A 72,089-nucleotide genomic window follows, 5' to 3' on the forward strand; every position below is an offset into this window, starting at 1 on the left:
TAATATGACTTTAAACAATTGCCTTGTTTACTGACACAATACTTAGTCTTGCCAACATGATTTCTACAGAACAGTCAGATGACCTTTTAAAAATGCAGTTGGATAGTCCTGATCATGCTACCCTGGTCTCAGCATCCTTAAAGACTTCCCATTTCCTCTCAGTGAAATCCCAGTGGGACTCTGACTCAGTTAGTAACTCTTTTATATTTTCCTCTGGAAGAGGTTGACCTTACGTCTCACTGGTGATCTGGGGTTCTTCTTACCTGATATTGGCAGTGCCTGCTGTTTTAACTGTTCCCCAGCATGCCTCTCTTCACTTTCCTAAAGGACTCTGTTGACTTCAGAAGCTGTGTCAGACCTTCCAGATGAATGTGGAGCCCTGGAATACCCTTGCCTAGAAGTCTTTACTAAAAGTGATTGTGATGATCAGTGATAGGCACATGCATAGTTGAAATATTTCTGTGGCTGGAAACTCAGTAAGGATGTGGATATCTTGTGATCGTTGTTACTACTAAATCCATCATTTTAGACATTGTGGTTAGGAGGTAGGAAAGATGGCTCAGTGGGTAGGAGCAGTTGCTGTGCTAGCAAGAGAACTTGAGTTAGAGTTGTTTTTTTTGTCTTAATAGGTATATTTAATCTTATTTATATGTTACACAACACATATATGTGCCAAAACATTATATAATATTCCCACACATTACATGTCTTTTATCTTCATCTCTCAGTTAATTTTTTCTCCAAAATATACGCATTTATAGATATAAAGTAGAAGTAAAAATGGTAAGAGGGTAACTAAGCAATTTTTGATTGAATTTGAAGCCTGCTTCATGAGATAAAACCCATACCTGGAAAGGATAATGAGGCCAGAAATGTGTGACTAACTAGGTCACAGGTCCTACGGAAAAACCTATTGCTGCCATTCTGCTAAACAGACAGAGTTAATACAACCTAGATAAGTGAAGTCTTCACCGTTCATCAAAGAAACTTCTGCTTATTACCCCTGGCTGCATGTACCAGTAACGTCAGCACTGGGAGCAGAGGCAGGTGTCTCTGAGGAGCTCTTTGGATATCCAACTTAACTGAAAAGATGGGTTTCAGTTCAACAAGAGACCCTGTCTGAAGGGAACAAGGTACAGAATGGAAGAGGAAGACATCTGATGTCCTTTTGCATATACATGTTGTGTGTGTGTGTGTGTGTGCGTGTGCGTGTGCGTGTGCGTGTGCGTGTGCGTGTGCGTGTGCGTGTGTGTGATGTGACAAGATATATGGTGGAAAGAAGCCACATGCAATTAAAGCTGACAAGGTCTTAGAATTCTCTCTGAAGTGTTAAAAACTTGATTTAAGGATTAGCTAAAAGAGAAGGAAGATGAAAGGGGACATAGGATGTTAAAATACATGTAACTGATGTAAAAGAATCCAAGAGAATAATTAAACCATCAACAACATATTGAGAACAGATACAAAATAGAAAATCCAATTTCTCAGGAAGTGTATCCAGCACAGGTAGGTGTATGTGCACCTAAGTGTGCGATTTCTTCAAATGTGAAAGTGTAGGTGAAGAGTGAAATGCTGGAAAATACACAAGTCTGTCACCAACAGCCAAACGCTGCCAGAGCCAAACCAGTGTTAAATGAGCAAAGTGGGGTTTAGGGCAAGACAATGCATTAGAGATGCAAAGACACAGGTTTAATAATGGCAAAAGTGTCATGCTTAAAGAGGACACCCCAGCACCATAGAGCCTGGGGATGCTATGAGCAGAGAGAGCATCACTCCGAGATGCACCACAGAGGGAAACGTAACAGAATCATTTCAGCAACAGCCATATCCATCCAGTGGGAACAGGGACCAGACTGTAGACAACTCCAACCAGAGAAAGCAGCGTGGGCCAACACTGTCTATAGACACTGTCTCTGACAGCTGCATACCCATTGTTCCTGAAGATGTGTGGGCCATTTGCCAAACCTCCCTTCAGCTGGAATGAAAACCAATTATAAACTCTTTAGTGAACTGGGGGACTTTGAGTAGATTTTTAACCAGTCAAATCAAGGAAGCAATCAGTAATAAGAACAGGAGTATAGTATTCCAAATGCCTGAAAATTAAAATTAATTTAAAATAATCAATCTTGAGAAATGAAGCATATATATTGACCTGAATAATAATAAAAATAAAATATATTGATGTTTACAGGAGCTCTGTCTGTGTGAGGAAAGGAATCTGTGTCTCATAGATGCACATCTTTATCTAGTTATAAAATAGTCAACAATCTGAAATAACTGTAAGTTATTGTTGGTTACTCAGGTAACATTTATGCCATTATTGTATCAGTGAGCATGTCTTATCAGGACAGTCGTTACTGTAGCTTGCAGGTTTCACATCTGGGTCAGAGTGATGGTTACTTTTCTCTCCTGGTAGCACACATAGCATCTTCTAGAACTTACAGAGATAGCCAGTGGTGATGCTGCTACAAGGTCAGCACCTATTTGATTTCTTCATGTTCCATGACTCAAGTGTGTGGTGTCTGCAGCAATTAGGTCTTACTGTCAAGTTCTGGAGAGTAATTGAGAGCAATGACAATAGTTTGTAATGTTTAGGTCCCATACTGAGAGTATATCTATATCTATATCTATATCTATATCTATATCTATATCTATATCTATATCTATATCTATATCTATATCTATATCTATCTATCTATCTATCTATCTATATCTATATCTATATCTATATCTATATCTATATCTATATCTATATATCTATATATCTATATATCTATATATCTATATATCTATATATCTATATATCTATATATCTATATATCTATATATATATATATATATATATATATATATATATATATATATGAGACAGACAGACAGTGACAGTGAGCATGAAGCTGGGTTCTTAGGGAAGCATGGAGTGGATTTGGAGGCAGTTGAAGAAGAGAGAGTAAAAATAGTCAAAATATGTAGTATGAAATTCTCAAAGAATGAACACAAATACATAAATAAAAGGTAACACATTTGAAGTATACTCGAATATGAGTAAAATGTAGACCTAGATTATCAGCTGCTAACAGAGTAGGTGAGGCCTTTATAAGGAATAAGTTAACAGAAGAAATCACAGAAAATTTATAAAGGATTTGCCTCAAAACACTTAAGCTTCTGAAGGCTGAGAAAAAAAAATTAAAACTCACTCACACTGTAGACACTTTGAATTAAATCTTTGATTTAAATATCATTCACCCACACTTCACTGATAGAAACGGGAGGTGATGTGATTCAGAGATGTGAGCGTGGTGTAGGTAGGTCATAACTCAGAAATGCCGGCACAGGTATGAGATGATAAAATCAATCTGTCAGGAAGATACTTGGGTACCCAAGTCCTGATGGCCCCCATGGCCTTGGGAGCAAACACAGTTTCCTCTGAGCTCCCCCATCCCCTCCTCTGTTGTGAGGAGCCAGAGTTCTCATGCATTAGGTTCTATGTGTAGAATTGACTGCCCTGCTCAGAAAAACGCCTCTCAGAAATGCTGTTCTGCTGAGTAGCGCAAGTGATTCCCAGGGTTCAAAATTCCAAAATTTGTTACTCCAGACAGAGATTAGAAAACAAAATATTGTGAAATTAAGTTTAAGCCTCAGAAGGTTTCAGCACCACCAGGGCCATTCTGGAAATCTCATTCATTGTCACAAAACTCCATTTTCAACAGGATCTCAGACAAGGGCTAATGGCAAGTAAAAACTCCAGTTATTTCTGACTTGAACTAAATAGAATCTCCCAGACAGTGAGCCCCTGGGAGGTATTTGTGAAATATTTGAGAATCTTTCATGCTGGGCCTGATAGCTCCATGGAGTAGATACTGCACAGAATGCTGCTTTATTTTGGTGGATCGAGCAGAGGCTGGCTTTCATGGGTTTAAGCATGTAGCACAGGTGCGCAATTCTGGCCCAGCCAAACCATGACATTTATCAAAGCTGGATGACATATGAGACTAGTATGTAGTGTCCATGGGATGAAGGGAAATTATGATTGGCTTCTATAGTCCCACCTCCCAGCGTTCATGGCCTCCAGTGCTCTCCTGTCTTTGCATATGCAGTGCTCTCAATAAGCAGAGATTGTCAGCAAGATGAAGGATAGCTGTTTCTTGATGTGCTGTCTTGTTATACAGGTCTCCATCTTGTCAGCAGACCTCAGAACTTCTCTTTAACTTGTCTGACTGTAGAAATTGTGGTGAACCCTGTTTGTATAGGTGGTGAGTATGGGTGGCTTCTAAGGTATTAGGTGGCTCCCAAATTACAGTTAGAAGCTACATGCTTGACGGAGTCACAGGACACACATTCTGCCCATGTCCTGAGGGGATTGCCAGCAGATCCCTCATCGTCCAGGCATCCGGATGAGATTCTAGCTGTGTCTGACACATTGACTGCAGCCTTTTGAAACCTGAGTTGAGCACTGAGATCAAATGCAGAGTCACCTAAGCTGGTAAGTGTGTGTGTGTGTGTGTGTGTGTGTGTGTTAAGTTTGCATACAGTAATAGATAACTAATGCCAAGATGATGGCATCAAAGTATGGGGATCCAGGGGATACAGAGCTGCCTGTCTCCGTGAGTGACACGAGGATTGGGCAGCAGGGGATGAGACCAAACGATAGACAGGATCAGAGTGTGAAGAGACACTTGGCTCAGACTGGACATGTAGCTCAGTTGGTAGAGAGCTTGCCTACCATGTTTGAGATCTTGGCTTTGATCCCCAGCATGACATACCTCAGGCATGGTGGTCTAAACCTGCAGTCTGAGCACTTAGTGGCTAGAGACAGGAGAATCAGAGGTTCAAGGTCGTTCTTGCTTACATCATGATTTCAAGGCCACCCTGGGAATACATGAGACCTTGTCCAGACTTTTAAACAAGGAACTAAAAGAGTAACCCTTGTCTACATTCTACTCTTAATGATACCTTAAGGCAGGCCATTTTGGGTAGCATGTTCCCAGGATGAAGGCGAGAGGGACCAGACAAGGCAAGGGAAACCAAGTTACAGGGGGAAGAAGATACTGGGATTTTGATTCACTTGCAGCCTCAGAAACCATCTGCATTCATTGCCTACAAAAATGGGCCTTGCTATAGAAAAGCCAAGCAAGGTTGAGTATCTGTGGTCTGCTGTCAAGAAGACCTGTGGAATAGAATGTCTCAGCAAGGGCGAGCAACTCTTGTTTGGTGACACTCTGGGCTTGGGGAGTAGGAAGAAGGCAATGAATGGTGAGCCTGGATTTTTGACTGATCCCCTGATGGGATGTGCTTGTTATTGATATGGTGAATTGATTTGGAGAGAGGAATCAGGGACTCTCTACTGGTCATCCCATTGGAGACAGCAGCCAGGCAGACATACCATCATTTGATAGATGGTAGAGTCTGGTGTGTGCTATGAACCCAACTCAAGTGTGGGCTGTGGCAGAGCAGAGCTTCTACTCAAGGCTAGGGAGGCCAGTTAAAGAGGGAGCCACCATGTAGGAGTGGACGATGGCCCTGAGCTCTCCAGATGTCCAGGAATAAGGTGGACTCTCTTCAGCCACAAGCCAGAGTTGGAAGTGGAGGCATCTTATGTGTACTGAACATAAAGTATTTGGCCCTTGTTCTGTGTGGGAGAAAGAGTGACCTCCACAGACCATCACCTTGGATCCAGGTATAAACATCACGAGCCCTTCTCTACCTTGAGTCTGCTCCTGACATTAGATTAGAAAAGTCCATGAGAGTCTAGGGGCTCACAGGGTGCTAGAGGTGAGAATGCTTCTCCAAGGCAGGGGGAGGAAAGTGAAAATGATGACGGTCCTCTTGCCAAGGGCTTTGCATACACTTAAATACAAGGAGACGTGCACCTTTAAATCTAGATCCTCAAATCCATCACAGACTGTCAAAGTGCCTCTGTGTTCAAAGTCTGTTCCCATCAGATGCTGCTGAAAATAGCCCCGTGCTGACCAGTCGCAGCTCTTATATAAGATTTAGTGCTGTCTTTAGCCCACACCTGTCAGGAATGCGATGTGACAGGCTGGGTTGGAGCAGCTCTGGATGATAGATTTCTAGCGAGATGAGAGGTGACTCAGTGAGCACACGGGGACACACCCTGGCAGGCAAGCTTAACTGTCGGGATGTTGGTGGTACAGATGAGGCTCCTGAGGTTCCCCTTGGATGTCTTCAGGGGTCTGCATGTGCTGCCGTAGCCTTGGCTGCCTTTGCAATGGGCCTGCATCAGAACAAGTTCTAAGCCACACATAGGTACCTAGGCCATTTTCTGTACTGGACCATGCCACAGCCACAGGATGAGACAGTCTTCTCACACCACGAGAATGGCCAGGGCCAGAGCACATGGAGACGCATGCTCCTCACCAACCAGGAGAGATCCCGAATCCTCTCTGACTCGAAGAACTCAGAAGCCAGGGCTGGCCATAGACCAACCCCTTTTTGGTATTTCTGATCCCTTTCAAGGCCTCTTCTCTGCTCACCCTCACCTGGGAGTCCTTACCTGGGAATCCTACCAGCCAAGTTCCAGCCCTGGCACCAGTGAAGACAGGTGGACAGGACCGTTTCCAGGTCACATGGCAGAATCCAAAGCCAACAACTCAGCCAGAGCTATCGCTCACAGCTGCAGGCATAAATCTTCGGCAATTCAGACACAGCCATTGTCTTGTCTGTAGGGGATACAGTACGTATTGGATATCTCTATCTCTAGATATAAATATAGATAGATATAGATAGATAGATATAGGTAACTGTTACCACAGTCACAAGCAAAGAGAGAATCTATGCCTCTTTCCTTGCTATCTGCCTGGTTAGTACTCAGCTATCTCTCTTTGCTCGTCTCTTATAATGCCCAAGGCCCAAAACTAGGAAATACATATCTGTATCTGTATCTGTATCTGTATCTGTATCTGTATCTGTATCTGTATCTGTATCTGTATCTGTATCTGTATCTGTATCTGTATCTGTATCTGTATCTGTATCTGTATATCTGTATCATCTGTATCTGTATCATCTGTAACTGTACCTGTACCTATATATATATATTTGGATGTATATAATCTTAAATTACAACATGTCACTTCATCCTTTGTCTTTCCTCTCTCTAGTCGCTCCCACTGTCAAATTGATAGCATATTTTTCCTTGAACACACATACACAAATATATAGGGTACAAATATGTAAATGTCAACATGCCATTACCTAGTATTACCTGACAGGAACCTCAGTGAAAGAACTGCCAAGCTCAGTTTGCCTATCATCAGGCTTACAGGAGATTTGTCTTGATTGTTAATTGACCCAGCACACTGTAGGCAGCACTATTTCCTAGTTTTGGGCCCTGGGCATTGTAAGAGATTAGCAGGGAGAGCTAGCCGAGTACTAAGCAGACAGACAGCATGCATGGATGCATTTATTCTCTCTTTGCTCCTGGCGGTGGATATGGCATGACTAACTGCTTGAGTTCCTCCTGCTTTGACGTCCCTGAAGTGATGGACCATAACCTGGAATTGTAAGTCAAATAAACCCTATCTTTCATAAGTGGCTTTTGGTCAGCAACTTATCACAGCAGCCAGAAAACCACCTAAGGCATGATCAGTGTGTGGCCCACAGAGAAAGCCTGACAGCTCAGGTAATGCCAGGTCTTGGTATCTCATGCGTTATCTGAAGCACGATCAACTTTACAAATTAGGCGCCCTATGGATTAGCAATAATTGATGATAAAGTGAGCAGTGTTCTTCATCTAAGTCATCTTAGGTTCCTGTCTTCCACACATGTCTCCTGCCTCTTCTGTTAAAAGTAAGTGCTCGGCACATACTACACGTGACGCTTGCAGTTTTAACTGTGCTTGTGAGACAGTGTGCATTTCTCTTTCTTCGTGATGTTGTGATAGGAGATTCTGTCTTATCTAGATTTCACTGGCCTTAACCTGCAGCCTTTAACTCTTTCCTTATTCAGGCAGAAACTCTGACCTTTCACCTGCAGGATGCCCTCAACGGCTTCCCATCAAGGGACATCAGGAGCAACAAACAGGATATTTGGCTTGTGTACCCACCCTGGTGAGTGGCGACCCCTCTCCTCAGTTATTGAACAGGGTTATGTGGGGCTTTGTCACGTGACCCAGATCAGTGCAGAATTTTTAATGGGTGCATTATTCATTTTGGAATCTTTCGTTTCATAGCTCCAAACCAGACACAGGTGATGTGCGGGTAGCCCAAACCCCAGAAAGCATCCGTGCTGGGAAGGAGCTAGCTGCAGCTCTGCGCGTTAGAATGTCTCCACCGCTCTGAGCTGGCTCAGTGCCTCTTTCTCCCCTGACGACCAGCCTCACTCCAGACAAGATTATCTTGCAGGCTACAGCATGCTAATGATATGCTTTTCTTCTTCCTCTTCCTGGCCGCATTCCCTAGCTCCCTGAGTGGTCCCCTGAGTGGACCTTCTTGATCCAGTTATGTACTGAGAGACCCTGAGGACTGTTAACATCTCTGAACCTTCATTTTCTCACCAGAGGTGGTGATTTCAGGATTGTATAGTGTGCTCAGGATGCCATAGCAGTAACTCCGTGAGTCATGTCTATAATCTGTCCTGTCCATTCCCTTTCTTTGTGCCCATTCCTGCTTTAGGCTTAAAGAGTCACCCTACCCCACCCTAGCTCTATCAACACTCAGGATTCTCAGTAGGCAGAGGAAGATGCCTCCCTTGGCGTCCTACTCTCACGGGCTTTCTTTCCCCTTACAAGCCCGGGCTGTCCATCTCCCGCTCCCAGACACTTTGCTGCTTTATTTATTATGAGCATCTGCAGTGGTTCATCTTGATTGTCAACCAGAAAGGGATGTACAATCACCATGGAAACAAATCTCTGTGCATGACTGTGAGACATTATCTAAATTGGGTTAAATGTACCACCCTGTGGCCTGGGGGCTTGGACCGAATCAAAGCGAGAAAGTGAGCTGAGCACAGTCTTTTTTTTTTTTTTTTTTTTGGTTCTGGTTCCTGACCACCGACTCTGTGGGAGTGCTCTGTGGGGAGGCTCCTGATGCTGGGCCTTCTCTGCCATTCCAGTGCCCTGGAACTCTGAGCCACTGTAAACCTTTTGTCTTTAAGTTGCTTGACATGTGTTTTTGTCCCAGCAGCCGCTAAACAAAACAACAAAACAAAACAAGGCAAAACCAAACAAAACCCCTTGACCACAGAAACAAACAGGAAGCCATCATAATACTGAAAATTCGTTCTGACTGAGCTGTGGGGTCGGTCATCCATCACTGTAGCAAACCTGAAGATGATGCTAAGGTCCACAGAGCTGGTCTGTGGGACGGATGTGGACAGGTTTGGAACTTTAGGCTAGAAAAGCCTTTGAACCCTATAAGAAGAGATTCGTGGAAGACAAAAATGATCAGAGGAATGTGGAGAGCAGAGACCTGACTCAAGAAGCTCCAGAGAGGGCCAAGGACACTCTAAGGAACTGGACTAGGTAATTGCAGACTTCCTTCTGGACCTGTGTCCTGGCTGCGTTCTGTCCCTTCCCTGAGAATTAAATTTAAATTTAAACTAATTAGAATTCAAGCCTGAATTTTAAAAGTGATTTACTAAGGTGTTTGACCCAGGAAATTTCAAGAAGGGGAGAGCACCCAGGCTGGGGTTCTCACTCACGGCCCCGTCCATGGTTACAGAGGGCAACTGAAGAGCACAGAGATATAGAAAATGCACTCTGATGAAGGAAAGAGTTCAGACAAGTTTAGAGTTGGAGCCAAGATGCCGGTTGCCAAGGGGAAACTCTCTGTCTGCACTGCCGCAGAGTCCTCACCCCAGAGGGGGAGACCTCTTCCTGATGAAACGTCCACATCAAGAAATACAGGCTAGTTTGAAAGGGAGACGCTTAAACGGAGACTGTCCACGTAAGCTGGGATGCAGCCTCCCCTGGTGAGCTCTTCTGCCACTGTTTCATGCTGGCTGCATCGGTGGCTCTGACTGAGATAAAAATACCCTGACCACAGCAATTCAAGGAAGAAAGGTTTTATTGTGGCTCTCAACAGTACAGTCCCCATGGAGGGGCGGGGAGCCCGGTGACAGAGATGAGGCAGCTGGTCACAATGCTTCCACAGTAAAGCAGAGAGTTGAACCCTGGTGCTCAGGTTTTTTTTTTTTTTAAATAAAGCCCAGGACTTAGAAGCATGGGGTGGTGCTACCGCTCTGAGGGCAGGCATTCCTCTGTAATTAACCTCGATTAAGTAATCCCTTCACAGCACGCTCCAGGGGCTTGGCAGCAGAGTTAGCCATTGCGTGGTCCCTGACCGTATTCTGGTGACACCTTTTCCTTTACAATGCTTATCATTTTTGTGTCTCTTTATGTCAGTGTGTACTTGTGTCTATGTCTGTTTGCCTGTGTTTATATATGTCTCTGTGTGTTCTCTAAATGTCTGTGTATGTGCCTCTGTGTGTCTATGTGTACCTATATCTCTCTATGTGTGCATGGGCATGTTTCCGTGTGTTTGCATGCATTTACATGTGTGGGTATGTGTCTGTCTCTCTGTTTATGCATGTGTCTAAGTGTGGCTGTACGTCTGGATGTACGTCTTTCTGTGTGTGCATATGCCTTTGTGTGTTTGTGTGCATGATAGTGTGTATATGTACCTGTGACTCTGTGTGTGTCTGTGTCCATGCATGTATGTTTGGATTTCTCTCTACATACGTCTGTGTCTATGAGGTCAAGTATGTTCATGTGTCTCAGTGCGTATATGTTTGTGCATGTTTGTATATATGTCTCTCTGTGAGTATGTGTGCATGTTCATGTGCTCAAATGTGCCTTAGTGTGTGTATGTTTGTATGTTCTTGAAGAAGAAACCAAGACCTTGACCATACTTGACAAGTGGTCTTATCAATGGGCTCTACTTGAAGTCCACCCTCTTCTTTAACTTATCTGAAAATGTAAATACATAGTGTACGAGGGAAATGTACATATACATGTATGTACACTATATACATACAAACATGTATAGTATACTATAAAACCAGGGATACGTTTTTCTCAGAGCCCACCATAAATATATTCCTAAGTCCACCTCTCTACCTACACCCACTTTGAAAGCGCACATACCTCGTCTCTCCACTGCAACATCCACTCCCACCACCCTTGACTGTGACATCCTACACCACCTTGCATTGTGACTTCCCATAGCTTGTCACCCCCCAACCCCGACTGTGGCAGTAAGCTTCTCCTCCCTCTACTTTGCCATCGAATCCACACTTTTCCACATAGGACATCCATTCCTCTTCTCTCCGCTGTTACACCCAACTTCTACTGTGAGACCCAACCTTCCCTCTCCACACACATACCCTCCCCTCCTCTCTCTATGGCAACAATCTTGCCTCCTGTTTACACTCTAAGATCCAGATACCACAAGCAACTTGCCTTTCCCCATGTTCTGTAGACTTCTCCACCAGGGGTATCTGGCCCTTTTCTGTCTCACACATGTCTCACTTTCATTCTGCCAGTGTCCTGCATCCTCCTTCCTGTGTCCTCTCTTTCAGGATATTATGTCTAGGCCTTGGGCACAGCAGGATCTCCATCCACACTTCCACATTTAGCATTTGTGCGGAGCCAAAGTCTCCTTAATGGTGAGTTTCAGAGACTCCAAAACCTCTCAGGCTAAGCTTTGCCTGAAGAAGGCAGGCACCAGCATGAAGCTTGTAGGAAGCAGGTATAGCTGGCTACAGTGGGAAGACTAGGCCTTACATTGAGGTCTCCCTAGCAAGATGGAGGTCACACCACCCTGCTCCCCACACATGTGTTCCCAACCCAGGCTGCCTTGTCCTCGCCCCTGGGGATTGTCTTACATCTGCCACTTCCCTGTGTCAACATGAAAGTTCTAATAAGGCAAAGCCCTTCATTCTGCTCTGATTTTTATTAAATTCATCTCTTGTGATTTATTGATTTTCTTAAAAGAAAAGTAAATCCATTTCTCATTTTTTTCCCTCAGCTTATTACCAGACACTTGGGTCTGGGACACAGGAGCCAGAATTCTGTTAAAAGTGCTCAAAAAATGTTTCCCAAATCCAGATCAATAAAAATACACGACACACTGTTTAATGTTACAAAGAACAAATGTAAAAGTTACATCAAAACCCACTGCCTGACTGGCCAGGTAGAGCAGCTCTGATGGGCTCCGGTACATGCTGAATATAGCTCAGAGGCTCTGGGTGGGAGATGTCGGGGAGAGAAACAGGAAAGTCCAGGGTCAGTTCTGGACCTGGGCGAGGGGTCAGTGGACTATAGTCGGAAGAGCAGAATAATGAGTAGCAAACATTAGAGGGGCCTGGAAAATCAGCAACAGTCAGAGAGGGAAGACTTTGCAAAGCCAGTATGCTCCAGTTTGTGGGGGGTAGCCCATTCCTACATCACGCCCTGCTTTCTAGAGCCCAGACTCACCAGACCAAATCTCCCTCTGTGCCATATCCAGAAGGTCCAGCTTATCCAGGATCAACCTCTCTGGGCCTGTGTTCCCCATGTCTTTCCTTCCTGTGAATGACCTCATCAGACCTGGCTTCCCCAAGCCGGAACACCAGAGGTCTGATCTTTCCTAAGTAGGACTTCTTGTTGTGCCCCATTTCTCCAGGACAGATCTCAGTGTCCCAAGGTCCCAAGGTCCTGAGTGGCCATTTTTCTCAGGAGGAGTGTTCCATGGGAAAGACTCCATTCTGGCTTAAGCATCTTCTTAGAAGGAGAGACTCAGAGTCCCAGATCTATCCTGGTTCATGCTTGCGGGTATCATTAGTTCCTTGAGACCCAAGGCACCACGAAGCTCCAGCCAGCACAGGACTCTAGCAAGGCTGAGTATAAACCTGGGTTTGCCTATTTCTGGACCTAAAAACAAGCTACACAGAGGAAGAGAATGTTACCTTCTGTACTCATTTACAGGCTCGACTGTCCAATCTTGACATTGTGACAAGACATTGTCATCTCCAGAGTTCATAATTGAGAAACATGTAATCTAGTCACAAAGTAATTTTAAAAACAAACAAACAAACAAAACCCCACAGACCAGAATTTAAGTAGGTTTATCAAATCGTATTAGACCACTTTTGTGTCTCTTTTGGGAAGCATGGGTCCTGTGGCCTACAGGTTAGAAAGCCCGGGAAGAACATTCTAAATGCTTAGAGGATGAATAGGCACCATAAAGCAGATATTTCATTGGCCACCGGAGGACACACATGGAAGATCGGAACAGAAAAGTAGAATATTGGAAACTAAACTGACTAGTCTAAAGAGGGAATTGAAAATGTGGGGTCGGATGAAGCTCCCTGCATGGACAGCTACGGGTCCTCCTTTTGTCAGAGCCTCACACCCGAAGATGCACAGGACCCTTGGTACAGGAACAACAGGACCATCTCAGTTCTGGGAAATAAACAGTGGGCAGACACTGCTACCCAGAACACAATGCTGTGGGATTATCTGACAGACTTGAAATCGCCATTAGCAAACACATCACAAACACCCTGGAAGTCAACGAAAATTAGAAAACTGAACCTTAAGCCCTGTGGGGGGTGGGGTGGGGTGGGGGTGAGGACCTGCACAAAATGAAAAGCACACGGACAGGCTCCAGAGCAGAAGGGAAGAGAACTAACAGAAAGGGTTTTGAAGGGAGTCCAGGAGGAACGACCCAAGCCACACTGCAAGGACAAAGCCAGGACCTGACAGCAGGCAGGCCTGAAGTGCCCAGGGTTTGTGGGGTCAGACACAGGTTGGGTGAAAGAATGCGAAGCTTACAGACAAAAATAGTTCAAGAAACGTTTGCTGAAAACTCACCGGGTTTGGAAAAAAAATGTGAAAACTAACACAATCAATTCAAGTCCCAGGGAGCGTGAGCACAAAGAAACACCGAACCAGACTCAGAGAAACTGCCTACAGGGAGATGCACGGGGCGGGGAAGGGGGTGGGATCGGGATGGGGGAAGGGGTCTTTGAAAGTTGCATTCAATGTCAAGCTGTAGTCCCTACAGGGATACAACACCGCTGGCAGCCTGCTTCTCCATTTGAAGCCACCACGGTGGGACGGAAGTGGTGCTGCGCCTTTAAAAGCGCTGAGAGGGGAGAATTGTTACCTTGGAAATACATAGCCACAGGAAAAACCTTTGGGAATAAAGATGAAACGGAACACTCTCAGCTGAAGGAAGCCCCTGGTGTGTTGGTTGCTTTCTTCAGCACAGGGATAAAATACCTGACAGACTCAAGGGCTTGTTTGGGCTCACAGTTTGAGGGTGTGGTCCACAGTGATGGGGCCGGGCATGGTGGTGGGACCAAGTCTCAGCCGCAGGAGCAGGGTCTCAGAGTTGCTGGCTTACACTTGGGCTGGAAGCAGAGAGGAGAAGCATGGTTACCCGTCAATGTTTTCTTTTCTCGTTTTTATTAAGTCTGGGACTCCAGTCCATAGGATGGCGCCACACTCACTCACCCATCTCCCTGCCCCTGGCAGCCCTCTCTCGAATGCTATCACGGAGAGACCTAACGCCTGCCTTACTAGTTCCCTAGATGTTCCTTTACTCTTTAAATTAAATTTAATGTTTATTTTTACTTAATTACTTTACATCCCACTCACTGCCCCTCCCCCCAATCACACCCTCCCACAATCCATCTCCCATCCTCTCCTCCCCTTCTCTGAGCAGGTGCCCTGCCCCTTAACTGAGTATCTCCCCATTCAAGTCTCTGTGAGGCTAGGTGCTTTCTCTTCCACTGAGGCCAGACAAGGCAGCCCAGCAAGAAGAGTGTATCCCACAGACAGGCAACAGCTTTTGAGATAGTTCTGTTCCAGTTGTTTGGGACTCAAATGAAGACCAAGCTGCACATCTGCCACACAAGTGTGGGGAGACCTAGATCCAGCTCATGTATGCTGTTGGCTGGTGGTTCAGACTCTGTGAGTCCCAAGGGTCCAGGTTATTTGGCTCTGTTGATCTTCCTGTGGAGTTCTCATCTCCTTCCGGGCCTGCAATCCTTCTTTCTATTCTTCCATAAGAATTCCCAAGCTACATACATTGTTTGGCTGTGACCTTAACTGTGACTCATTACATTGGGGACATGGAATCAGAAAAAGCCACTTTCTGTAGCCAGGCAGGAACCCCAGTGGAGCAATAGAGATACCAACCTACCCACAAAACTTTCAATCCAAAATCTATCCTGTCTACAAGAAATGCAGGCGACAGGGGAGGGAGCAGAGACTGAGGGAATGGCCAACCAATAACCAGTCCAACTTGAGACCCATCCCATGGGCAAGCACCAATCACTAACACTATTAATGATACTCTGTCATGCTTGCAGACAGGAGCAACTTGTCCTCTGAGAGGCTCCACCCAATAGCTCACTCAGACAGATATACCCTGTCTTAGTCAGGGTTTCTATTCCTGCACAAACATCATGACCAAGAAGCAAGTTGGGGAGAAAAGGGTTTGTTTGGCTTACACTTCCATGCTGCTGTTCATCACCAAGGAAGTCAGGACTGGAACTCAAGCAGGTCAGGAAGCAGGAGCTGATGCAGAGGTCATGGAGGGATGTTCTTTACTGGCTTGCTTTCCCTAGCTTGCTCAGCCTGCTCTCTTATAGAACCCAAGACTACCAGCCCAGAGATGGTCCCACCCACAAGGGGCCCTTCCCCCTTGATCACTAATTGAGAAAATGCCTTACAGTTGGATCTCATGGAAGCATTTCCTCAACTGAAGCTCCTTTCTTTGTGGTAACTCCAGCTGTGTCAAGTTGACACAAAACTAGCCGGTACACACCCATACCCTAAATGTTTCTTAATCCATTCAAATTGGCCACCAGAATTAAGCAGCCCACTTGAGAATTCAGGATCTACAGAAATGCTCCAAGATATTCTCAAGGGAAAGGCCTGAGGAGAGGGTCTGGGGAAGGAGACATGGGGCATTAAAATGAAAAGAGAGAGGGAAAGGATGGCAGAAAGAGACACAGGACATCCTCAGAAGAGAACACACGTTTAAGATCCTTCCTCATTTTACAGTCTTTGAAACATGCTCGATGCTGAAAGTAAAAACACTGTGCCCTAGCATGGCATTTCCACGTGGGTGGCATAATATGTAAGACAATGATCACAGGGGAACAGGCAGGGGACCCTGGAGGAGGCAAGTTTTCTGTGCTGAGCTTTGACCTGATGGCATCTTGTTTCTAAGGCGACTAAGAAGCTAGGTGTGTTGCATCCTCTTGTTCTCAGAATTAATCTGTGCAAAGCAACATCTCCAGAATCGCTGACTACAGAATACTAAAGATGTTCTAATAACCCCAAAGGAGGAAGGAGATGGAAAAATGAAGACCAGACAGAACAAAGAGAAAAACAGGAAGTGGTGGAATCAAGTCCAAATGTATGAGATTAGAGCAGATGTAGGTCTCTATATATATCATAAAATCTCTCTCTCTCTCTCTCTCTCTCTCTCTCTCTCTCTACACACACACACACACACACACACACACACACACACATATCATCAAAAAATCCTCATTGTATAAGGAATGAATATAAATGTTACTCATAATGCCCTGAGGGAACTCACTTCAAATATAGTTTCGTGGACATATGAATAGAAAAGGGGAGAGAGAGAGAGAGAGAGAGAGAGAGAGAGAGAGAGAGAGAGAGAGAGGAATGAAAATGCTGCCCTTCTGAGTACTGATCATAGAAACTGGGCTTGTGCTACAAATATTAGATATGTGGACTTGATATGAGAGTATCGATGAACAATAAGAGAATAAATTCACCAATGAGACACAGTAATGGCTGCAGCATCTGCCCCTAACAAAAGAGCTTCTGAATCCAGGGAGCAGAAGCTGCAGAAGTCAGGAGGAAGATGTGGATCCTTAGCTCCAGTGGGAGATGCCACACTCCCGTTAGGAAGACTCTGGGCTGGCTCAGAGGTCTCATCCGGTCTGCTTTCCTGTCTTAATGGAATTAAGCTAGAAATCAACAGCAGAGTTATAAACAGACTCCCGGAAAGTCATCGACATTGCCGAGGTGACGGCTGGTTAAAGAGGAAGTCTTAAGGGAGTTTAGAAATATTTTTAATTGAGAAACAGTGAACAGAAAGTGTCTCAAAATTTGTGAGCTGTAGTTAAAATGAAGCCTGTGAGGAAATCTAAATCATCTAATGGTTTTGTTAGAAAAAAAATGAATGTTTTTTGAGCAAATACTCTTAACTTCACCTGAAAAACTGGAGGGTGAGGAGCAGACTAAACACAGGGAAAGTAAGAAAGATGACAGGGTGAGAGCAGAGGTGGGTAAGATGGAAACAATAACAGAAAAGTATCCAGACGCCGGGCTAGTTCTCTGAGATCAGCTCAATTAGTGCAGGGCTGGCAAAGGCAGCGGAGAAAGAAGCCATTATCACCTCGGAAACAAGGACTTGTTTTTCTGTTTAATACAAGAAAAAGATAAGAAGAGAGCTCCATACATGTAAGTAAATTGTACTCCTCACAGAAAATGAACCACATCCTTAAAAAACAGATTACCTAGAATTCACTCAAGATGAAAGAGAAAAACATCAGCAGCCATAGTGCCATCGAGGAAATGGGATTTGTAGTTAGGAGCAAGAAGAAGTCCCCAAGAAGGAGACTGCAGGAACACTCCACCTCGTATTTAAATCACCATTGGCATTGTAAAGACATTAAAAAAGGGAAAAACCTCTTGTTTCATTTTCTAAAGTAAATATTGCTTGGATAATTAATTAACTAGGTTGAGGTGAAGAAGCAGGAGTGGGGGAAGGGGGAGAGGAGAGAGAGGAAGAGGAGAGAGAGATGGGGAGAGAGTGAATGGATAAGGGAAAATGGGGGAGGGGAAGAAAGGGAAGGAAAGAAACAAAGCAAGATGAAATTGTCACCTCTGCAAATCTACAGGACAGACTGCTGGATCTGGCAGCAAACTAACAAGTAATATATCATCATCATCATCATCATTTGTTGTTTATTGCAAGAATTCAAAACTGAGGCAATATTAACAATACAACGAATAGCAATGGTTCTCTGGGAAATAATGTCCTACAACCATCCGACAATACTCAAATCTATTTACAAGAGAAAAAAAAGCAAAACAAACTAAGGTGTGACACGGCCTTTGCAATCCTAAACCCATAGCTGCTGTTGCCACTCTAACAGGGAACCTCTCAACATTCCAATGTGGATGGCGGGAGGGTCTCAGCAGACCCCACCCTTTCTTGAGGACCTCAGTGGCTACCAGAGTAGAGAGTTCATTTTCTCCAGTGGTAATCTACCTGAGCTCCTGTAAACAACGTCCCCTCCCATGCCCTTGTAAATAACTACGACTAAACTCAGTGTTACAAAACCAAAACCAAAATCAAATCAATAAATAAAGTGGGAGGAGCATTTGTTGGAAAAATAAGGAGGTTCAGCAGGGGTAGGAGGGGAGACAGAGACGGGAAAGCAATGATGGCTGAGAATGATCAAAGTACATTCTATGCATATATGGGATTGTGTGAGAAGGAAACAGCAGGGCTTTTGTAAGACAAGATAATTTAAAAATTTATATGAGATGCCAAATAAATTAGATCAAAGCTTTATGAAAGGCAATAAAACCAGAAATCGTGTTGCCAGACTCAGGAGCCTGGCTCGAAGATACTGTAAACAAGGCAGTGTGGAAGTGAGAAGGTGGCAGCAGAGGTGGGTAGCAGATGCAGATCTCCCAGAAGGACCTGTACAGAGGGACAACATGCAGGTCTCCTGCTTTTCTTAGACGACAAAGGCTGAGGCTGTAGTCATGCAGCGTAGGTCTGACTGCAAATACACTCACTTGCCTCGGCCTGGTCCATCAGCTCATGGACAAGAATGTAATATTCCTTGGAAATACAGTGAGGGCAGATACTGGCAAATGAGTGGGCAGAACTTGTGTCCCTATATCCATAGTTGCTAGGCAGGCTGCCTCTCACCACATGCCCATGAGTTGATGGGCCAGGCTGAGGCAAGTGAGCACCTTTGCAGTCTGACTTGGAGGAACGAGGAAAGGGCTTGGTGGATTCCATCCCAGGAATATGGAATGGGCAGGCCAGAGGGCAGCTGCTGCCTCTGAGATTGGCTATGAGTGGGCCAGGGCAGAACTGGGTTTGAGCCAGGGTGGGGCTATGGGTGGGGGTGGTGTCAGGGATGGCGACAATGTCATGAGACAGGGCTGTGGCAGACCAAGGGGCAGGGCCAGGCAATGGGAACAAAGTCTATCCCACTGTGGGCTTCAGAGAACAGGGTCATCGTTGAGAGGACAGGCTGTGCTGTCTGATGGATCACATCCAGCCTAAAGCTAGATGTGTCCTGAGACAGTTTCAGCAATACTCTTATCTGTGACATAGCATAGCATTGTGCTTCCTACCCTGTCATCTGAATGGTAGGAGCTTTGAAGGGGTGAAGGGAGACAGGCCCTCAAAGGAGCTTCTTCCTGCTTGGCTGTTATCATCTGTGACTGCTCTGCTTTTCTTGGCAAGTCACACTGCCACAGCAAGAGCTCGGGGACTGCTGACTGCCTGTTTTGGAGACCCTTCTGCACCCCCAGCTCCTCACAGCTTTATTGGTGTATGTATCTCTGCTCTGCCTGAGAGGTTCCCATCCCCTTCTGTAAGTAGGTGCCTGCTATTCTGCAGCAGCTGCCTGTGAGTGACACACAAGCAGCCCTTTCCAACTTTCCACCCTCTCTTCTCCAATGCTCTGGAGACACCCAGGCGGGTACTAGAGAGTCCTGTGTGGACACAGTGCTATCTGAGATTCTGAACATGTGACGAGGCTAAGTCAGAGTGTGGCTGACATCAGTTGCCAAATGTGTTGGGTTCTCAGCCCTTGGCGGAGGTAGGACCAGGATCCATCTATCATGAGTTGTGGAAGCTGGGCACATGGCAGGGCTTCATGCTGGATGCACAGAAGTTATATTAGGGCAGCCTCTAAGAGGTCCAGAGACACCACAGGTCAGTGTGAAGCATGGTTGCCCCTCTTTACCTGAGCCTGCCTATGGATCTCAGGTCCCTTCTAGCCCATAAACATACAAGGGATACAATTTACTGAGCCCTGTTGACCAAAGTGACATGAAGTGTCCCCAGAAGCACCCTACCAGGGCTAAAAGATTGCTTCAGGAGAGGGAGGAATTGTCAAAATGTTCCGCTTAAGGCACCTTGAAAGAAATTCCATCTGAATTAACTATCATGTGCTTTATTTCTGCCGGGCTATATGCAGAGTTCTGGCTCTGGGGTTCTCTGACAGTATCCAGATTCTACACCTGCTTGGACCAGGCGCATGGTGTGGCTTATGAAGCTCCAAGCTCCTGGACTAAAAATGTAAGGGCATTGCAGCTTCTCAAAATAGGATTGGAAGATGGGGAAAAAGAAATCAACCTTTTTTTTTTTTTTACAGTCCCTGGGAAATAACCACAACTTAAAACCTCCAGTAAGCCTTTAGATGATGTCTTAAAGGCTGGAATTATCTCGCCTACCTCATGCATCCCAAGACTGCCGGTAGAAATCCAATAATAGTGGAGAGACAAATGAAGTGAATATTTCACCACAGGTTGAAAATATTTGTGGATGACTTGTGCTCAAGAGAGTCTGGGAAGTCACAGGTCCTAACTGTCTCTTCCTAGCTGGGTGATTCTCTATAGTGTAACTAAGCAGTAACACTTTGCAGACACAAAGAGACCACCCATCTCATCTGCATGTCCCCTCACATGCTCCCAGGGGGCTGACAGGTGAGCCCTAAGCAGGCACAGGTAGCCACACTGCCTAGGTGAGACTTTCCTGTACCCAAAGCCTAGGGCTTGAACAAAAGCCGAGCTTCCTCCTGGTGGGGTAACTGGAATTTTGTGAGCAGAAGGAGGCACGAGGAGAGGATGCTATTCTCCCACAGAAATGCTTCAAGAGCCCCCACAGATGGGACGCGATAAGGAGCTTAGTCCAGACACTGCCGTTTGATCGAGTTGCCATCTGTGGGATTTGCCAACCGTGAGTGGGGCCGAGGATATCTCTCTGCTACAGCCTGGCTAGGGCTGCACAGACACATTTTATCTGATCCTGGGGGAAATCACTTTCTGAGTAAGCCAGCCAGGATGGCTTCAGAAGACGGCCACCTCCCCACCGTGGAGAGGCCAGTGTCGTCCCCCCCCCCATCCCTAGAATAGGGGACTGTGGGAAGCATGCTGCATATTAAACATCCCTTTCCTAGACTCAGGGAATGCCCACAGAATTGCATGGAGAGATAGAGTCTGAATGCAAAGACAAGCTCTTCCTCGGGTGGATGAGGTGGATTCTATTCAGCACCATAGACAGCGCCCCGAACACTTGCTCTCCTGCAAACCTTGATGTCCTGAAAATTCAAGCTGCTTTGTTCTCCAGCAGAGGCTGAGGTCTTTTTGGTTTTTGGTTTTTGTTGCTATATGTCAACCTTGGAGCCTGGTCTCATGTATTGCATCAGGCCTAGAGGCAGTCCGCATGTCATCCTTCCACTCTTTCCAGCATGCATTGAGGCTGCATGTAGTGAGCGACATCCTGATAAGAGCCATGTTCCTTATAATCTGCCTTTAGGTGTCTGAACAGGATGTGGTCTCCTAATGTTTGCACTGCGACTCCTGGAATGGGCTGGGCCTTGGGTACAGGGCAAAGGGGTAGATATCATACAGGCGGAGAGACATTTAAGTCATATGTAAATAAAGTGGGGAAGGACTCAGTGGCAGGTGTGTGTAGGATGGACAGTATCTGCTTATGGCAGGAGAAACAACTAGTTGCTGAATGGGAAGTGGTCAAGGGAATGAACCATATTTAAGGATTTGGATGAATTCAGCATGGCAGTAGGAGAGGGGAAGGCAGTGTCTTAGATATCTGTAGTGTTGGAGTAGTTCAGTCATGCTGTCCAATAACTGCACCTAGCATCAATTGCTTGTTTGAGATGTGCCAAATGCCATTCCATGCTTTTCACATGAGCTGAGCCATTCCAATCTTACAAGGAATGTAACAGGTTTATCAGTTACTATTTCACACATTAGAAATGACACCGGTGAGAGCAGGGTCACGTGGACAGAGAGATGCGATCAGCCCACACATCTCAAGCTGGGAGCCAGGTTCTGGGCAGAGCAGCCTTTAAGCTGGATGTGGTCTCTGTTCTCAGAGCAAGCAGGGTGGGGGGTGTACTGACAGACAGAAAACCTCATGAGGTGGCCTCAGTAATGGAAGGCTTGGGTAAAAGGGACAAGTACCAGGGAGGGTTTGAGTGAAAGGAACAAATATTTAAGAGGCAGAAGTAGTAGCGAATGTTGATATTCAGAGGAAGTTGGAGGAGACTCAGTGGCTTGGGGAAAGGGACATTCAGGAGATAGGTGTGGGGGGAGAAGCGGGGATGCTCAGAGAAAAGAATAGGAACACAGGTGTCTGAGATGTGGGGGGAGGGCAATTCCACTTATAGGGAGCTTCAGGAGCTACAGGGTGGGAAGCTTGCCCACCCACAGATATTGGAAATGGGGACAAGGTGAGCCTAGTGACAAATGTCTTGCCTCCCAGCTGAAGGGTTTCAAGGACCAAGAAATCCCTGCTTGGGGCTGGATCACAACAGTCCCTATGGGCTTCAGTGACACCTTAGGGAACAAGGGAAGGGATATGGCTAAGACAGGGAGCCAACCTGGGAACTCATTGTGAGACAAGGGACTACAAGGTCCTGATTGAGTTGGGCTGGGTTTCCTCTCATGTACAATAGAGGAGAGGATATACAGAGTATAGGGAAATGATGGAGCTGGGAGAGCAGAGGTGATGGCTCGGTTGGGTGGGATGTCGGTGACTGGAGACCCTGGGGAGTCATGACACTCTTCATGATCCCCAAGGGTTAGAACCTCATGGCTTTATCCTCCTGTAGAGGGATCTAGGATAGGGTGGATCAAGTGTAGCTGAAATCTATTGGGATCTTGCAGTGCAATGGGGTGATTTTCTACACTGCCCAGGTCACAGGTGGATACTGTCCTCTAAGCCTCAAAGTGATACTGGACCATGGCGTCAGGTCATAGTACCCTCAACTTCCCTTTTGCATTACCTTCTGAGTGGTATCCTGGTGTCCTGCAGATGTCTCTGCTGCCAGTACGTTTCTGTCTCTGGAATCTACCTGTCACTGAACTTCCAGACCTCATTGTTTCTTCCTAATGGAGTCATTGTCTAGTTTTTGCTTGCCCTACAAAATCAGATGCCTCTTCTAACAATGACTTTCTCTACAGGGGAAGGAGAATAGGTGCTGTTCCCTCCTGCAAGAACCTCTGAAAGGGCTTGTATTTGCTTTTCAAGGAGGCTGCCATAAAGTTGCTAAGTGGCTTAAACAAAGGACATGTGCCATCTTACAGCCTGAATGCTAAAAGTTCAAGGTCCATGGGACTGGTCTTCCTGAAGACTTCTTTGTTTTCTCTTTGTAGTCTTTTTTTTTTTTTTTTACTTTTTTTTAAATTAGGTATTTTCCTCATTTACATTTTCAATGCTATCCCAAAAGTCCCCCATACCCACCCCCCCAATCCCCTACCCACCCACTCCCCCTTTTTGGCCCTGGCGTTCCCCTATACTGGGGCATATAAAGTTTGCAAGTCCAATGGGCCCCTCTTTGCAGTGATGGCCGACTAGGCCATCTTTTTATACATATGCAGCTAAAGACAAGAGCTCCCGGGTACTGGTTAGTTCATATTGTTGTTCCACCTATAGGGTTGCAGTTCCCTTTAGCTCCTTGGGTAATTTCTCTAGCTCCTCCATTAGGGGCCGTGTGACCCATCCAATAGCTGACTGTGATCATCCACTTCTGTGTTTGCTAGGACTCGGCATAGTCTCACAAGAGAGAGCTATAACTGGGTCCTTTCAGCGAAATCTTGCTAGTGTATGCAATGGTGTCAGCATTTGGAAGCTGATTATGGGATGGATCCCTGCATATGGCAGTCACTAGATGGTCCATCCTTTCGTCACAGCTCCAAATTTTGACTCTGTAACTCCTTCTATGGGTGTTTTGTTCCCATTTCTAAGAAAGGGTAAAGTGTCCACACTTTGGTCTTCGTTCTTCTTGAATTTCATGCATTTGGCAAGTTGTATCTTATATCTTGGGTATCCTAAGTTTCTGGGCTATTATCCACTTATCAGTGAGTACATATTGTGCGGCTTCCTTTGTGATTGGGTTACTTCACTCAGGACGATACCCTCCAGGTCTATCCATTTGCCTAGAAATTTCATAAATTCATTTTTTTAATAGCTGAGTAGTATTCCATTGTGTAAATGTACCACATTTTCTGTATCCATTCCTCTGTTGAGGGGCATCTGGGTTCTTTCCAGCTTCTGGCTATTATAAACAAGGCTGCTATGAACATAGTGGAGCATGAGTTCTTCTTACCGGTTGGGACATCTTCTGGATATATGCCCAGGAGAGGTATTGCGGGATCCTCCGGTAGTACTATGTCCAATTTTCTGAGGAACCGCCAGACTGATTTCCAGAATGGTTGTACAAGCTTGCAATCCCACCAACAATGGAGGAGTGTTCCCCTTTCTCCACATCCTCGCCAACATCTGCTATCACCTGAGTTTTTGATCTTAGCCATTCTGACTGGAGTGAAGTGGAATCTCAGTGTTGTTCTCTGTAGTCTTGTATGACCATCCTTGGCCATGTGTCTGTTCTGTCAGTCTATCTTTGCCTCTCTGTTAGTCTTTCCCTCTGTGTGATTTATTGTGCATGTATGGAGTACTTGTATGTGCATGCATATATGTGAGTGCATATATATAATAGGGATCCAGATTAACAACCTTGCATATTGGTCCTCGCCCTGGATAGTTTTCATCACTTTGACATAAGCAAGAGTTATTGGGAAGAAAAAAAGCTCAATTGAGAAAACATTTCCATTGGATTGAAAGATGGCATATTTATGGGAGCAGTTTTTTGATTAATGATGACATGGAAGGGCTTGCCCACCATGGGTAGCACCATCCCTAGGCAAATGATTCTGGATTAGTTAAGAAACCAAGCTGAGCAAGCCACAAGGAGCAAGCTGGTAAGCAGTGTTCCTCCATGGTTTGTTTCGTCTTCTGCCTTCAGGTTCCTGACCTGAGCTCCTGACCTGACTTCATTTCACTATGGACTGTAAACCATGAAGTTAAATAAATTCCTTTCTCCCCAAGTTGCTTTTGGTCATGGTCATGGTTACTTTCCAGAATAGTGGAAACCTAAACAAGAAAACCCTTGTCTTCTACCTTGTTTGGAACAGAGTCTCCTTGTTGATTTTCTGCTGTGTATTTCAGGCTTGTTGACTTGGGGGTTCTCCTGTTTCTACCTCCCACCTCCACACAGGAGCAATGACATTATTGACACCCACAGTATGCATCCAGGTTTACACTAGTTCTGGAGTCCTGAACTTATGCCTTCATGATTGTATGGCAGGTATCTTTCCAGCTCCTATATGTGTCCTAGCCTCATTACATCATCCTTGCTATCTAGAGTCTACCCACATCACCTCATTAGCTCAAACCCTTCTTTAATGAGCAATGGCATGATGAAGTTCTAGGAAGAGAGCCCCAGCACATGGAAAAAAGAAGTGATCTCACTGCCCCCTTTATGATGTGTTATGGTGGTATGCATCCTTAGTCCCACCAGCTTCCCACAATTCTATTGTAATTGCTTTATCAGAAATTGGAGACAAAAAAGCAGCCTTGGTATAGACCACAGCTTGACGGCTACATCTCTTCCTACTCTCGCTCTTTAGCTAAGCCACTAAGCACTCAAGCATTTGCTTAAGACATATTGCAGTAATGCTGCTCTCAGGGATCCCATCTCAGTGTCTTGAGTCCATAGCAGGTATTGATGAAGAAGTGTGGAGGGGAGAAGCAAGGGCTGGGGTGGGAGCCAGAAAGCTGAGCCCCACCTCTAAGAGGGCGCCAGTCTGGACCTTCAATCTTCAATTTGCTTTATTAGCAGGCTTCACTAGACAAGCCAGATACATATGTTCCTTAACTCAAGGAATGATTCTCCTTCTGGTCCCACGGGAGGAAACACATCCCAGGGTTGAGACAGACAGTATTTTGTGGGAGTTTTTTAATGCTTTTCGGTATTAAACTTTTATAGTGTTTTGAAAAATTCAGGAAGAAACCTCAAACCCCATGCATTTTTTTGGCCTTGGCTTGTTGGATGTAACACAGAGCAGTGGCTAGGAGGTGGGTTTGAGAGTAAAAGGCCTGGATTCAGGTCTGGCCCAACCTCTGGCAGGTTGCTCGCCACCCTTCACCCCCTTGTGATTACACACTTATACAATGAAGTGGAAGGGAGAATTTCATGAAGGTAGGTGCTGAAGCCCTGGAGGTCTCTGAACTGGAAACTCAGAGGTGTTGGAGACAGAAGGAGAGGACTGGAGGGTTCCCCAGACATACATTCAGGCCCTTGTCACAGGGGTAGAAAGCATCCTCTTTCTTCTTTATAGCTGCCCCCCCTTTGCACCTTCGCATTCTCTTCTCCCTCTCCCATCTTCTGCCAGGGATGAGGCTGAAAGGTCAGATGGAGGTGACCCAAGCCTGGTCCTCCCAGACTCCAGAACCATCATGAAGTAGCCTCTGGATCAAAGTACCCAAACTTGGGTAGCTGCCTCATAGGCACTGAGGTAGTGCCCCAGAGAGTGCTCAACCAATCAGAGTGGGCTCAGTGTCTCAGTAGGGGGACCCTGAGCCCTGTCCATGGATGAATGGGGCTGTGAGTGGAAAATGCATGCCCAGAAGAGCAGTGTGTGCTGCCAGGGATTGGGTAAGTTGGGGTAAAACCTGAACACTCTGATCGCAGATGGATGATGTAATTGCCAATAGAGCTAACAGCCAGAGGCTTCAGGAAAAAGGGTGAGGAGCCTGGGGGCTTAAGACCAGCCATGCGACTCATGCTAAGCTCCATGCAATCCCTGCAAAAGCCTGGGGTAGAGCAGAGGTGGCAGAGGTAGCCCAGGCTGGACCATCACAGCATAATCTCACTACCTCCTTTGTAGGGCTTGTTCTTACAGTAATGCCAAGGAAGCCTGGATGTGGCAACGTCTGGTCCCAAATCTCCTCAAAAGTGAAGCCATGTAAGCCAAGATCTGCTGGCTGGCATGTCAATAGAGTTATCTCTTACCACAATATGAACTAGATGATGGGCTGAAGAGACAGGCAGAGGGAGACAACTGCAGAGACAGATTGGAATGGAGAGGACACAGAGAACATACTCATGGTCTCTCTGTCGTCCTTTGTCTCTGTATTAGGCAGAGTTTTCGAAAGGGAATTTACTATGATGGCTTACAAACAAATGGGGCTCAGCACAATGGCCATCTGCATATTGGAGAGCTGAGAACCTAGTAACTACTCAGTATACAAGCCTGGGTACTTTAATAGTTCCAGTCTGGTTCTCTGGGCCTGGAAGATTCCTTAAGTGTCTCTAGCCACTCTATCGTCACAGCGCCATTGCCACTCTCTAATGCCAGCGCTGCCTCTCGCTTGTTGAGCTCCAGCCGAAGGAGAAGCGGGGTAAGTAAGGAGGTGTCCTGATCATGGCTTTTACAAAGCAGACTGCCCGCAAATCCACCGGTGGTAAAGCACCCAGGAAACAACTGGCTATAAAAGCTACCCGCAAGAGTGCGCCCTCTACTGGAGGGGTGAAGAAACCTCATCATTACAGGCCTAGTACTGTGACACTCAGAAGTCCACTGAACTTCTGATTTGCAAGCTCCCCTTTCAGGGTCTGGTGCAAGAAGTTGCTCAGGACTTCAAAAACAGATCTGTGCTTCCAGAGTGCAGCTATTGGTGCTCTGCAGGAAGCAAGCGAGGCCTACCTGGTTGGTCTTTTTGAAGATACCAGCCTGTGTGCTATCCATGTCAAACATGTAACAATTATGCCAAAAGACATCCAGCTAGCATGCCAAATACCTAGAGAACATGCTTCAGAGTCCACTAGGAGGGAAAACACTCCATTCTCAAGGGGGGTGGGGTGGGGAGAATGTCCCCTCTTCTTCCTGTTATCAATAGTTCTGAATGTTAGATATGTTTTCCTTGGGGTCAAAGGCACTTAAATATATGATTGTGAGTGGAAACATAGGGGACAGATTCAGGCACTGGCAGCTTCTCCATGTACATTTGTGTGCGAATTTTTAATAGAAGTGCAAAATGCAAGCAAAATGTTTCAGTGAACACATTTCAACAGTTCAACTTTATAACAATTATAAATAAACCTGTTGAAATTTTCTGGACAATACCAGCATATGGATTTTTAATAAAAAAATAAGTAAAGTTCGTATTGATGGCAACAAAATGGTGTTTGTAGCATTTTTATCATACAGTAGATTCCATCCATTCATTATACTTTTGTGAGTTACCCTGCATGCAAATACATGATTTTAATGTTGTCTGTCTTCTGTGTTGTTCCTGTAAGTTTACTATTAAAATACATTAAACTCAAGGAAGAAGAAGAGGAAGAAGAAGAAGGAGAAGGAGAAGGAGAAGGAGAAGGAGAAGGAGAAGGAGAAGGAGAAGGAGAAGGAGAAGGAGAAGGAGAAGGAGAAGAAGAAGAAGAAGAAGAAGAAGAAGAAGAAGAAGAAGAAGAAGGAGAAGAGGAAGAAGAAGAAGAAGAAGAAGAAGAAGAAGAAAGGAGAGAAAAAGAAAGAGAGAAGGAAAGAGAGAAAGAAAGAGAGAAAAATGAAAGACTCTCCAGCCTTCAGTCAATATTAGAAATTCGAAGAGGCTGGTTTTGATAGCAACAAAGAATAGCAGCATCAGCATGAACCACCCAGCAGTGAGGAGGGCTGGCAAGGGGGAAGAGGCACCAATTTCCCCTTGGATCTTAGTGTATCTGGCTGTCTGTTGGAAAGCGCTGACCATGGGGGAAGGGTCTTTCTCCTTCAGTTTACCCTCCCTGGAAATTCCCTAGCAAACCCATCCAGATCTTAGTTAATTCTAGATCCAAGCAATCTGACAACCAGGTTTAACCTGACTGCAGCCTGTCTCTGTTTCCTGTTTCTCTATCATGTGTCCCACCCACAAAATCAAAGGAAGTTGCTAAACTGGGATTCTACTCAGGGGAAAGTCCCAGATTGTACCCTGAGGAAGCATGGAGAGGGTTAGGCATTGCAATATCTCTGGGAACCTGGAGCCATTGACATGCCCCACCCCAGTACCCAGCCCTCCTCCTGTTCCCAATGACTGAGCACCAGAGCAGCTCCAGTGAACCAGAGCAAGTGGTCCTCTCTCCCCTCGAGGTGTGGACTGTGGATACAGAGAAAGGTTAGAGTTCAGGATTAGGAAAAAGGGCTGCTCATGAGGGAGGAAGAAGAGCTGGTTTTCCTGGACTGACAGGTCCCTGACATTTATTATGGCGCCCAGGCTATGCCGTGTTCTAAGTGACTGCATAATGTGAAACAGAGGCTTCAGGCTGTGCCCCCTAGCATTTAGTTCCACTGTGAGTGAAAACGCGGAAGCAGGGATGTCCCTGAGAGACACCAGTGGCTGTGTAAGGCCAACAGTTAGGGACAAGCGAGCAGCGAGCAGCAATATCCCTGAAAGTTTAAAGTTGCCGCCTATAAACTTAGGAAACCAGGTAGGGAATATATGAACACATAGGTTTATTAAACCGCATCAGAAAAATCAAGTCTGAGAATGTACAGAGCACAAAAGACCAAGAAAGTGTACAGCTCCCTCACCTGAACCCCACAGGGAGGCAGACAGCTAACACCTCAGTGACAAGAGCCCCAGGAATGTCACACCACCACTGGGCGTGCTAACAACCTGTGATTGCCAGCTGCTGGCTATTAAGAGAAATTGGAAGTACTTGATAAATGCAGTAAAATCAACATAGCTTGTGAGTTCTTGGTCATTCAATAAATTCAGACATTGCAGGAAGACACAAACATATTCCCCTACATTTCTGACAGTTCATGATGCTTAGGTTAAAAGGTGGAGGGCAGGACACAGCAGGTTAAAAAAAAAAAAGCCGTCAGTGGAAGTGCTTGGATTTGTTCTGGAGCAGTCCCATACCTCTAGTCAACAAGAAACCATATCACAGCCTGCTCACCAACCGCAGGAGAAGAGCGGTTTCTAGAACGAGCCAGCTCGTCTGAGTGGTGAGTTCATAACGTCAACCCACATCCCAGAGAAAACACCCTGAAGCATCCGAAAGTGTTCTGATTCTATCACTTTAAGCCCAGAGGAAAAAAAAATTCAAGTCGAAGGAAATAAAGTGATTTTTTGTGCATGAGAAACCACAGAAAATCAATTTAGTGTCTTATAGACTCTTTGTGAAAGACAGCTCGAAAATGTACCTAAACAAAATAACTATAAATAAAATCAAGGCTCCACAAATGGTAGGAGATGACATGTTAAAAAAAAAAAAAGTAGGCCTAGCTGTTAATCTCAAATTAGCAGTAGTGCGATAGCTGTGAACAGGAACTTGTCACTGAAACTAAAAGGGGAAGACCTTCCGCACAGTAAAGGGGCAGGGGCGAGGGTGGTGGTGGAAAGGGATGGGGGAGGGGCACACTGAACACACATATGGCTTCTACTCTTGAGGTTAAGCTGTTTCTCACTCTTATAGACAATGTTCCTTTGGATATATGCGGTTAAATGTCTCTGATCAGATCTTGGTAAATCTGATTCTTGGCTGAAGGAGACATCAGCCCTTTAGCCTCTCAGCCTCGTTAGAAAACCAACTCCAGTTAGAATGTTGATCATTTCAAAGTGGGGACTATAAATCTCAGAGACAAGCAAGAAAATACCTTTGCAGGTTCGGATGGACCAAATCACCAAGGATTATAGGAGGATAAAGGGTGTTGAAATAGAGACAATTAGAACACAGTGGACAGATATAAGATGCTCTAGGGCGAAAACAGTGTGTGTGTGTGTGTGTGTGTGTGTGTGTGTGTGTGTGTGTGTGTGTGTGTTTGAAACAGTCTTGTCCATTTGTCATTCAAGGAAGAACCAAAGGGCAAGGCCACAGGATGCTAGCTTAGCATCCATGTTCTATTCCTAAAAATAGGAAATTGAAAGCATCATAAATGTCTGCATAATCAACTGACAGCAAGTCTAAAGACAGGGCTACCGACACATTCCAAAGCAAAACATCCTAAAGAAAGGAAGCTATGAACTCAGAATATACATTAATAAAACACTCAAAATATAGGAAAAATCAATATGGCCAAGAGAGCTTGTTCGACAACATTAATGAATACACAGAGCTCTGGGGACCAGAGTTGAGTAAACAGAGTCATCTCAAGTTGAAACTACGGGGGAAGGAGCCTTTCATGATTATAGTGCAGTTTAGAGGGAGAGAGCTTTGTCTTAGAGCCAATTTTGTGCTCATAAATTTGATATTTATGATGAAATGGAAATTTTATAGAAAAGCATAAAGCACCAAAATTTACTAGAGGAGAAACTGAATTCCAGAATGGTCTCATAACTATCTTACAAATGGCTTGACAACCTTGCCTCCCTCCTCTACCCCAAGTACCACACCATCAAGGAACTGGGAAGAGAGGGGTTGAGGGTGGTTTCTCCAGACCATCAACGAGCAAGCATTCCTCCCAACACTGAGGTGCACTGAACACTTGGTAAGACAGGAACGATCGTGACAGTGACATTGGACAAGAGCAGTAAAAATAATGCAGCACACTAATGTATTCGGCGAGAGTGTGACACTAGACACAGCTCCCCCACCCCCAAATTAAATGCAGTCATATGTAAGAATGCCTCTGCACAGACCCGACAGACAGAGCCAGGCTTTAGTTTTTGGAATGCAAAGATTTTTTTACTTTGGGGGAGGGGTGCTGTTTAGAAATAAAAGGAGAGAAAAAAAAAGCCCTCAGGATTCACAGTGCTAAAACCTATAATAAAAGTTAAGTCCCTAGTTTTTAAATAAACAACCAGCCAGCCAGCCAGATGTATAACACCAGCCATACTGCAGGAGTAGAGAGAAAATTCCAAGACTCCAAGAATGACTCCAAAAATGTTTCCTTTGCTTTGTGTGTGTGTGTGTGTGTGTGTGTGTGTGTGTGTGTGTGTGTTACATACGTGGGGGTCAGAAGTCATGTCAGATGTTTCCCACTTTATGTTTTAAGGCAGGGTCTCTTACTGAACCTGGGACACGCTGATTGGCTAGGTCACTTTGCCAGCATCCCCATGTGTCCCTTATCCCTGCTTTCCCCCCCTCCCCCAGCACTGGGGTTCCACACGAATCCCACCACACAAGGCTTTGTGCATGAATTCTGAGGATGCAAACTCAGTCAGTCCCTCATGCTTGCGGGACAGGCACTTTCCCAAATGAGCCCTTTCACCAGCCCCTTCCCAAAGTTTTTTTTTTCCAGCCTTCTAACATTACCTCTTTAGGGAAACTGAGGCCAGTTCCTTTCAAAGTTGGAACAAGGCCCTCAATGCACTCCCACAGGGGTGGGACGGAGGCAGGAGGGGACCACGCTGTCCGCTTTGGAATATTACACAACTGTGAAAATGGAGTGTGGGGGGTATCAGTTTAAATGCATTGGTGACTCAGAGCCACCAATAATGACTTGGCGTCAGATTAAGAATAAAGAAGTCAAAGCATTTCCCCCTGGAGCAGCTTTACCAAGAGCAAAGCTGGATTTGGATGTTCTACCGTTCTCTCCCTTTGTCTCCTGTGTGTATTCTGTGGCTTGAGCCGGAATCTCTGCCTGCCTGAATGGAATGCTGTCCACCTCTGTGTCTGTGTGTCTGTGTCTTTTCTTTCTCTTTTGTCAAGCAGTATGGGAAGCATCGCAGAGGAAAAGGGATGAAGGAGACTTAACAGAAATCTTTAGCAGAGTTTTACAAGGGATTAAGTAACTAATTCCAACTGACCACAGCTGACACACATAATAAACAAACATTATCAAGTAATATCTGAACACTGCCTCCAGCATTTATGGTGGCTATTTGTTATATGTTTGCTTTCAACGTATTTGCTGTTTCTAGCGTGTATTACCATAATGCACTTATACACATGCATCGCTCACGGGTCACGGGCATGGACGAGTACATAATTTAAGATTACAGCTACACATTAACTTGGGTTGTAAATGTTGAACATGGGACATCCAAGGCAAATAAGATTTATCCAAGGCAAATAAAATTGGCTGTTACATTGTTCTCTTGAAGGCAGGTTAAACAAACAGCCTGGGTACACAGTGGGATGGCAGTCTTAAGTGACCTCGAGGTGTATTATTAACTCTGGCTGTGAGGTCTAGTAAAAATTCCAGGCTCTTAGAATGTAAGAGAGATTGTCACAATGATGCACAGGCAAAGCCAAGAAGCTGCAGGGCAAAGAAAACAGGAGCGGTCCTCAGATTGCTGTATGCATACACCAGGAACCGTCAGTATCCTTGACCAGAAACTGTAGCCATAGCCGCAGCAGCATGGATGGCCACTAGACCATCAGCATTGATGCTGTCTCGTGGAAGGAAGGAATTTTCATCACAATGCTTTAAGGAGGTGGCGTTGTGGCTAAAACTGTTAACCACATTTGCAAGAGGACAAGAGTTTGGATCCCTAAAACCCACACGAACACCAAGTGGGCATGGCAGCTTACCTGGTATCCCACCCTCAGAATGTGAAGATAGGGGGTTGCCTGGAGCAAGGTGGCCAGTGAGACCTCATCACTCAGCTCCGGGATTGATTGAGAGAGCCTGTTTCAATGAATTAAGGTAGAAGAATGATCGAGGATGAGAGGATGATTACACACACACACACACACACACACACACACACACACACATATATATAAAACTGCATTTGTGCACAAGTGGGTACAGGTGCCTAAGGAGTCCAAAATAGGGCATCAGAGCCCCTGGAGCTGGAGTTACAGAAGGCTGTAAGCCACCAGATATGGGTGCTGCATACTGACCTTTGCAAGAGCAACGCAGACTCTACTGAGCTATCTCTCCATCCTAAATGGACTTGGCCATGTACTTCCTTAATCCAGCATTGGGGTTTTCTGGCAAGCTAGCTTATCAAAAGAAAAAAAAAAGTGAGCTTCAGATTCAGGGAGAGACCCTGTATTGTAGAAATGAGTTAGAAAGGGATTGAGTCTTCCTGACCCTGTGTGTGTGTGTGTGTGTGTGTGTGTTTGTGTGTGTGTGTGTGTGTGTGTGTGTGTGTGTGTGTGTGTGTGTGTGTGAATGAGTTTGAATAGCTGCAGTGGATAGTTGTTCAGAGTGTGCATACACCCTATGCAGAGCACATGCACACACAGCACACACATACACAGCACATGCATACACATAGCACATGCATATGTAGCACATGCATACACAGCAATGCATACACAGCACATGCATACACAGCAATGCATACACAGCACATGCATACATAGCACATGCATACACATAGCAATGCATACACAGCACATGCATACACAGCACTTGCACACACATAGCATATGCATACAGAGCACATGCATACACATAGCACATGCATACACATAGCACATGCATACACATAGCACATGCACACACAGCACATGCATACACATAGCACATGCATACACATAGCACATGCATACACAGTTACATAACTCCAGAGGAAAGCAGCAAAGTGTGTTTCACAAATATCCACTCAGCCTAATGGAAAGACTGCACACCTACGGGACTGGGGCATGTTGTCCACAAGTCTTTCCCCCTGGATGATGTTGCTTAGGAAACCAACACGGTCTCACACTGCCCCTCAGCCTGCAAGAATACAAGCCAGCACTCAGCCAGCTCAGAAGCCAGAAAAGCCCTTCCCAGTGCCCATCCCAAGGCAAGCAGTCCATCCACGGATACAAAAGGAAACAGGCAGTTGATGCAGGGGTTAAGCGTCACAGGGTGGGGGTTTGGAGGAGGACGCACACACACACACACACACACACACACACACACACACACACACACACTTTTCTGGCTTAGGCCCATGCCTGAGATATGGTCCCTTTGGCATCCTGTGCTGCTGCTGTGCCTGCTTGGCTCCCAGTCTCTTGACACTGGCAACACCCAGGACTTTCACGCCTGTTACTCTCTTAGTAACTGAGGATAGCACCTTTGACCAGTGAGCCTCCCATCCCTAGCTTGGCCTTCCACTTCTGACCTCTCATCCCTGGATTCCCACCCTGGGCCTCTATCCCTCACCTCCTAATTCTGGGTTCCCACGCCCTGGCTGGGTTGGGGCACTGGTTTCTGTCAACTTGAAGGTACCAGGACAACAACTTTTCCTTTTCACTCAGATCAAAGTGGCCATCAGTCTCTATGTGGTCGCATCTCCTCCCACCCACCCCATGCTGGGATTGACATACAACTATCATATGCTGAACCCTCAACCTATGCAGTGTGCTTCCTGGAGTTTTTATTTTCACACCATCCCCAAATTCAAAGTGAAGTTTCAATTACTATACCCATTCATCTCATACAGGGGCCCAGGACCTACTGTGTGCTAGGCCCACCCACATCAATCACTGATCGAGAAAATGCCCCTCAGGCTTGCCTACCAGCCTACTTGATGGCTGCATTTTCTCAGCTAGGGATCTCCCTTTCCAGAATACTCTAGCTTGGGTCAAGGTGGCAAAACCTAACGTATTTGTTGCCTCTGCAGTTCCTGGAGGTGTCAGCAGATGTGAGCAGTAAGAAAAAGCAGTCTCCATGCATAGTCACAACTGCTCATAAGAAGGTACCCTGGGGCAGGGAAGGACTTCCTGGTGGAGATGCAGCCAGTGGAGGGGAACTCGTGGTAACTATTCTCACATATGTCCTGTACCACATGGAGGTATAGGACAGATTCAAAAGGAGACCATTGAGTGCAACTGTGCACACAGTGCCAAGTAGCCCCAAGCATCAACTTGTTGTTTGGGTGTTCCAAAGCACTGGCTCTCTGTCCAGAACTGTATCTGTAAAATGACACAGCATAGTCCTCCACGGGAGGCCAAGGGAAGATGGTTCCCACAGCAAGAGGATTCCAATTTGCAAGGAGAGCACAGCTCGGGGTGATATACTAGCAGTCGCCAGGGCCCATCACTCATTGCAAATGGTCCCTGGCCACTGTGTGTGTGTTGTGAAGAGAAAGTGTCTTATTATTGTTCTGAGTCCGCCCATAAGACACTGCTCCAGCATAGCAGGGAGAGCGGCCAGGATCACACCGAGCTCAGCTCCCAGGATGCAGGATATTAAATCAATCAAACTAAATTAAAAGCTTTGGTCATCTCTTGAACTCAGGGTTGAGAGGAGGCTCTTTCTTCTCATTCCAGCGGCTTCCCGAGAGGGTGCCCAGCCTGAGGGGATCTGCAAGGGCTGTGTGCTTTGAATTATTTAAGGATTGAACAGGACTAGGAAACCAAAAAGTATCCTGCTGCAGAAAGTTTGCTGAGGCTTCTCCTGCCAAGAGGCAGCTGTGCCAGTGTTAAAGGCAGAGAAACATTGAGGAGGGGTCAGGATGGCATCCGGGTGGGTGTGGCTGTCATCACAGTTCAGATGAGGGAACCCTCCCTACTCACTCGCAAAGGGGCTGTTGGACGATTTTTATTTTACACAAGTTCTCATGTCTTCTAGGCTGGCCTTGAACTGAAAGACCCACAACATGGGGACTCCTCCACATTCTGACTCAGGCGAGGCGACACCCCAAATTACTCACGAGAAACGGTCTTGATACAAACTGCAAGAGGTTTATTCAGGAAAGACCAGTGCACTGGGGACGACTCATATCCCGTGCAGGGATAGAGGAGTCAACAATGAGCTCAAGAGGTAAGGGGTTTATAAAGACACAAAACCCGCAAACACCTCACATTGGGTTATAGAAAGGCAAGAACCGCAAACACCTGGCAGACTGGAACAATGGGACTATTTTGGACACAGGTCTTGGGGCTTAAATAAGTTTTTACTCTCTGTCAGGATCTTTTAGAACTTGCTAAATAAATCCTACCTCTGGCTCCCAAGTGCTAGGATTATAGGCATATATAAGTGCAGTGTTTTTCATGAAGATCAAGCCCTCTATCAACTGAGCCACACCCCTAACCTCCTAGGGCTACTGCCTTGGGCTCCTCATATCCAAGAGGGCCTCCTCCCACCTTTGCTCTATAATCTGTCTCCACATACTCACCCAAAGCATGTTTGCAGGACCCTGTTGCAGTCCTAGGTCACAGAAGTAATAGGAAACGACACTCCAGGGCCCAGAGAGACTATGGTGGAATCTTGGGTTGTTCAGCATCCAAGGGTGTGCAGTGGAGAGTGACAGGGGTCACTAGGTAAGTACCAGGTAGGCAGAGACCTGCAGAATGGATTCGTATATCTGCTGGTAGAAGGAAGGCCATTGCAGGTTCTGGGTGGGCTAAAGGAGAGGTGAAGCCATGTGCCAAGTTGGGTGGGCTAAAGGGAGCAAGATGAACATCACCAGAGGAGGGGAGTTCAACCTGACTGCACAGCTTTGAGGATGAGGCTTGACTAGGTTGTTGTAATGTCAGTGAAGAGCAGAAGTGAGATTCCAGTTGTTGAGCTGGGAACAGATCTTCATTCTAACAGACAATTTGGTGGCCCCTGGTGAAGATGATAGCTTTCACTCTACCATTCTTTCTTAATAAGTGTTTATTTCTTAGTCACCCGTGTGCCTGCATCTGTGTACATGCATGTGGGTTGTGAGTGCCTGCAGGAGCTACAGGAAAGCACTGGATTCCCTGGCTTGAGTTATAGACAGTTGTGACCTGCCTGACCTGGGAGTTTGGAATTGAACTTGGGTCCTCTGTAAGAGTAGTGCAAGCTCTTAGCTGCCAAGCCATCTCTTCAGCCCTGGCCTTCACCCTTGCTATTTCCTCAACTCCATTAAATATGGCCCACCTGAAAGTCCTTTAAGAGATAGCGCTCACAGAGGACATAATAATTCATATTCAGTGTGTGCCTAATAACAAATGTTAAAACACACAGAAGACAAGTCTGTAAGCAGAGATGATGAATCCACTGTTACAGCTGTAATACTCACAGCCCTCTATCATAGGAGAGTAAACCTAGCAAGCAAAAGTGACTAAGGATACAGTTAACATCACAAACAACATCAATCTACTAGATACTATTCATATCGGTAGACTACTTTATCTATCCACAGGAGAAAATAAGCTTCTATCAAGATCATGTGAGACTTTCACCAAGAGAGACTGCATTCTGGTTCATAAGATGCACACTAAATACTTAAAAGAGTAAGAATTATATATTTACTTTGCATTCTTAGAACAGACAGCTCTAAAAAAGAAAAAAGAAAAAAAAAAAAAGAAAAAAGCCCCAACGTGCTTAGATATTAAACAACATGACTGTAAATAACATAAGAGCCAAAGACAGAAATCTCAAGTGAATTAAAAAATACTGTGAAGTAAATTAAATACCGAAAACATGACTTGTCAAAATTTGTGGGACACGGCAAAAATCGTACTGAGATGAAAGTTTATGGCGTTGGATGCACACGCTGGAGAAAGTGCTAAAATGAGTCATCTAACACAGGAAATCAGACAAAAAGGGGATGTAAGCAGTAGAGAAAAGAAAGTAATGATCAGAGTAGATGCTGATAAAATTGACAATAAATGAAAATCAGTAGAGAAAAAAAAATCAACAAAATAAGGATTTGGAAAGACCAGGAGTTTAGTACATCTGTAGCCAGACTCACCAAAAACAGAGAAAACGCAAATTACTCATGTCAGAAATGAAAGTTAGGACTTCATCACAGATCTAAGGCAGTGAAGAGATAATGAAAAGAGACTACGACTAACATTGTGGCCACAAATGACTCAGTCTTTTCTAAATATGATGTGTCAAAAGTCATAGAAGAAGAAATAGAAATGTCAAATAGTCCTATATTCACTTTTAAAAAGAAGTTGGATCATTAGTAACACAAAACAGCCAATACCTGTTTTCTAGGGATTGTAAGAGGAAGCTTTGCAGCCTTGGCACATGACCAGGGTCTGTGCATAAGGGTGCCATTATGGTTAGATCCGAAGCCCCTTTTGCCCCAATCTTGCCTCTTCCTGGCTCTTGAATGGTTGGAGCCCCTCCCAGGAATAAGAGTGATAATGTAGCCTGATGTTAGTTAGGTCCTCGATTGAAAGATTACTTCATTCTGCCAAAACAGGTGTCCCTTAACCTCCTCATAGGTGTCATTCTTGGGTGATACCTACTTCCTGGGGTAGGTAGAGTTGGAGCTGGCACTCAAGAATGAGACGATCCATGAGTCATTTGTTTCCCACCATCTCTTCCAAGCAATGGGCGTGGACATGAATCCTCTTCCTATCTACCTCCTAGAAAATTTTAGGCAGTGCACACATGCTAACTCTCTTACCTCCTACCCTGAAGCCAAGCTCAGGCATTCCTTCTTAGGGTACAGAACAGCCACCCTGCATCTGTTCCTCTAGGTAGGTATTCAACCTCCTGGTAAGCACTGGGCCTCTCCCATGGACATTTCTTCCAGCTCATGATTTCAGACATGGATGGTCACTTACCCACTTTTCAGATACCCTCTGGTGTCTAGACCTGGATCTCTCTGCCCAGTGTATTTCTTGGGGAGTCATGGGTACGGCTGACTCAGAGCCACTGCAGACAGAGACCTGTGCCTACCCTGGCCTCACCATCTTTTCAGAAAGGGAGAGAGAGAGAGAGAGAGAGAGAGAGAGAGAGAGAGAGAGAGAGAGAGAGAGAGAGAGAGTTGTGAGCTTAGAAGAGCCTTTTACAAGAAATTGCTTGCTCTTTCTTTTTCCCCTGATGGCTAAAGCCAGGGAATCGAACATTTTTCAAGGAGGGAAAAAAGGGAGCATAAATCAGAGTGAACAAATGCCCAATTTCTGCTCTCCAAATGGAGGGGATAAAGTGATAGACGCCTGGAGCTGAGAACTTTATCCCTGTCTTATCACAGTGACCTTCGGTAAGGTGACTCTCCCCCACCTGTAGTTTCCCAAGGGGTGGGTGCTCCCTTGGGGTTTTTTGGGGTGTCACAGCAGGCAGGTGCTTACTTCTTTGTCTTTGTTGGCCTGGCAACTTGCTGGCTTCTACTTTTCATGCACCTCTGTGTTAGTCTTCCTGGTCTGAGGCCTAGCATGTCCCCTGGCAACCTGTTGCTGTCCCTGCAATGTCTGAGACACTGGGGACAAGAAGTCTGCTCCCCTTTGCACTCCGTTGGTTTCTTACCAGGCTGAGTGTTTCCTGCACTTTCTCATATCTGGACACAACTTGCTATTTCTTGTTCTTATACTGAGATCTGGTAGCCATATCTCTAAGTACAAACTTGGGCCAAATGCTTTGAGATGCTCCGATCCCAACCTTACAGAAAGGAAGATTCAGAAGAGGAGTCCTTGCCATGCCTAAGCCTGTGACCGTACATCTCTCTCAGAGGTTCCTGCTGTCTTGTGACCTTGTATCTCTGTGCATGAATGTGTGTGTGTGTCATGCATGCACACATACATGCATGTAATCATGTGCATGTGTGTGAACATACTTGGGAAGGCTAAAGGACAACCTTAGGCATCCCACCTCAGGAGCCATCCACATTGGTTTTTGGGACAGGGTCTCATGGCTTGGGGCTCACAGACAGCTAGACTGGTTGGCTATGGAGTCCCAGGGCCCTCCTGTCTGTCTTCATTTCTCCAGGGCCCTGTCTGTCTTCATTTCTCATAGGCATATTCCACCACAACTAGCGTTTTCCCTGGGTTCTGCGTAGTGAACTCAGGTCCCTGTGATTGCAAGGCAAAATCTCTACTCATTGAGTCATCTCTCCTCCCCCTCCCCTCCTCCACTGTATCTGTAACTAAACTAGATGTGATCATTCAGTAAGTGGGTGTTACAGATGTTTGCACAGTGACACGTATGCATCAGACACAAACCAAACAGCTACCATCATTGTCTGTTTGGTACTTCTGGGGTATTTATTTATTTGTTTATTTGTTTATTTGTTTGTTTGCTTATTTATTTTAAAAGGGTCTATCTGGTTTTATTTCTTAAAAAGGAAATGGAGGAAAACACAGTGTAACCAAATCACAATGGTTCTATGCACACCAGAGTGTACCCATACCAGCTGGACACAATAGATACAATTCTCGCTCTTTAAAGGAATTGTGTGCTTTAATTAAGAAAAAAAAAAGGAAAGTTTTCTCTGAGCGTATTAATTATCTCACTTGTCATATGAGGTATTTGTTCTGGATGACAGGCCATAATTAGTGCAAGAACAGACTGACGGTCCTGTGAGAAGACAGAGCAAAGGGAGGCTGGGCTGGTGCTGGCTCAGGAGTGGGAGGGGCCCAGCTCGAGAGTAGGAGGGGCTCCGGACAGGCCCTCTGAGTTCAGATGGAGGGGTGGGGGAGTGGTCTGCCTCTATGCCTTCCCAAGGTGCCCAGGCCATTGAAGCTTGTGATTATCTCCTAGGGATCTAGTCTTTCTGAGGCTCTTGGCTTATGCAGGTAGTTCACAACGTTGCTACTTCCATCTGTTCCCATGGGGTGGGAGCGTAGAAAGGGTGCTGAGTCTGGACATGGTTCTTAGGAAGACGATGCTTTTCCTGCCACCTTTTAGGGAACGGACAGGGAAGACATATATGGAGAGAGGCACAGCCTTGGTCACATGTGGGAAGCTCAGGGCAGGAGCTCATGTGTTATATGTTCTCCGTACTCAGGGAGGGATAGGCGTGAGTTAACGTGGTAGATATTCTCTGCACTCAGGGAGGGGCACTGAGTAGTCCAACTGCATAGAGATCCAGGACTCCACCATGGGTACCAGGGACAAAGCCTGAATGAGGACACCCTGCCTGCAAGGAGAGCAGGGGCCATTTAGGTGAGATGCCTGCCTCATCTCTGAAATTATGTAAAGGCTTTTCAGCCTCTTATTTTTACCAGTAGTATGTTGTGGCACCTACAGACATTTCTGCTGGACATATGTTAAATGCATTATTGGGTTTAAGATGTTATTACGATAACATGGGACCTCTGCTTCGTCACAGTTTACCCAAAAAGATTTCAATGCTTGAGAATATTGCCGTTTCAAGGTTAATTAAAAGACAAGCATGCTGATTTGCCTTGGAGGGGATCTCTGCGCACACAGGCCATTGTGAGTGTCAATTTCTATTATCTATGAGCCTCTTTGCCAGCCCCAACTCCCCCAGGTTGCCTTGTCTCAGTGCATCCCAGCAGCTCTCCTCCTAAGGAGTTTTGACAAGACATGGGCTCCAATAAATTTTATATAGTCTGTAACGCAGAAAAACCGCTGCTTCAGAAAAAAAAAACATGTTTTAAATATCAAAGTGCTGAAGAATACACTCAAAATCTAAAGGAGGCCTAAAATAATCATGCCCTGGAGGTAATATTAGCATTACATGGGCTAAGATTGTAGCTAAGAGGAAGCAGGCACCCTCAAAGCTTCAAGGAACTCCTCTTCTCCTCACTATGCCTGGACCCCTGACAGAACCCTGGAACACTATCTCTTTTCTTAAAGCTCTGTCTATCTGTCTATCTATCTATCTATCTATCTATCTATCTATCTATCTATCTATCTATCTATCCATCCATCCATCCATCCATCCATCCATCCATCCATCTATCTATCTATCTATCTATCTATCTATTAATCATCTATCTATCATGCTTGCAAGTGTTTTGCCTCCTATGTATATATGTACACCATGTGCGTTCAGTAACCACAGAGGTCAGAAGAGAGCGTCAGATCATTTAAAGCCAGAGTTACAGATGTCAGGATCCAGGAACTGAGTCTGGGTTTTCTCCTAGAGCATCTAGTGTTCTTCACTGCTGAGCCATCTTGACAGTCTTCAGTTCTAGCATCTTGAACTAAAAGTTAGGTTTAGACAGAAAGAAATCACTGTTGTAGTCTAAATTATCCCAGTTGGAATTCAAGTCTGGGCAGTCACCAGAGAAGTGGATACTTGTCTGCTGGCCACTGCCTGGCTAAAGCAGCTACAGACTGTCAATGAACCAGCTCACCAGCAAAACATATGACTATCTATTTAAGCTGGCTATTTGGAGGTAGATCAATAGGACTCACACCCAGTTCTGCAAACCTGGAGTCAGTCCCCATGCATATGTGCATAAACGCACACACACACACACACGCACACGCACACACACACATCCACCTGACAGGTACCTGATAGGATCTTTGGAAGATAGCTCAGGTTTGGAAAACAATCTCTTTCAACTCCAGATATCGGCACTGACAACTCCTTTGCAGGAGCATCCCCTGCTACCCCCACCTGTAAGGTCAGGCTCTGCTGAGCCGCCTTTGCACCCACATACTACATCTGTGCATCTGCAACCCGGCGGCCAACACCACAGCTGCTGAGTCACACTGACATTTCCTGCTTGCTCATCATGGACCAAATCTCTTCCAGGAGGGCACCCTGCATCTCATTGTTCCTGCTTCCGTGTGTGGTGAAGGCAATGGATGGAGGATGTTGTAATGTATAAGGGGACCAGTTCAAGGGAACCCATCATGGCTTCCCTTCCAGCAGATCTGCAGATGGGAAAAGTGAGGCTGTTTTAGTTGTGGCAAGCTTTCCTGGAGGAGGTAGCCCAAGGAAGAAAATAAGACAAATGAGAAAGACAGAAAAGAAGCTGAGGACAGAAGGTGTTGGGGGAAAATGGAGGACAACTTTGAGAGTAGAGGCTCCAAAGAATGGGATGCAGCTTATGACAGGGCCACTCAGGAAGCAGCTTGGTGGGGACTCCTAAGTGAATGTGGACTGTGGAGTTGCCAGTACGAAGGTCTTGGGATTGCTGGATTACATAGAAGAGCAGTCGGCTCTCCCTGGGTCACTTTGCGGAGCCCCAGGGCCAGTTTCTCCCTTACTCTGCATGTCCACAAGCACATTTGGGGCTTTAGCATAATTGTTAAGTTAAGCAGGCATTCTGTCTGACTTTTAAAACAAATTCCATGGAGTATTGGCTGTGATATTTTTCTCTGAGTCATCTCTCACTTATTGAAAATCTTGCTTCTATGAACAGTAGCTCAGAAATCTGAGGTGCTGCCCCTGTGTTGATGTTTCCCATTCATTTGTTTGTGATGGCATGGGGCATCATTCATTCATTCATTCATTCATTCATTCATTAATTCATTCATTCATTCATTCACTCATTCATTCATTCATTCATTCATTCATCCATTCACTCACAACTGTGTTCTTCCACACAGTCACACCATCTGTTCTCTTATGTGTGTATGTGTGCATGTATGTACTTGCAAGCTCCAGCAATCCGGCCTCCACCTCCCCAGTGCCAGACTGGTTCTGTGGATAAAAATTAAATCATCACACTTGCACAGAAAACACTTAAGTGACTGATCCATATCCCCAGTCTTCAAGAGCACTTCCTGAGCCTCTGTCAGAGGTTCTGAAGGTTTTTGAGACCCATAAACCTTAGTCCCTTGCCTGAAGGGATAACAAGGTCACCCTCATTTCATAGCTATTTTGCTCCACAGAAGCCAGAGATGTGACATTGTCTTGTGCACATGGCACGCTGGAGAGTTGATCTGTGTGAGACACCTCTGGTCCAAGAAGTTCCTGTTGTTAGGGAAGACTGACCAATGAATCATTTACAGACACACTATACAAATGGAAGCTACACCCTGCATTTGTAAGCACACACCCCTTAGCTTGCTGCTTTGAGAAGTGAAATCTTCAAGACATGATGGGTCTGGAACCTTGGCTGGGTGCTGTGGATGAATGCTGGCTGGAGAAGCCAGCAGTTCTGGTTTGGGGCTCCTCTGAGGTATAGGATAGGAATCTTCCCTTGATTAATGGACATTAAGACCTGGTCTTCTCCTATAGCTGCTAGTGCTCTTTGCTGCCGAGTCATCTTGACAGTCCTCAGTTCCAGCATCTTGAGCTAAAAGTACACAAGGACACAGATCCCTCAACACAGCTGCCAGGACACAGCACATCCTCAAGGGTGGCCTGCTGCTCTAGTCTATCATCCACTTGTCCTCCCATGGATGGATCTAAGGGTGCTTATTCACTTACCTGACAGCCAAGGATGTCGTCATAAGACCGCAATTGAAGTGCAGCCCTGGGATTGCACCCCTGCTCTCCAGCTGATGTCTTGCGTCAGGCATAGTCACATGGTTCATGCAAAAGCTTAGGGATCTTTCCTTGAGAGCCCAGATCTCTCAGTACAGAGTTGGCTGTGCCGTAGGAACAGACTGGACTCACTCCGGTGGATTCTCACTCAGTGAAATCCATTGTGGGTCTGTGGCTTTCGTAGGGCTCCCTTCCTGTGGTAGCTCAGAAATCCAGAGAGTTCCTCTTGGGGTTTTCATGTTGTAGGGATTGAACAGTGCAACTGCTGTGTCTATTCTTGGTGGTCAACCTGACTACATCTGGAATGAACTAAAACCCAAATGTATGGGCTCACCAGTAAGAGACTTATTTTACTTGATTGAATTATTTGGGAATGAATGGCCAACCCTAAATAGGGTCTACACCTTCTGGTGGCAGCCTATAGAAAGAACATGGAAGAAGGAAGTCCTTGCTCTTTTCCTGGTTAGCCTCACTCTTACTAGTAAGGTCATTCCTTGACTGGGATCTTGGTATATACTGGAGACCAGCTTAGATATCCAGTATCCAGCTGTTGGACTGAACAGCTATTAGATTCCTGGACTGCCCATTGAGAGACAGCCATTGTTGGAATAGTTGGAGCACAGCCTGTAAGCCACATGAGCAAATCATAAATTCATATTTACATATTTATATTACGTTATTTAACATAATCGTTTACAATTATGTGTATGTGCGTGTAGCTTCTTACTCTCTCAGCTCTGCGTCTCTAGAGAACCCTGACTAATATAAGGACAAATTAGGATCCCCACAGCCTCCAGCCCGAGTGACACCACTGTCTTTCACAGGTCCAACCAACTGCAAAGGTGTTTGGGAAGTCTTTCCAAGCAGCTCTGGAGGGAAAGCAAAGACCACCAGTGAGAGGCTCTGGCATCTCCATACAATCGCCAGAAGAGAAGGATGGGCCTTAGCTTGCACAAACCCAACTCTTCATCTCTTAAGCTTCTTCTCTCAGGATGCTTTATCACAGTGGTGTGAGAAGAAGCTAAGACACAAAGACTTTTAAACCAGGGCTAGCACCTGTCCTGTCTCCTGTGCCCATGTGTGGTTAAAAAAAAAAGACAGTGGCCACATCTCATATCTGCTCAGAGCTCAGGGTGGATCTAGGCCAAGATTGGGTCACTAGTGACCTTAGTCACTGCACTGGTGTCACTGTAGAGACCCCATAGGAAGAAGAGGAGCTGATCTCCATGGCTGACATTCCTGGTGATCTTGCTGTCCATATGCTTTATATAATTAAGGTCCATTGTCATGGAAACTCAGAGAGTTTCGCAGATAGAGAGCTCGGGCATGTCTGGTGATGCTCACCAGAAGATGTCGACTAGAACAGAGACTCAGCCCAGAAGAGAGCCAAGCAATGCATAAGCTTGGGGAATCCTCTGCTGTTCCCTCAAAATGTTTTTCTAGGGAACGGCTAAGAGTTAGAGCGGAGGATGCCTGAGGCTCCACAGCTGTGTGGATGAGTGACTCATGGCAGCAGAAAAGCTGTGCCCTTTCAAATTTGTACAACTCTGTTGTAGTAGTGATGTCAGGCTCCCGAGGAAAAATGGCTACCTGAAAGCCAGCCTTTCTTTAAGGGCCAACAGAGGAAGATGTGAGCGAGCGTATGTGTAACAGTTAGGACGATGCTGTGACTCTTGACCTTCTCTGCTTTGATGGAAGCAGCAGGTAGAAATGGAGGAGCTGGAGCCCCTTCGAAGGGAGGGATTCTGATCTTCCACCAGCTCTCTTTTTCCAGTGCAGACAGCTGCTTCTGACATCGGTTTTGCAGAATACACACAGCTACATAGGAGCCTAACATTTTACTGTTTCCATGGCAATGGATCTTAATTATATTAAGTGTCTGGACAGCAAGATCACCAGGAATGTCAGCCAGCAGCTTCATCTGCTAATACCAAGTGCCATTGGGTTCTGGCACTATTTTACTGTTTCCTGTGTGAATATTTACCACTGGCAGCATTTGATAGTCTCTCTCTCTCTCTCTCCCTCCCTCCCTCCCTCCCTCCCTCCCTCCCTCCCTCCCTCCCTCCCTCCCTCCCTCCCTCCCTCCCTCCCTCCCTCCCTCCCTTTCTCCCTCTCTCTCTCTCTCTCTCTCTGATCTCACCATACATTCCAGCACCCCCAGTATTCCAAAACCAGACCCCAGATCTGTCCCACACTTATTGCCTATGGCTCCCATAGTTCACAGGACCTAATGATTCCATCGAGGTCAGGACTTGCTTCATGTGCAACAGCCAGCCAATAGTGTTTCTGTTTTGAGAACAGGGCATGACTGTGTCCCCTCATGTTAACTATATTCTATTTCCTGCCAGGCTCTAGGGGACCTGTCATAGAAAAGGACTTTTTGCTGGGGGTGGGCTGTAGGTTCTGTATGTACAGGCTGTGTTAACCCCAGTTCCTGGTTAGTACTTGGGTGTGGCATCTGTATATCCTTCAAGTGCTTTACTGCAGTTGGTGACATCTGTCACATGACCATGGACCAGTTTGCACAGACTAGAAGACTTGAATTCCTAGTTGTGGGAGGTTCTTGGCAACTCTAGATGTGGTGTCCCTTGCTGCAGATGATGGACATTGATCATGTCCTAAGCTTCATAAGAGGACAAAGCAAGTTGGTGAGCATAGATGGCTGTGGGACCGCACGCTTGGTATTGGGTGGTGTTCCTCAGCATCTGAAAGCCAACCAGTGGATGAGCCAGGTCGATGGACCCAAGACCTCACAGATAACCTTACAGTGATGGTGTGGCTCAGTATGTTCATAACAGTCCTGTCTCAAAGGCAGGTGAATAGACCAACCATCTTCTTCCCAGGCCTTCATGGGCTGAGAGTCTAGAATAGGCAGATTAACTGTTCTGGGGCCAGAAGAACGTGAGTAGTACTTTTTAGAGTTATTCAGAAGGTGATCCTCAGATGACCCCCATGATTATGGGTGGGTGGGATCACTCCTCTGAACTGTAACCTTCTGTGAGCTAAATTGCTCAAGGTTGTCTGGCCAGCTGTTTCCAAGATTAAAGATGTCTGGGTAAGGTCAGCTGGTTTCTTCCTGCAATTAGAAGGGGAGGAATCTGGGAGCTTCTGAGGCAAGGATAGGTTGCTCAACTGTTTCTCCAGGGCTCCAAGACTGAACTACTCAAGATATGTTCTACAGGTGCTGTTAGGGCCATGGACAGGTAGGCAGAACCATATGGTTGTTTTCTGGACACTCTGTAGACTGAGGTCTCAAGATGGGCTACCCTGATGCTTCCCAGGGCAAGGGAGGGGTGAGCATGGTCTCAGAGCATCTCCATGCAGCAACAGCTGGCCATGGGTGTTGCATGGGATGCTGGATTCTGCGGGGGCAGCACAATAGTGGAGTCTAATTCCTCAGTCTGAATTCAGGGTTACAGATGTCCCTGGAACTTCCTATAGTGAGTGTCCGGGTGTCAATGGTGAGAGCAGAGTTGGCTGGGGATGGTTGCCCTCTGTCTGGGGATGGTCTCCTGCTTGCCTATGACTGGGGGATGGTCTCTTATTTGCCTTGTAGTTGGGGATGGTCTCCTGCTTATTCTGTGGCTGGGGATGGTCTCTTGCTGGCCCTCTGGCTCTGGCTCAGGATGGTCTCCTGCTTGCCCTCTGTCTGGGGGATGGTTTCTTGTTTGCCTTCTGGCTGGGGATGGTCTCCTGCTTGCCCTCTGCCCATCATGCCACGTCCCTCTTGGTTTAGGTTTCTTCTTCGGTGTAATAAGATTAGTTTCTTTTTGTGAGGCTGCCATGAGTCTTCCTGCTCTGAAACACCCCTGCCCCTTTGCCCTACAACTCAAGCCCTCTGCCTCAGGCTCTGTAGAAATTGCTGTTATCTTTTTCTTGTTTTCTTCCCCTACACAAGGGGAAGTACACCAGGCATGTCTAGCTAGCAGCTTTGATCATGTCTGTCCAGTTTTACCTTTAGTAAAAGGGAAACAGAGACAGGAGGACCAGAGAAGATGTAATGCCAGTCAGATCTACAAGGCAAGTTCTAGGCCAGTCAGGGCTACATGTGAGAGGCTGTCTCAAAAAGGAGAGGAGGAGGAGGCATTATAGAACTGTCAGGCACAGTGAAATGTAGAAGCTTTCCCACTTCCCCTACCCAGCTCCTGACACAGAATGGAACCATACATATATGACAGTTTCACCATGTGCCAGGCATAGGAGCTTAGTCGGTGAGGAGCCTGGGGCTTGAAGCTCCTAAATGAGTGACTTTGCCAATATCCCTTTTGTATTCCCAGCTTCTAGATGACACCCACCATATTAGCACCTGTTGAAGAAATCAGTGCCTCAGAAGCTATGGTTTGGCAGGAAAGTAAGAAGCAAGCAAAGTGGGAAAAATGGGGTGGCGGTAGGGACCCCATGACTTGAACGACTGAGGAGTCATGAACTGCTGAGCTCATAGAAACCCCTCACTAGGTTGGAAGAAGGGCTCACCAGACTAGATCGGTCATCAGAATGTTTTGGGTTAGACCCTGGATGGACATCTGTTGGAAAGGGTGGGGAGCAAGGAACAGAGTAGAAGAGTGATGTGAAGTACACGTGACAGTGGGAGCACCCCAGTTCTGCTAGTGCACGTGCTGTATGTTGTGGGTGTGGCATGCACGTCATATGTGGTTGCGTGATTGTGTTGCTTGACATGTCTAATATATATGGTCATGTATATTGTGGGCCCATGTATTCCAGATAATTCTGTGGGTGACTTATGTGCATACGCACTGTGTGTAACTTGTTACATGCCAGATGGGTGGCACAGATGTTGCGTTCATTTCTTAGGTGTGATGAATGTATTGTGTGTGTGCTCCTGTTGTGAGCTATACATCATGCACATTTCATTGATATGCATGTTGTATGTGGTATAGACGTGCATATTCCATATGTTAGGTACATTGTATGCTTGTGTGTATTATGTTCATGGTATAGGTGTACATGTGCATTTTCTAGATTGTGTGTTACATGCAATGTGTTTGGTATACGCATGGTGTATGTAGGGATGTGCTTTTGTTAAGATTGGCAGTTGTGATGCAGCCTGTCCAGTTAGATTTGAATTTCAGATGGACAACTGGTATTAGTTGGTGCTGTGTGTCATGGAATATTTATATACTGCCATGCCAAAAACTTTATTCATGTCACCTACTCTTTACTCGTCAGCCCCGACCACCCTTGACTGTGTGTTTGGGCAGACAAGGTTTCATCCTGATTCACTGTGTACCCTCAGGCAGCTTAGCCAAGGAAACTGCTGTCACTGGCTTATCGGTCTTGCTCATTACAAGGCACAGATCATGTGTCCCAGCTGCAGGGAGCCGTGTGGACTCCTCTGTGGGCTCCTGTGAGAGAAGGCAGTCTCTCTGAGGTCCCCTGCAGTACCATCCATCTCTATAAACACGTGTTCAGCTTCTACCCATGTTCTAGTGTTGGCAACCACAAAGTTTACCCACCCTCTTCCCTGGATGAACCTAAAAAACCAAATTCCTCTACCTGCATGCCTCTCTGACATCTCAGTGATAGGCATGATGATCCTCTCCTTCCTCAGGCTCCACTAGCCTGGGACATAATTTCCTCTGCTTCTTCCCAGCAACTCCCAGGAAAATTCTCCCTGGCTTTCTGTGCCCTGTGGCCTTCACTTGGTGTGAGTGTCCTGTGTTCTGTCTGGCTTGCTCAGGCAAAAGTCTTGACTACTTCTGTCCCAGAGCCCTCCTGGGTCTGTGTTCAACAGCTACCCACAAGGCATGGCTTCCATATGCCAATCAAGCCACCTTCCACCAATCAGAACCAGAACCACCCCCTTCCTTGAACATTCACTTCCATCAGCACTCGGCTCGCGTGGGTGTGGCCAGAGGAAGCAGCCCTGGCTATGGAGGCAGATGGAAAACATCCTCTTCCTTTATGAGGAACGTGACGTGGGCTGAGTATGCCCCAGAAGAGACCTTCAAAACCTGCTTCCCAGATCTAGAAAGTTGGCCTTGCTTGGACACAGGGTCTGTGAAAATGTATTTAAACTAAGAACAGTAAGACAGATTAGGTTAGGCTCCGGGTATGATGACAAATCCTTACAGGAAAAGATGACAAGCTGTGCTGGAGACTGAGGTTGGAGCTATAAGCCAATGGCTTCTAGAGCCACCAGGGATGGGAGGATATGAGAGGGATTGTCCTCTAAGGCCTGGCCCTGGTCACCTCTCTGTGATAATTTGAATGCAATGTGTCCCATAAATGTCAGGAAGTTAAATACTTGGGTCCTAGTTGGTGGATGTTTGGGGATGGCTATGAGATACAGTGGCCATGCAGGGGGAGGTCTGTCACTGGAGGCAGGTTTTGAGATTTTAGCTACCTTTCTCTGTTTCATGCTTGTGGTTGAAGATGTGAACTCTTTATTGCTGCTCCTGCCACCTGTCACCTGCCACCTGTCACCTGCCACCTGTCATCTGCCACCTGCCATCTGTCACCTGCCATCTGTCACCTACTTGCTACCCGTAACCTGCCACCTGTCACTTGTCACCTGTCACTTGTCACCTGTCACTTGCCACCTGCCACCTGTCACTTGTCACCTTCTACTTGCCACCTGTCACTTGCCACTTGCCACCTGCCAACTCCCAACTGCTACCTGTCACCTGCCACCTGCCATCTTCTACCTCTGCTCTTCTACCGTGGATGCTAACCCTCTAGAACTCTAAGTTCCAATTAAACTCTTTCTTCTATAAGTTGCCTTGGTCACTTTGTTTTATCACAGAAATAGAAAATTAATGAATACAATCCTTGTTTTCATAATGGTAGAGAATCAATTCCTGCTGTCTCAAAAATACATAGTGTGAGCCAATCTGTTCTGGCAGCTACAGAGTGTGCAATTAGTCAGAGAGAAACAGTTAATCAGACACCCCATCACTGGCCACATGTGGACTAAGTGCATTTGTCCCAAGAAATACAAATCTTAGAATAAAAAGTCTCCCTTGAATGAGTGAATGTGCCCCCAAACACACCATGAGACACTTGATAGTAGCAACACAGCCTCTAGTTATGCTCAGGCTTCGAGCAGGCCCTTTCTTGATGCATTTGGTCTCCATAGCAACTCCAGGATATCTGTTTCTCTTTATGAGCAGCCCGAGTCGTGGGCATTTATGTAGAATCTGAAGCCAGGGGTAGCTTAGAGGAATGCAAGACTCTGGGGGCAGGGAGGCACCTTGCAAATTTGTAGTGTTTGATCTAAGCCTATGGAGCAGGTGGGAAGTAGATGTTCATAGCAGAGGGATGAGCATCAAGGCCAGGGAGCATAAAGAAGAGTGTGGGTGAATCACATTGGTGAGAGGAGACCACAGGCCTGGGCAGGAACTGGGACTCTGGTCACATGCTGTAGAGAAATAGAACCTCTTTCCTTTGGGTATTGGGAGGGGAGACACAATAGAAGAGGGTACCAGCTAGGCAAGAGAGGAGTGCCCTGGTGTCTGGGTGCAGAGTGGCCTGCAGGGGAGGCAGGAGGAGGGAGGCAGAGAGGACCATGTTCATCAGGAAAGAAGGCCTGTGCTGCCACATGGTCGTGCTATGGGATGGCTTTACCAGGTCCAGCTGCCTGGGCACTTGGGTGACTCAACACTTTGCAGGACACCAGTTGCCAAGGTGTCTAATGCCACTGCTGTCCCCATGGTAGACCCGAATGGCTGGACAAGGAACTGGTTCTTTGTCTTCTCAAGCTAGTAGTCACTGTCAAGATGATCTTGGGGAATAACACAGTCAGTAGGGTTGGACAGATGGGGTGAGCATACAGGAGGAGTTACAGACGCCAGGGCAAGATTCCATGTGCAGTAGGGGTGTGGATTTGTACCCTGAGCTGTTCCGTTTTAGGTCACCAACTGGGACAACAGTGTATGTACTGTGTATATGTATGTGTGTGTATGTATGTGTATGTAGAATGTATATGTGTGTGTATTGTGTGTGTGTATGTGTGGATACAAATGTGTGTTTATATGTAGAATGTATATGTGTGTGTATTGTGTGTGTGCACACACATGTGTGTGCATGCCTATGTAAGCATGCTTGTGGTAGCCAAAGGTGCATGTCAGGTAATATACAGGTTAATTTTATATAAACCTGATACAAGTTAGATCATCTGGGAAGGAAGAACCTCAAGTGAGAAAATACACCTGCCAGGCTGGGCTGTGGTGCATTTTCTTGATTGAGAATTGATGTGGGAGAGCCCAGTTTCCTGTGGGTGGGGCCACCCCTGGGCTGGAGGCCCTGGGTTCTAGAAGAAAGCAAGCTGAGCAAGCCCATGATGAGCAACCCAGTAAGCAGCACCCATCCTTAGTCTCTATCAGTTCCTGCTTGACCTTCTCCAGTGACCTCTCTCAGTGGTGGAACACGATGCAGAGCCACAAGATGGAACCCTCTCTTCCCCAACTTGCCTCTGGTCATTGTGTTTGATCACAGGGATGGGTGCATTAACCAAGGCAAGGCTTTTCCTCCATCGCTCTCCATCTTTACTTAAAACAAAAACCTTTTATTGGATTTGTTCCTTGACAGTTTCATATATGTATATGTTTCATTCTGATACTGTAACCCCCCACCTCATCTCCCTCCCACCCCAAGACAAACCCTTCCCTGTAAAAGTCCCTTTGCCGCCTGGCGTGGTGGCGCACACCTTTAATCCCAGCACTCGGGAGGCAGAGGCGGGCGGATTTTTGAGTTCGAGGCCAGCCTGGTCTACAAAGTGAGTTCCAGGACAGCCAGGACTGTACAGAGAAACCCTGTCTCGAAAAAAACAAAAAACAAAAAACATAAAACAAAAACAAAAACAAAAGTCCCTTTGCCACGTTCATGCCTTTTTTTTTTTCTTCAAGGCCTGTTGTATTTAACTAGGGCCATCTATGCAACCATGAGTTTGGGACTTTCCCTCAAAACCTGATTCGACCTTTAGTGAATTCACAACTGAAGACAGTGACTTCCCTTCCCCCAGGATACATCCGTTGCAAGTGGTTCAGGTGGGAGTGATGGTTTGAGGGCTCAGCCCCAAGCAGGATATTAAGACCACTTCCTCTAAGAGAACATTATAGAAGAGACAGCAGGGAGAATTGAGTGGAAAAGCCTGAAGATAGAAAGGAATACTGTCTGGGGCTCGATGTAGTCCATGCAGCCGTGATCCCAGTAGACCTACACAAGATTGAATTCGTCAATTGTCATTCATTCATTTACTTTTTTTGTGACAAGGTCTCTCACGGAACCTGGAGCTTACCGATTAGGAGAGACTGACTAGTCGGGGCGCCCACGGGGTCCTCCTGCTTCTATCTCCCCAACGCTAGGATTACAGACTCACAACACCGTGCCAGACTTTTTGCAGGGGTGCTGGGGACTGAACTCATGTGCTCATGCTTGACTGGGTAGCCCTGGGCCCACTGAGCTGTGCTCCACGTCTCTGACTTGGATCCACTCTTGTGCTGTCCCAAAGCTTTTCCAGGAAATGACACTAGGGTAAGAACTGCAAAGCAGTACAGAAGAGAAAGCTTTGGCTCAGGGTCCGCTGTTAACATTATACAGATTTGCCCTTCTGAAAGCTCAGTGGGCCAGGAACAACCAGGCCAAAGTGGGGTAGGAGTGTGAAGGACTCTCCAGACAGCATCTCATCCCAATATTAAGTTTTACCACCCCAAGATGGCAATATCTGAGGCTCAGTCACAAGTGGCCAATAATGTGTCAAAGCCCATAAAGACAGCAAACTGGAAAGTGGAGGAAGTGATATGTTTGAGCAAGAGAAAACACTGGTTTAAGAATACATGTGCACACTTCTCCCTAGATTTTAGGAATCATTGTGGAAGAGAGGGTGGAAATATTGTAAGGGCCAAAGTCAGTGGATGACTATACAAATACAGTTTCCTAGGCATAGCAGGACAGTTCACATGTGAACTCATCAAAGCGATGACAACATGTACAAGACATGAATAATCTCAAGGCAGACAAAATTCCAGCAAGAAGATGGGAGGTGGGCAGCAAACCCCACCCATATCTGAGGACCTATGGGCAATTGATAGTTACTGGAAGAGGATCATTCAGTTTTCTTTAAGGTTGTGGCCCCTGGTATTCTGACAACAGGCTAGAGCAGGTCCCAGAGTATTTGGACAACACAAACTGGACCTAATGGGTTAAGATAAATGAGCACACAAACTTGGTGAGGAGGGAAACTGGCAGGTCTGAGAGGATTTGGGGGATCTTATGAAAATACAAAACTCCCAAAGAATTAATAAAAATATCATCAAGAAATAATTTGTAGAGTGGGCCCTGCACCTCATCTGAGCAGCACAGTTGAGCTGGCCCTGGGAGAGGGGCCACAGGTGAGCTGGTCCCAAGGGTGAGAGCACAAGAGGTGGCCCTACTACACCCTGCTGTGAGGTGGCTGTGTGGGCTGGGGAACGGGAGGACATGCCTCCTGCCTTCTCACCCCTTCTCACCTGAGGCAGTTGGAAGAGTTAACCACAGGTACATAGAGTGAATGAGCTGACCCTGTACCTCACTTGGGCAGCACAGCGATGCTGGCCCTGATGGCGAAAGCACGGGTTAGCCAACCCCGAGGATGGGAGAGAGGGAGGAGAGCAGGCCCAGTCCCTCCCAGACTGCAGCATTGGGGTGGGAGGGGATCTTGACTGGGTAGCACAGTGGAGCTGGCTCTACAGGAGTGGGTACTGGTGAGCCACCCCTGAAGGCATAAGAGCAGGGGAGCCCATCCTGCCTTCTGCCTATGGCAGCATTGGGTGGCCTAGTGGAACACTGCTAGAGAACTCAGGCTGGTGGAGAAGATGAGGGAAAGCCTATTGGCTGACCAGCTCAGCTAACCACCAGGCCAGATCCTGAACTCTGAATTGGACCAACTCCAAAATCTGCATCATCTCCTAATGGCTGGGACACATGAAATGGCCAGACCTGCTGATCCAAAGCTTCGAGATCTTCATGACACAGGGCATCAACAGGATAACTGAGAAGGGTCCCGGTGAAGATCCAATATTGATGGTGTCACAGAAGCTAGAGATCTTGAATCAGACCCATGGAGATGTGTGGAAAGAGGAAGACACTGTGGCGCACAATGTGGTACACTACAGCTTCTGAGGGGAGATGTTTTCTATGCTTTGGTTTTGTTTTCGTCGTTTGTTTGTGAGGTTGCAAGGGCAAAGGGCAGATATGAGGGGTGGAGGAGAGGAGGGGTGCATGATGTGAAACTCACAAAGAATCAATAAAAAGTTTTCTTTAAAGAAATTTTATATATATATATGTATATATATATACACACATATATATTACATATATATTATATATATACACACATATATGCATATATATCTATATATATCTATAGATATAGATATATAGATATACACACACACATGTTTCTTGGTGTGATCTGATGTCTGATGTCTGAGATACCTTTGAAAAGGTAGCACACACAGTGTGGAAACACTGAGCACAGACAACAGGGCTCTAGCAGGAGCTGGACATCGTCTTCCTGCTCGGCTCAGAGCACAATATAAGTCTCATCAGCTGCTCTCTTTCACATTCGTCTGTGTCATACTTTCTGAGTGCGGTTAACAGTAACTAAAATCGCAGGACATAGAACTTCAGATATGGAGAGACTGGGCTACATGTGCATTTGAAGGTGCCCACCTGTGTGTACAGAGGGCACACACGGCCACATGTGCACTTGCAGGTGTTGGCAGGACAGGACATGAAACTGTCGCAGTCTACTCTCATGTTGGGATAAACACCAGGACTAAAGTGAACTTGAGAAAGAAAGGGTTTGTTTGGCTTATAGCTATAAGCCATCATAAAGGGAAACTGAGGCAAGAACTGAAGCAGGACAGGGACCTAGAGGGAGGGACTGAAGCAGAGACAGTGGGGCAGTGCTGCTCCCTGGCTTGCTTCCCCTTGCTTCCTCAGCAACCTGTCTTAAATAGCCCAGACCCACCTGCCTAGGGATAATACCGCCCATAGTGGGATAGGACTTCCTACATCATTTGGCAATTGATGACCTTTGGTTTGTGTAAAGTTGACAGATGACGCCAAGTGTGACTCCACCCAAGAGTAGCATAGCTGGAGCGAGCAGACGGCAGAGTTCCAGCATGGTGGAAACCATCACAGAACTTGGCTTCCTGGGATTAGAAATGAGCAGGCCCTGTCATAGAGTCTGAATCGACCGGCTAGACTGGCTGCCAACAAGTCCTAGGTACCCTCCTATCTCAGCCTCTTCAGAGATGGGATTGTCGCCTGCTGCCACATTTGCCTTTCATGTGGCTTCCCAAGATCAGACTCAAGTCCTCGTGCCTGAGAAGTAGCGTCCTCTTTTCTCATGTCCCTTTCTAGTGCTTTAAACGAGACACTGGCACAGCGTCTGTCTGGAGAAGCTGGTGTTGACCTTAGGGCAGAGAGACAAGCGGAAGACATTTGCAACTTGTTTTAACAAATGAAAATGGAATCTGACTGGTTATCTTTTAATTTCAGGCAGCACATGGATTCTTCTTTTTAGTATAACAATTTTCCAAGTAATGTGTATGACGTATGCACTCTGAAAAAGTATTGGCTAGTCTGAAATTTAAAGTAAACTGGAGGCTGGGCCTACTGAGTCAGGGTTGGAACTCTAGCACCCTGGAAACAGGAAGATTGCTGCAAATCCCAGCCTGTCTGAGGTTAGTAGTGAGTTCCTGGACACCCTGCTACCAAGTCCCTGATAGAAAAAAAACAACCAAACATACAAACAAAATGAAAACCAACCAACAAAAACCTAAGAAAAGTCAAAAAGAAAAAAGAAAGACTGAGTGAGCCTTGGAAGGTTTAGTACTTAAAGGGCTTGCTAAATTTCATGAGAACCAGAGTTCAGATCCCGAGAACCCATATAAATTCTGGGTGGGTGTGGCTGTTTGAAGCGTGTAATTGTAGTTTTGGAATGTGGGACATAGGATCCCCCAAATAAGCTGCTTTGGGAGACTGAGCATGTTGGTGGCCTCCAGATTTGATTGAGAGAACCTGCCTCAAAGAATAAGGTAGATCACACACACACACACACACACACACACACACACACACACACACACACGGACAGACAGACAGACAGACACACACACACACACTCACACTTACATGGAGGGACTTGCTTACATGCAAACATACATAAATATGTATAAGCAGCACATACATATATACAAGAAGGAGAGAGAAAAAGCTTGGACTAGGGAGTCAGAATTTTATCTGGCAATTTGACTAAGAGCGAAGCAGGCATTTATTGTTGTTTTAGGACCCTGAGCTTTAACATTTGGACAGTGTGTCTGAGTCACACGGAACAAACTAGCAGCAAGCTCTTCACTGATCATACTCTCCTGCCTCTAACCTTTATAGGACTTGTGAACTATCTACCTCATGCCCCAGTCAATTTCCAGACTGGAGACCTCCCTGCTGAGTGTAGAAACCTCACTCAGCTGTAGAGCTGGAGAGTCTCAGCTGCAACTTGAGCTTCGGTCTGCCAAGGCCTCCTTCTGAGACCTTGGGGACAGGCCTGCATGCTGAGCAAAACCTGCCTGTTTGCTCCAGTTGTTCTGACTAATTTAATGACAGAAATGGGGCTGATTAATCCCAGATACTCTGCTGGCATTTAATCTCACTGAATGTTAGACAACAATCTCATTATGTGTTTATGTCTTCAACATGATAGGCAAGGAATGAAATCAAGCCATAAAATCAATTATTTCTGCAGAAATTGTCATAGAAGACAAAACATCATCAGGAGACAAAAGCAGTTATGATTAGGGTTTAATTTACCCTGTGCTGGTTGTGAGCCATGCGTGATGCCCCACAAGGCTCACCCAGGCATGCTATTGCAAGTCCTGCTGCTGGTTACAAATGGGGCCTTGAGAAAAGCATTTCCTCTGTTCTCCCCTCTCTCCTTCTTGATGTGTGGCTTCTTCCTTCTCTTTCTTAACTTCTGAATCTATGTAAAAGTTGGTAGTAGTGTTAGAAGATGGCCCAATCAGTAAAGTCCTTTCTTTGCATGTATGAAGATCTGAGTTTAATCCCTGGGCATCCAATAAAAAAAAAACAAAAACAAAAACAAAAACAAAACAGGTATGAAGGCATGTGCTTGTAAAGCCAATGATGGGGAGGTGGAGGAGACAAAAGGATCCCCAGGGCTTGCTAGCTGGCCAATCACCAAGTTCATGGTTCAGTGAGAGATCCTTTCTCAAAAAATGAAATGGAAATGACACAGGATACCAACCTCTGACCTATGTGCATACATGCATGTGTGCATGTACTTTCTCATACACACACTATACATACATACATACATACATACACACACAGACATGCACACTACATACACAGCAGACATACATACCACACAAATACATACATGCACACATACATGGACATGCATACCACGCACACATACATGGATTTGCATACCCCCACACACACATGGACGTGCACACTACATACACATATATACACACACCGCATACACACATATACACACACACACATGGACACACATACCACATACATGCATCAAACACACATACACACACACACACACACACACACACACACACGCACGCACACATGCATGCACGCAAGAGAACTGGCAATAGGTAAAACTGGGTTTGGAGAATTATAGAATTAAATTACAGAAGGACCACTTCTTGCTCATTGCCTCATCTCCCTCAGTCAAGGGCCACATATAAACTGAGATATACATAGCATAAATCATGTATCTTTGTGACACCAGGAAGCAGAAGGAAAGAAACCAACTAGAAGTTGGAAGGCAGGTCACATACCTAAACTCTGCTACGTTTCACCTTAGGATGTTTTCTGATAAAGCCTTGGTTCCTTCATTTGAAAAGCATGGGCACAGTGAGAGGTGACTTCTCATGCCTGGTGTGACCTTCCCTCAGAAAGAATGCTGATACTGGGCTTATCTTCTTTTGCATGGCACTCAGGCCATCTGCCAGCAGCACATTGTGGGTGTTTGTCATTTGAACAACCCATTGGCTCAGAGGCAATCACCCGGAGGAGTTGCAGCACAAAGACAGATAGGCCAGGAATGACCCATGCCTGATCACAAGGGGACAGATGAGCAAGGATCCATCAGGCAAATGGCACCAACACCTGCTTGCTCATTGCACTGCTAGATTAAAAACATAATTTCCCTGATGTCTCTAACCCTGATGTATGAGATACTTCTGGAGACAGTAAAGAACTGAGAGGACCTAGGGGCACATTTGTGACCTCCATCATTGGACTGGTGACAGTGAGGATACTTTTGTTGTTTACTTCTGTAATTCAAAACCCAAGTACAAGTGTTTAAAATGCAGTGACTTTCAGTCACCTGTTCAGCTGTCTATACCCGTCTGTGCTTGCAGGTGTGAATGAGAGACCATTGTGTTGGGTATAAAACATGGCTGCTAAAAGAGTGAGAGCTCTGCTGATTTAGATGTGCCCACTGGCTGAGAAAACCATGTCAGAAGCCTCCTTACATGCTTATTAGGTATATAGTTATTTTTATGTTGCTGCGATTAAATACTTTGACAAACAACAACTTATTGAAGGAAGGATTTGTGTTGGGTTTTAGTTCTAGGGGGTAGAGTCAATCATGGCAGTGAAAGCAGAGTGATCATATTTTATCACATAAGAAACAGAGAAGACAGAGTGAGAGGCAGAGGCAGATCAAACAGGAAGTGGGGCGAGGCTATAAACTCTTGAAGCCCACTACCCAGTGATGTACCTCCTCTACCCAAAGATTCCATTAATCTCTCCAAACAGCACCACCAACTGTGGACCAAGTATTCAAATACATGAGCCTGTAGGGAGCATTTCTCATTCAAATCACCATAGTCCCATTTGCCCGGCAAAGATCATTCAATTCTATTACCAGAGAAGCAACTGAAGCATTGGGAAGTAATGTGACTTTGAAATCACACAGTTAGGAATGGAAGGCCCTGAGGCTGGTCCAAGATTAGAGACGGAAGGTGGAGAGATCCCTCCCTCTCTTAGTTCTGCTGTATAGGGTCATGAGGCTCGCCACTTTGCTTTCATTAGGTCTGGTGATGGAGGAGAAAGGAGGGGCCTCAGAGCTAATCCTATTGTCCCAGACTAAGGTTTGTTCCAGTCATGAGAAAACCAGGAAAAGAAAGAAAGGAATCAGTAGAACATGTCAGACTCTGACAGGGCTATGGGCTTTACCTGGGAACGTGACATTAAGGTGTGTGTGTGTGTGTGTGTGTGCCAGGCTTCACCTCTCTATCTCTCATCTGAGGCTCTTGTTCGATCTTGAGAACAAGACAAAAAAGACAACTTGAAGTGCTTGAAGCAGCTGGTAAAGATTTGGGAGTTTGCAAGTGTTCCAAAAGTCATGATCTTCCTAAGAATGGCATGCCTCACCTTGTGATCATCACCTACACATAGTGGCTCCATTTTTAAAGCAGCTAATAGCCAGGCATAACATTTATTTTCTGGGTCAATTCTGAATTTGGCTTGCTGCACTCAAGACATTTAGGGTGTGTATTGAAGGCTGTGACCCTCACTTGCTGAGGTTGTGGAGAGCCAACACCATTTGTGGGAGCTATGGAGCCACAAATGAGCAGAAAGCTCAGTTGGTGTGATGGTTAATCTCAATTGTCAACATGAGGAAACAATTGCTTGGGAGATGGCCCCCGGCAATACCTGAAGAAGTTGCCTTGATTAGGTCAATGGATGTGTAATTGACCTCCCACAGTGGGCAGCATCATTCCCTAGGCTGAGATCCTGGACTGTTATAAAAAAGAGATAGTGAGCTGCATCCATTTCTCTCTGCTTCTTGATTGCAGCTGCAATGGGACCAGCTACCTCTATCAATTCCTGCTGTGACTTCCCAGCCACAGTGGACTGTAACCATGAACCATGACCCTTCGGATGCTTTTGTCAGGAGATTTTATCACACTGACAGAAAACATAAACAGTACAGATGGGATAGCCTGGGAAGCTAAGTCAATGCTCATAGCCTCACCTCTGCTGGACTGGGTGACATTTCTACTGAGTTCCCAAGGCAAGAATGAAGCTTTTAGGGGTGTGTGAAAATTCAAGCACACACATAGACATGTGCATTGTATGAATATGGTTCAGAGGTGCTCTATGAAGATAAGAAGGCAGAGATGTAGCTGATTGGGGGCCACGAGAAATGGCCTCAGAAACAGGACATCACAGATGCATGGGGACCTGTGATGGCTTCCCTAGAGGCACAAAGAAAAGCCTCCACCGTGGAGCTTTTAGGCTGAAAATGCAGAGCATATGGAGCTGCATCATTTATTTATGACCTCATTTGTGTATTTTAACATTTATTGAGTACCTACTGTTTGTCAGGGACCATGCTGCAGCCACTGGAGAAAGAAAAATAAGGAAGTCTATTAGGAAAAAAGTAGTGAGGATCATTAGCTCACAATTATCATTACAGTGACAGAGAGGCTCATACAGCACGCTCTGGTAAACGGGAGGGAGAGACTCAATCCAGAAAGGAAAGCAAGCACAGGAGCAAACCCAAGGCTCTTTAGGGAAGAGGTGTGGCTCACTCCCAGTTCTCACTGGGTGGCCAGGTGACTAATCAAACAATGTAGAGCAGTCCTTCTAGGTCTCTGTTTCTATGTCTGAATAGTGGGGTAGTAACACCATACCTGTTGGCAGGGACCCTAGGAATGGTGTGATGTGATGTATATGAGATTCACTAACAGTCAATTTTTGCTCTCAACAACAACAACGACACATATATACTCATATATACACATACACACAAACATGTACATATATACAAAGACTAAAATGGAAAAATGGAAGGAGGGAAGGAAGGAATGTGGGGTGATGGAAAAAGGGGAAAAAAAGCAAAAGGCAGGGGCTAGAGAAATGGCTCAGCAGTTAAGAGCGCTGGCTTCCCTTACAGAGGACATGGGTTTTATGTCTAGCACCCACATGATGACTCACAAACCTCTTTAACTCTAGTTTCATGGGATCTGATGTCCTCTTCTGACCTCCACATGCACTGTACACATGTGCTGCACAGACATAGATGTGGGCAAATATAATCATGCATATATAATTTTAAAATGGAAGAGATAAAAACAAACCTCCATTTAGATATCTGAGCAGATGCACAGGCAGTGGCCATTTCAATGGATGTGTCTATCAAAGCTCAGAATTGGTAAATTTTTTTGACACACATAATTTCTAATGTTTAATGACGCCTTGATAAAGCTGAAAATGAAGTGAAATAAGATGAGGCTGTTTTGCTGGATTATGCTAAAGGATGTAGGCAAGAGCTCACACTCCCTTGAAATAACTCTGGGCACCTGATGTTACTGCATCCATCAGCAGATATCAAATCTAGGCCCCCAGAAGTAGCAACCCTAACAGGAGGAGCTCTTGAGGGTCGTTGCTTCACATACTTTGGGAGGTGTGCTCACTAGTTTCATGTCAACTAGACACAAGCTCCAGCCATTGTGTCATGAAGAGAAGGAAACCTTGACTGAGGGAATACCTCTGTAAGATCAGGCTGTGGACAGACCCATAAGACATTTTCTTATTTAAAGATGGATGGGAATGGCCCAGCCTATTGTGGGTGGAGCCATCCTTGGGATGATGGTCTTGGGTTCTGTAAGAAAGCAGCCTGAGCAAGCCATGAAGAGCAAGCCAGTAAGCAGCACCCTTCTATGGCCTCTGCCTCTGCTCCTGCCTCCAGCTTCCTGCCCTGCTTGAGTTTCTGTCCTGACTTCCTCTGATGATGAACTGTGGTATGGAAGTGTAAGCCAAATAAACCCTTTCCTCTCCACCTTCCTTTTGATCATGATGTTTCATCATAGCAGTAGAAACTCTAACTAAGATAGCAGATATGGAAGCTTAGCCTGCTAGGTTCTGGTGCCTTAGTCTTCAGGGACTGAGTTCCGATTCACTTCTTCTTTCTTCCCTGGAGCAGCTGTCTGAACCTTGAGGAATCCATTCTGAGCGGGTTCCCCCTTTTCTTCCTTTCTCAGGCATTTGCTCCACAACAGGCATTTGCTTTTCAACTTAGGTTGGCTCCACCATCTGGGGTGTTCTCTGCATGAACGGGAGCATAGCCTGTTCTTCCTTTTAAATTTGTGCTCAAGCAGATCCATTAGTATCCAGGTTGTTAGGTGCATTGCCTGAATGGTTTCTTGGTTTCACAGGACCTAGGATGTACTATCTGTGTTTGTTTGTTTGTTTGTTTGTTTTCTTTTTATAACATGGGACAAGTTGTACGGTAATTTGAATCTTTCTTTTTCATGGAAAAACAAGATGAGAAATGCCTGGAAATTTAAGATGGCTAGCATACCAGTGCACCCCAATTTATTTACTAAAGGGAGCTTAGTTTATGATTAAAGTTTGGATTGCCTCCAAATCTAGAACCCAGCTGTAGAACCCGAGAATACAAGTGGGAAGCTGTTAGGGAGACATATTATGCTGTCAAGAAGAGAGGCAATGTGCATAGCAGCCAAGATGCTCCCCAGAGAAGGGAGAAAACTAGTGAGACATGAATCAGGCAGGTCTGAGCTTCTGGAAGAGCAGACCAGGAGGTTAGCTGTGCCCCCACACAGGGTGCTCAGTAGCCCACAATGAACAGCGTGAATGTGGGTTCTCTTTCTGTTGCATAAGTAATTCTCATGTCAAAAATCAAAAGATCAGGTGGCCTTGGAAGAGAACATCACTACAGATAGGTCAAACACCCAGAGTCAAGCTAGGACTGCAGAGAGTGAATTGTTGGAATGACTTCATCTAACTGTTGTGAGCCTGAAGTTTCCCAGTGAACCTCAGTGTGGGGTTCAGGTGGAAAGAAAAATATATAAAAGGCTGGGAGTAGGACTCAGGGGATTAGAGGGCTTGCTGTACAAACCTGAGGACCTGAGATCAAATCCTTAGTACCCACATAATGAAGCCTGTCATAATCCTGATCAAGCTTGTGACTACAGGTGGTGGGGTAGCAGAGACAGAAGGAGAGTTGTGGCTTGCTGGAACCCACACATATGTCTAGGTTCAGTGAGAAGCCTTGTCCTAAGAGAACAAGATGGAAAGTGGTACAGCAAGACATCTGATGTTCCCTTCTGGCCTCTGAATATGTGCACAGAGGTGTGTGCACCCACATACACATACACGTGTGCATACACCATACCTGTGTAGATAGATAGGTAGGTAGATAGGTAGGTAGGTAGGTAGATAGATAGATAGATAGATAGATAGATAGATAGATAGAGGGAAGTAGGGAGAGAAATCCGTATTGAGTCACTCCAGAAAGAGTTGAAAGCTATAGAAAATTGAATCTTGCAGGTAAAATACATTCTAGTGACTAGACAGTCTCAAGTGCTTTCTCTTCAAATCATGTGTTCAGGTATCTCTTAGTTCTGCAAACTTTGAGCCATTCTAGGAGGTCAGGGGGCAGGGTATGTCATTTGTGGAATACTGAGGGCCTGTTGATATTTCTCAGTAGCTCAGAAATAATCCAGGAGTCCAGAGGTCTAAACAAAAGCAAATATGTTGTGAACGGCTGTAGGTGTCCTGCAGCCTGTTGTAATTGGTGGTCTACAAACTCAGGTTGAGAACACTACAGAGGATCTCTTACCCAGAACAGAATAGAAGGATAGGCCAGCAAGTGCTGCAGGGCCTATGATGTTGAGTTACATACAGAGAAGACCTTTGAAGAGATGATTTCTGTGGGGTTGGGAGCTGGGACTGGATTGGCAGGAAAAGAAATCTCCAAAAATCCCAAAGCCTTGCAAACTATCACTCTGGGATAGATGAAGACCTCTGGGTTCTTATCAGTGCTATGGCCATAGGTGATGCAAAAAAAAAGTCTTGTCCTGACCTGCATGACCTGGATGATCTCCATCCAGTGGGAAGTGAGGCTATGGAGCAAGTGCTCTAAGAAATCCTGGCCTAGCCCGGCTGTGGCACAGATCAGTTAGCCAACACCAGGTATCTCTCCAGGGATCTGGTGAGAGACTGGGAGGATTTGGATGGAGCTGGTCTCCTGGGGGAACAATAGGTGCTGAAGAATCATTGCTGTGCCAGCTCTGGACACTTCCCACTCCCTCCTTCTTCTCTTCCCTCTTCTTTCTCTCCCCCTCGTCCTCCCTTCCTCCTCTTTTTCCTTCATCTCCAAAATAGAGTTATAAACACATGAAAAAAAGAAAGAAAGTGAGGTCCATGGTCAGGGGGTAAAAGTCTAAGGGAAACTTGAAGCTGGCATGAAGTGTGAAGAAGAAGCAAGCATCTCCTGGCTCAAGATGGTAATACTGGGGACATTTGTTACCCAGCATGACTGGCTGGAGCTGACTGATGCTATGGCTGGCTGACTTGGTACTTGATACTCCTTCCCTGGAACTCTATAACCCCTGAGGTCTTCCTCAACCCCTGGTTTAAACTCTAAGGAGGGCTCTGTGTCCTTCTAGAAAAAAAAATTTGGCCAGAGACCTGAATTCCTATAATCACCCTGGGTTGGGTAACATGCTCAGCTTGATCATCGGAAGAACCCTTACAAATCCATGGTTGAAATGAAACTACTTAGAAATCAGGGGAGTGGGTTGGGATGGTGACTGATTCTGTTAAGTATTTTCCATGCAACATGAGCGCCTGCATATATTCCCCAGAATCCACATTTAAAAAGCCTGGTATAGCTGAGTAGGTTTGTAATCCCAATGTTGGGGAAATGGTAGATCCCTGGGCCTGGTTGGCCAGACAGCCTGACTATTTGGTGAGTTTCAAGACAAGGAGAGACCCTGTCTCAACCAAACCAAACCAAACCAAACCAAACCAAACCAAACCAAACCAAACCAAACCAAAAAACAAAACAAAACAAAACAACCAAAAAAAAAAAAAAACCAACCCAAAACCCAATAAAAACAAGGTTGAGACATTTCTGAGGTGGGATATCTCTGGACTTTGCATGCACAGACATACTTGGAGATGTACCCGTACATACATGTGAACCCACTAGAACATGGCACTGCTCCCCCATTCACAAGAGAGATTAATTTCTTCAGGTCTAGGGAGAGTCCACATTTTAGGAAATTTTGACTTTGGATTTACTTTTACTTTATTATGATGTGAAAACATCATATAGCAGACAGATATCAGGCTGTAAAATTTGTTAACCTTTCCCCATGCTTGCAGTGTACAGCAAGCAGCATCCTCCCGCGCAGCTCTGAGTGACAGTAACAAGCTGGAGTCTTACATCCAGTCACTAATATGAAGACAGAGCACTGTGCTCAGCACGTGTGGTGTGCTGTGTGGCGGGCCACGATGCTTAGTATGCCAGCCCTCTTCAATGCATTTTGACACACACTTAAGTCCAGGAGCAGCTGTACCAGCAATAAAGATGCACACAGTTGCCACATGACACCAAGAGTGAACTCAGCCTAGTTGGGAGTTGATGTAACTTTGTACATCCTGAACAAAAAGAATGAGACTCCCAGGTGCAATCAGGGAAGAGAAACAAGGGTGTTATAATGCGAGACATTTTAAATGCCAGCGAGCATTTCCCAGCCGGGTACTGAGACTTCTTTCCACCCTCGAGGTTTGCTGCGCAGACTGTAAAAGATGGAACTCTCCCGGGATTGATTCTGTCTGCTGATCTTGGCATGTGCTTTGCAACAGGCTCCCAGTGTGCACGGCTCCTGCAGGACTGGATACTTTCATCAGCAAACTTGGATCCTGTTCTCTTCTTTCTCCGTGACTGTTCTCATGATACCCATTGTTTTCCAGAAATGGAATCTGAGATTCACTCCTCTTTCCCACAGGTAATTGCCACTGCAACGGATCTCCACACTAGGGTCTCAAAAGACATGCATCGCTCAGACAACTTTGGAGGCAGAAGTCTGGCATGAGTTTCCGCTGTTGGCAGGACTGCATCCATTCTGGAGGGTCTCAGACGGGGCAAGTGGCTGTGGCTATCTCTGCCACAAACAGGGCAGCTCTGGAACACCCGCTCCCCAGGGCTTCAGGGAGAGTCTTGAAAGAGGAGGCTGAAAGAAGAAACCGGGGAGAACAGGAACAAAGCAGCCTTTTTTTGTATATGACAGAACCACTACACTCATGAACTTAGAGGGCTGTGGCTGCCTGTCCAAGGCTTGCAGAAGATGCATAGAAATATACATCCAGCCTAGAAGCAGTTGGATCAAGAGCACCAATCCCTCACTGAGAGGCTAAGACAGTGCATGGCTTCTGGGAAGAGGATGTCAATTTTCCTCAGGGGTGTGGCTTCTGGTAGATCAACCATGTTCCAGTTGGTGTTCTAACACTTGTGAGTACAGGAGTAACACACGCTGGGTTATAAAAAAAAAATGGACAGGAAGTTGGGATGGGGTAGGGATGTAAACTGTGGACCTGGGAGAAGTTACAGGAAGGGATGCCAGTTGAATACGATAAAAATACATTGTATGAGTGCATGAAATTCTCAGAGAATTAACACAGTTATCACATTCAAAAGGAAAAAAATATAACTTGTTGAAATATGGGAGAGTTAGAGATTTTTATTTTTAGAAAAATTCAGTTTTGACAACCTCAGGAGCTAAGTGATCTGGGCATTAAAGATCAAAGGACAGGCTCATTTCATGACTTAGAGATTGAAATCCAGCATCAGAGAGATGGTATAATCACCACCTATGTCCAGTACTTGATTATAGCATCCCTAAGGGGTCGATGGTCAATAGGTGTGTCCACCAGGTATGTGATACCCTGCACAGCACATGGCTCTATTTATAAAGTGTTTTAGGGAAAGAGTTATATTATAAAGAAATTCAGTTCTCCATCTTCCATTTACAACAGAGGAAGTTCACTCAGATGACACCAAACAAGCTTGAAGGCTTGGCTTTTCTATGAGACAATGTAGACCATCCCAGAAAAATAAAATGAGTGCATGATGCATAATGTAAGAGGTCTGGAGGCCACTGTCAAACAGACTAGAGATAGTTAGTCTTGTCTAAATTCCAATGAAAACCAAACCACTATATAAAGTCACCCACAAGGGCTGGGGAGGAGGCTCAGTGTACCAAGCCACTGCTGTTCAAGCATGAAGAATGGTGTTTAGATCCTCAGACTTCAGGTAAATACCTGGCAGGTGCAGCTGCAGCTACCTGTCAGTTCAGGACACAGGAGGCAGAGTCAGGGGACTCTCTAGAGCAATCTAGAAGCTGGCTAACTGAACTATCTGGATTTGGTGAACTCTGGGATCAAAGAGAGTCCATGCCTCAATAAATAAAGTGAATTGTGATTAGGGACGCGCCTAAAGTCCCTTTGGACCTTCACAGGCATGTGAACATATGTGCATGTATACCTGCATACATGCAATCACTCAAACATGCAAACATGTGTGTGTACTCACACATATACACAGAGTAACACAAAACTGAAGGCTCTATAAATACATCCATCCATGTAGCCAAAGGTTCCTGGCACTAGTTATTGGCTAAATGTAAGGAATGACGGTTAGGGTGTCAGATGTGAGCAAGGGTTATAAGTTAAGGTCACTACACTACTTAGGTTTCTGTTGCTATAAGAAAGCACCATGACCAAGGCAACTTAAGGAAGACAGAGTTTGTTTTTGGCTTATACTTCCGTGTAGTTAGAGTCCATGATGGCAGATCAAAGGCAGCAGACATGGTGGGTACAGGCAAAGGCTGAGCGCCAAGAGCCAAGGAAAGCTGAGTGGCCATATCTTGTACCATAAACAGAGGGCACATTGGACATGGCATGACTCTTTGAAGCCTCAAAGCCTGCCCTAGTGACACAATTCTTCTACCAAGGCCACGCCTCCCATACCTCCTGAACAGCACCACCAAATGAGACTAAAGTATTCAAACTCCCAAGACGACGTGGAACAATTTATTCAAACCACCTCAGCAACTCACCATTTTTAATTTTATTAAACTGGGTCACATGAGCCACTTTTTGCAAATGTTTAATAAGCTGTGACCAGAACCCCTCTCCCCTGGTCTTCCTCCCCTTCTCCCTTCTCCACTTCTGTTGGGGAGCTTTTTCCCTTTCTAGACAGTTACACTTCTACCTTGCTCATGAACTGTATATAGAGACATGAAGAACTTACATGTTCTAGCCTTAGGTGTGTCTAAGGTGTTACATCATCTCTTAAAAAAAAAAAACAAAAAAACACCGCCAATAATAAAGACAATACAAAACAAAAAACCCATGAAAACCAAAACAACAACAAACAAACAACAACAAAAGAAAATAAAATAAAAAGAGGAAATCATTGATTGCATATCTAGAGTGGCTGCCGTCAGTGGATAAAACTACTTTTCCCCCACCAGGCAGCAAATCTTCTCACCAGGAAATGGGAAAGCTGGACCTGAAAAGCTGGGCCAGTTTTCCAACCCGCCTCCCCAGACTTGCATAATCACCCACCTCCGTCTTCATTTTGTACCTGAGAGGTCGCGCAGCTGTGCACTGTTCAGAATCTGTGGGAAACTCTGTTTCTGGTCCCAAGGCGCAGGTGAGCATCTTTCCCCTCTGTGCACCACAATTCCCGCCCTGTCCCTTTGCTCACAATGGTATTCAATACCCTGCCTAGGCATGAATGCGGGGATGGATGGCTAGGTCTTTGCACAGGTGCGATACCGGAGCTTATGAATGAATGGATGAGGCTAATAAAAAATACCATGTTTTGCCCTGAAATTGCTTCATGGTCCTTCTGGGTCCAGGGGCTCCTTATCTTAGGACATTGTGTCTATAAATCCATATCTACCAAGCCAGGCTCTTCTGTGAATGACTTACCAACTTCGCACCACAGCCCTCAGGATTCGGAAGGACTTGGCGTGCGTGCAGAATCAAAGGGAAGCTGATTTCTCATTGAGAGCTGTGTGCGCCGACAAATAGGGAGGCGGAGGCCAGCAAAGGAAAGCCATTTCCATGGGAGCCAGAGCAGTCGGAGATTCATGAATCTCCAAGATGCTTTCCAAGTCTGTTGTCTGCACATATATATATATATATATATATATATATATATATATATATATACATATATATATGTATATATATGTATATATGTATATATATATACATATACACACACACACACACACATATATATATATACACACACACACACATATATATAACACAAAAACAAAAAACAACACACAAACACAGACACACACAACCCCCCCCCCAAAAAAAAAGCCAGAGGGCTGGGTGTGTCTATCATGAGGAGAAAAGATCTACATATATGGGTAGTGGCATCCCATGGGTGGCGGCGACTGCAGACTGAAGAAGACATAGAAAGTGATCTGTGAAATAATCAATTCCGCGCCCCCCATAACTGATTCACAATGTAATCAGCACCCTTCTGCCTCTAGCTCCATACCCGCACTGCCATGATGGATTACACCCTTACACTGTGAGCCAAAGGACACCCTTCCTGCCTGAAGATGCTTCTGGGCACTGATCACAGTGATGAGAAAAGTAGCGGATCCAGAAGGCTCACCCAGGCTGCAGCAAGAGAGCCATGGATGGCCCAAGAGGAGACCACACCAGTGGCGTGTGAGAGAGGACAGTGGCTTAGACTGAATCCTGCTAATGCAGGAACTGTGAAGCATGAAGACAAGGGTCTCAGAAAGCAATGCTGTGCTTCTGGTCTGAGCCATGGGTAGGGTCTAGTTTCCTGGATGTAGGCTGAGGAGGCTCTGTGGCTGTAAAAGTCTCCCTTACCACTGCTCGAGGTAAGACTGAGGTGCCCAGGGAATGACTGTTAATTGGAGCTGCATCATGGCTTTAGCTGTAAACTAGAAATTAGCTGGGAAGAAAATCTCCAGCATACGATCGTTCAGCCCTGTGCTGGGGACAAGAGGTTTTCTGCAGAGATGAGGATGTGCAGAGGGAAATGATCAATGTGTGAAGGCTTTAGTTACTTGTGTCTGCTCAAATACATGACAGAAGCAACCTACGGAAAGGGTTTATTTACGCTCAGGGTTTGAAGATGCCATCCACCAAGATGGGAAAGGTGTGGCTGGT

The sequence above is a fragment of the Mus musculus genome, chromosome 15 (assembly GCF_000001635.26).
Source record: "Mus musculus strain C57BL/6J chromosome 15, GRCm38.p6 C57BL/6J".
NCBI classification, from domain to species: domain Eukaryota; kingdom Metazoa; phylum Chordata; class Mammalia; order Rodentia; family Muridae; genus Mus; species Mus musculus.